Here is a 68,509-nt window from a genome sequence, read left to right as displayed (position 1 = left end):
GGGGTCGCTAAGAGTCAGACACGACTGAGCGACTTCACTTTCACTTTTCACTTTCATACATTGGAGAAGGAAATGGCAACCCACTCCAGTGTTCTTGCCTGGAGAATCCCAGGGACGGGGGAGCCTGGTGGGCTGCCGTCTATGGGGTCGCACAGAGTCGGACACGACTAAAGTGACTTAGCAGCAGACTTAGCAGTTAATGGAGGATATTGATATTGGGGGAGTCTACACACGGGTGAAGCAAGGAGAAATGGGAAATCTCTGTACCTCCCATTCAATTTTTAAAAATGAATGAATGAATGAATCTTTGGCTGCTCATGGGCTTTCTCTAGTCGCAGCGAGAGGGGCTACTCTTTAGTTGTGGTGCATGGGCTTCTCACTGTGGTGGCTCCTCTTGTTGCGGAGCATGCGCTCTAGGCCACCCAGGCCTCAGTAATTAGTTACAGCTCCCAGGCTTTACAGTAGACTCAATGGTTGCGGTAAACAAGCCTAGTTGTTCCACACTGTGTGGACTCTTCCTGGGCCAGGGATTGAACCTGGGTCCCCTTAACTGACATGCAGATTCTTAACCATTGGACCACCAGGGAAGTCTTCCATTCAATTTTGCTGGGAAACTAAAGAATAAATTATATTTAAAATCAAAAGGTAGTGATTTAAAAAAAAAAATGCTAGTCAGTGGTCAGGCCCAGGAAAAGCCTTATCAACATTTAAGGAGACCAGATCTCATCCTTAGAACATTAAAAAATGGCTGGTGGATGTTGTGTTAGTTTCCTATGACTTCTGTAACAAACGACCACAACCTAGGGACTTAAGAGAAATTTGTCCTCTCATAGTTCTAAAGGACGAAAGTCCAAAATCAAGGTAGGGGCAGTCCTATGCCTCCTTTGAAGACTCTAGGGGATTTTTTTTCCTCTTCCATCTTTGCCTGGTTCCAGTATTCCTCAGCTGTGTCTACCAACAAATCTCTCCATCTCTGTTTCTGTCTTCACCAGGCCTTCTTCACTGTGGATAAGGAAACTTGTCATTGGATTTATGGCCCACCCAGCTAATCCAGGATGAGCTCCTGGATTAAGTTAAGATCCTTAACTTAGTTGTATCTGCAAGACCTCTTTTGCAAATAAGGTCACATTCACAGATTCTGGGGATTACGACATGGACCTAGGTTTTCAGGGACCACCACTCAACCTATGGCAATGTTAAGCTATATAACACATATCCGTAGGGTTGCTGTGTTAGTTAAGGCTCCTTAAGTGCCATATGAAATCTACTCTGGCTGAACAAAGCCAAGAAAGGGAGTAAGGAAAAGAGGGTTATTGGAATACTACTGAGGTCACAAAGTTGACAAGAAGTAGACAAGCTGACTTTAGAGAGGTCCATCCAGAGCAGCTCTAAGGACCTCAGCAGTGAAAATTCATGAATTATGCTTTAGATCAGGGGTTGTCAAGTATTTTCTATCAATGACCATTGTATATCTTTTCAGCTTTGTGGGCTATGCAGTGTCTGTTGCAACTATTCAACTTTGCTGTTGTTTGTGAAAGCAGCCATAGACAAGATGTAAATTAATAAGTATGGCTGTTTTCCAATATTTATTGCATGTTTATTAATAAAACTTTCCAACTTTATTTTCTAAAACAGAAAAGGATTTGATTCAGTTCAGTTCAGTCACTCAGTTGTGTCTGACTCTGCAACCCCATAGACTGCAGCACACCAGGCTTCCCTGTCCATCACCAACTTCTGGAGTTTGCTCAAATTCATGTCCATCGAGTCGGTGATGCCATCCAACCATCTCATCCTCTATCATCCCCTTCTCCTCCTTCCCTCAATCTTTCCCAGCATCAGGGTCTTTTCCAATGAGTCAGTTCTTCGCATCAGGTGGCCAACGTATTGGTGCCTCAGCTTCAGCATCAGTCTTTCAAATGAATATTCAGGACTGATTTCCTTTAGGATGGACTGGTTGGACCTCCTTGCAGTCCAAGGGACTCTCAAAAGTCTTCTCCAACTCCACAGTTCAAAAGCATCAATTCTTTGGCATTCATGTTTCTTTAGGGTACAACTCTCACATCCATGCATGACTACTGGAAAAACCATAGCTTTGACTAGACAGACCTTTGTCATCTATTTGTCAGTTACTTTAGCTATCTCCTATAAGTGCAATTATTGTTTGTCTTTTTGTGACTGGCTTAGTTCATGTAAGTGCTTCGCTGGTAGCTCAGATGGTAAAGAATCTGCCATAATGTCCTCAAGTTTCATCTATGTTATAGCAGGTGATCAGACCTCCTTCCTTGTGAAGGCTGAGTAATATCCCATTGTTATATAGACCACGTTTTGCTTATTCAGTCATCCATCAGTGGACACTCGGGCTGCATCCACTTCTATTCTTCACTATTGTGAATCGTGTTGCTACAAACATGAGCGTACAAATATCTCTTTTAGTTCTTTGAGATATATACTCAGAAGTGGAATTTCTGGATCATATGCTAATTCTATTTTTAATTCTTTGATGTTGCTGCACTTTACAATGCTACCCTTGCTGACTTTTTTTTTTTTTGGTCCTCTTGTCCACCAATTGTCAAGAGTGAGATACTGAATTTTCCAATGATTGCTGTTGAATTTTCTATTTTTCCTTTCAATTCAGTCAGTCTTTCCTTCATTTACTTTGGGTTAACCGATAGAAGTTGACACATACATATATATTTATAATTGTTACACCTAACTCTTGTATTGACTCATTTATCATTATGATTTATCTATAAGACTTAAAGTCTCTTCATCTGATACTGATAGAAAAAACTCCAGCTCTCTTTGGTTACTGTTTGCCTGGTATACCTTTTTTCTATCCTTTTACCTTCAACCTACTTGTGTCTTTGAATCAGAGTGTTTCTGTTAAAAACAGCACATGGTACAGTCTTGCTTTTTCATTCAGTCTCACAGTCTCTGTCTTTAGAGGTTTTTAGTCTTTGCACATTTAATGACATTCCTGATATGATTGGATTTATGCCTATTATTTTGCTATTTGTTTTCTATTTATCTTTTGTCTCTTTTCTTCTCCTTTACTGCCTTATTTTACATTAAATGTGTTTTCATGAACTACTTTATCACTTCATTCTTTTCTACTTTTTAAAAGTTATTTTTTTAGTGATTGCTCTGAGGGATTATAACCTGCATCTTAATTTAGCACAATCTGCTTCAAAATAATATTAACTTCATTTCAGCAAAATCTGGAAACTTTGCTTCAATATGTCTCAACCTCTGTCTTTTGTGCTATTGCAAACCCAGCCATACAGTGTTACAAATAGTGCTTTGTCCAATCATATATTTTTTTAAAGGCAAGAGAAGAAATGGAATCTATTTACAGAACCCTTTATATTTGCCATTCCTGGTTTTCTTCCATTCTTCTTGTGAATTCAAGTTATGGTCTAGCATCAATTTCAGCTTGAAGAACTTCCTATAGTATTTCTCATAAGGCAGGTCTGCTAGCAACAAATTCTCTCAGTCTTTGTTTATCTGAGAATGTATTCATTTCACCTTCATGCTTTATATTTGCTAAACAGGGAATTCTTGTTTGATAATGTGTTTTGTTTCAGCATTTCGAGTATGTCATTCTGGTGCCTTTGGTCTCCATTGTTTCTGATGAGAAGTTAGTCATGAACCATATTCCCCTTGTTGCTTTTGGGCACAGAAGCCTTCTCAGGCAAAAAAAAAAAAAAAAAATCTGATTTTCATACTGTTCTTACCTGAACTTTGGTGTGTGTGTGTGTGTTAGTTGCTCAGTTGTGTCTGATTCTTTGTGACCCCATGGACAGGCTCCTCTGTTTATAGGATTCTCCAGGCAAGAAAGAATACTGGAGAGGGTTGCTATTTCCTCCTCCAGAGGATCTTCCTGACCCAAGGATTGAACCCAGGTCTCCTGCATTGCAGGTGGATTCTTTATTGTCTGAGTCATCAGGGAAGCCCTAAATCAACTATACTCCAATACAAAATGAAAAAAAATTGTAATAAAAAAAATGAGCATAGAAGAAAATAAATAAAATATTCCTGTTTTGAATTTCAAGAAAACTTTATCAGCACTTCTGTCACAAAAAATGTCAGTTTTATCTTCATATTTAAATAGTCTCTCTCCTTAGTAGATTTTCAGCTTCTTGATGGCATGTGTCATAGTCACCTTGGTCACCTTGCTTCCTCTGTGGTGTGTAACCTTGCATCTAGAAGTTCAGTAAGTATTTGTTCATTTTAATTGCATCATAGGGCACAAATTATAAGAAAAAATGAACATCTTGCAATCTTTGGATTCTTTTCTTTATGGTAAAGTGATTCAGCAAAGTTAAAAAGAAGAACATTGTGGATGTTTGGAGAATAGACTAAGTGAGGCTCCTGTAGTATCTCGGTGAGAGTGGAAACCTAGACAGTGGGTGGCAGAGGAGATGGACAGAAGCGAGAGATGTGAAGTGCATTTTTAAAGTGGGAATGAGGGACTTTCCCTGGTGGTGCAGTGGTTAAGAATCCTCCTGCCAATGCAGGGGAGACGGGTTTGATCCCTGGTCTGCCAAGATCCCATGTGCTGCGGAGCAACTAAGCCCTTTGTCCACAACCACTGAGCCTATGTGCTACGACTATTGAAGCCCACTTGTCTAGAGCCCATGCTCTGCAACAAGAGAACCCACCTCAAGGAGAAGCCCATATACCACAACAAAGAGTAGCCCCTGCTTGCTGAAACCAAAGAAAGCCCTTACAGCAACAGAGACCCAGCACAGCCAAACATAAATAAACAAGCAAATAAAAAGTAATAAAGTGGGACTGATAGAGGATTTACCTTTGGATTGGATGGAGGAGGGGAAAGAAGTTAAGGATGACTTGTAGGTGTTTAGGGTTGGTAACTGGAGCTGGTGGCTCCATTTCTTGAGAGGGGATGGAGGCAAAAGCACCAGGTTTGGGGTGCTCATGGAGATGCTGAGGTACCCATGGGGAAGCCTAATGGTGAAGTCAGGGGGCAGTTGGTTGGGTAGATACATGAGTTGAGATGAGAGAAGACACAAGGGCTGCAGGTACAAATTTGAGAGTTCCCAGCAGAGATGGCTTCAAAGATTGGGGGTGGAAAAGATCTCCTTGGGGAAAGTGGGGAAGGAAAGAGTCCAGGCCTGGGTCCTGAGGCTCCATGGTGCCTAGAGAACTAGTAGAGGGACCACAGGGGAGGAAGTCTGAGACAGAGTGGCTGAGGAGGAGGAGGAAAACCAGGAAAGCGAGGGGCCGCCAGAGCCGAGGAAAGACAGCATTTCAAGGTCAGAGCCGCCCGTGCCAATTATTGTCAACAGATCAAACCAATAAAGTCTCAGAAGTGTTCTTTGGGTGGGAAAGGAGGGTTGCCATTGGCAGGTGTAGTTCAGTGGCATGAAGAAGACGGGAAGACAGAGAGGGGACTTCCCTGGTGGTCCAGTGGTTAAGAACCTGCCTCGCAATGCAGGGGATGAGAGTTTGATCCCTAGTTGGAGAACTAAGATCCCACAGGCCTAGTTGTGTGGCACAACTAGGCCTGTGCAGCACAATTAGAGACTGTGCACCGCAACAAAAGATCCTGCGTGTCATAAGGAAGATCCAGCATACCACATCTAAGAACTGACATGGCCAAATTAATAATTAATATAAAAACTCACATTAAAAAAAGAGAAGACAGAGGAGAGGGCTGAAGCATGACCAGAATATGAAGAATTTAAATATTGGGGTGTTTAATATACTGGATAAGACCATTCACTCTCTACCTGTCCAGCTTCCTAAGCCTCTCCTAAGTGTACTCACTTCATCCCCATGGCCATCAAGCCTCACCTGGACATTTCATCCACAACATCCTAACTGATACCCAGCCTCTACTTTGCTCCCTTTAAGCCCTTTCTCTATGGGGCTAGAAGAACCTTCTGAAGACCCTACCTTTGATCATGCCACTCCTGTGTTTAGACACTTTTGATGGCTACCCATGACCCGGGGATAAAGTCCAAGCCACTTGTAAGTTTTTAGGTCATCTGGCTCCTGCCTAGATCTCAGTATTTCTCTGGCTCTCTCTTCCCATTTCATCTCTGCTCTTCGATCATTTTCTTTTACTGTCATCTTGTATTTTCTCTACTGTGCCCTACTCTCTTTGTCCTCCAGGTTCAAGTCTGAAGTCTCAGATTAGACATCATTGCCCTAGAAAGGCTTCCCTTGACCTCTATGAGGTCAAGCCCTCTCCTCTCCACACTTCTTCTATCATCAGAAATGACATTTCTTTTCTCTTTTCCACCATTAGCATTAGATGAACTGTTTCCACAATTATAGCTACATCACAGTCCATGACACTGAGTAGGCACTCAGTAAATATTTCTTTAATAGATTAAGTGAAACCACATTCTCATTCTCCACCAGAATTTTTCTGAAATAGGAAAATCTCTTAAAAGACTTTAGAGCCCTTATTTTCAGTAATGTAAACTAATTTGGACATTTTAGACGAGGCTTTTCAAAAACAACGGGTCAACAATATCTTAGGAGGTAAAACCTACAGACTCAATTTTTCTAAATCATCACTACTTATAGTCTGAATGCAATGCTTTCATTAGGGCTTGTTTGTTAATCTGCTTAATAGTAAGTAATCTTTTGGTTGAGAGAGAGGTAAGTTAAATAATCCCTGATTCCATAGAAGCAATTAGTTATACATACATTAATTTGCCTGCTTTCAACTCAGGTACTATTAAAAAAAAATACAACAGGAGAAGTAGTGGGAGTTTAACAGCCATCTATTCTTTGTGACATTTTCAGAAAGCAAATGAAAATAATCCCTGAAACAAGCCAACCGCAGGGACACTCGTTAACTTGATATGCTTTAATCTTGTGAATAGAAGCTGGAGCTGAGTCACTGAATCAAGAACTGCACACTCCCAGCTCTGGATGCCTGCAAGACATCCAGGCATGAGTGTTCCGACTGCACCTCCAATCAGCACGACCCAATCTGAACTCAGTATTGGGCTCGTGAGGGTCCCCTGCAAAACCTGTACAAACCCTGGACTCCCTACCTCTGTGGTCCTCCATGCCTGGCACAAGGCTGCAGGTCTCAGCAGCATCCTCCTGGGCAGGCTCCTTGGCCATTTCCAAAGCTGCCGCGTCCTCAGGACTTAACCCTGTGCTATATAGTAGGTCCTTGTCGTTTATCTATTTTTTATATATCGTTATTGTTCGGCAATTAAGTCATGTCCGACTCTTTGTGACCTCATGGACTGCAGCATGCCAGGCTTCCCTGTCCATCACCAACTCCTGGAGCTTGCTCAAACTCACGTCCATCAAGTCGGTGATGCCATCCAACATCTCATCTTCTGTCACCCCCTTCTCCTTTTGCCCTCAGTCTTTCCCAGCATCAGGGTCTTTTCTAATGAGTCAGTTCTTTGCATCAGGTAGCCAAAGTATTGGAGCTTCATATTGGAGCTATATATTTTATATATAGTAATGTGTAATGTGTAATTTGAATGCAGAGTTCCAAAGAATAGCAAGGAGAGATAAGACTTCCTCAGCGATCAGTGCAAAGAAATAGAGGAAAACAATAGAATGGAAAAGACTACAGATCTCTTCAAGAAAATTAGAGATATCAAGGGAACATTTCATGCAAAGATGGGCTCAATAAAGGACAGAAATGGTATGGACCTAACAGAAGCAGAAGATATTAAGAAGAAGTGGCAAGAATACACAGAAGAACTATACAAAAAAGGTCTTCACGACCCAGATAATCACAATGGTGTGATCACTCACCTAGAGCCAGACATCCTGGAACGTGAAGTCAAGTGGGCCTTAGGAAGCATCACTACGAACAAAGCTAGTGGAGGTGATGGAATTCCAGTTGAGCTATTTCAAATCCTAAAAGATGATGCTGTGAAAGTGCTGCACTCAATATGCCAGCAAATTTGGAAGACTCAGCAGTGGCCACAGGACTGGAAAACGTCTATTTTCATTCCAATCCCAAAGAAAGGCAATACCAAAGAATGTTCAAACTACCGCACAATTTCACTCATCTCACATGCTAGCAAAGTAATACTCAAAATTCTCCAAGCCCGGCTTCAACAATATGTGAACCGTGAACTTCCAGATGTTCAAGCTGGTTTTAGAAAAGGCAGAGGAAGCAGAGACCAAATTGCCAACATCTGCTGGATCATTGAAAAAGCAAGAGAATTCCAGAAAAACATCTATTTCTGCTTTATTGCCTATGCCAAAGACTTTGACTGTGTGGATCACAACAAATCGTGGAAAATTCTGAAAGAGATGGGAATACCAGACCACCTGACTTGCCTCTTGGGAAATCGGTATGCAGGTCAGGAAGCAACAGTTAGAACTGGACATGGAACAACAGACTGGTTCCAAACAGGGGAAGGCGTACGTCAAGGCTGTATATTGTCACCCTGCTTATTTAACTTATATGCAGAGTACATCATGAGAAATGGTGGGCTGGAGGAAGCACAAGCTGGAATCAAGATTACTGGAAGAAACATCAATAACCTCAGATATTCAGATGACACTACCCTTATGACAGAAAGTGAAGAACTAAAGAGCCTCTTGATGAAAGTGAAAGAGGAGAGTGAAAAAGTTGGCTTAAAGCTCAACATTCAGAAAACTAGGATCATGGCATCTGATTTCATCACTTCACGGCAAATAGATGGGGAAACAATGGAAACAGTGACAGACTTTATTTTGGGGGGCTCCAAAATCACTGCAGATGGTGACTTCAGCCATGAAATTAAAAGATGCTTTCTCCTTGAAAGAAAAGCTATGACCAACCTAGACAGTTTATTAAAAAGCAGAGATATTACTTTGCCAACAAAGGTCCATCTAGTCAAGGCTATGGGTTTTCCAGTAGTCATATATGGATGTGAGAGTTGGACTATAAAGAAAGCTGAGTGCCAAAGAAGTGATACTTTTGAACTGTGGTGTTGGAGAAGACTTTTGAGAGTCCCTTGGACATGAAGGAGATCCAACCAGTCCAACCTAAAGGAAATCAGTCCTGAATATTCATTGGAAAGACTGATGCTGAAGCTGAGGCTCCAATACGTTGGCCAACTGATGTGAAGAGCTGACTCATTGGAAAAGACCCTGATACCCACCACTCTGCTGTGGGTGTGTGACTTGCAGCAAACTAATCAGATCGTTTTCCAAAGGCTCTTCAGCTTCACTCATGGGAAAAGACCCTGATGCTGGGAAAGATTGAAGGCGGGAGGAGGAGGGGATGACGGAGGATGAGATGGTTGGATAGCATCACCGACTCGATGGACATGAGTTTGAGCAAACTCCAGGAGTTGGTGATGTACGGGGAAGCCTGGTGTGCTGCAGTCCATGGGGTTGCAGAGTCCGACATGACTGAGCGACTGAACTGAACTGAACTGAATGTGTATATGTTAATCCCAAACTCCTGATTTGTTCCCTCCCTTTCCCCATGTTTGGTTTTTATGTCTGCGAGTCTATATCTGCCTTGTAAGTCCATTTGTATCATTATTTTAGATTCCACATATAAGTGATATCATAAACCATTGTTGCCCTTCTCTTGAGCCCAGGAGTCACGTGAAGAAAGTGATGCTCAGAGGACCAAAAGTCCTGGTGAGAAAGACATGGGACCAGAAACCAGGCCCTGTGTGAGTCTAGTTTGAAACTTCTACCTATCTAGAGCCAACATCCCTGGGGCCCAGCCAGGTTGCTTTGGGGGATCAACTCCAGCGGTTCCCTCTGCAATGTATAGGTCGCCCTCTGCACCCCGCCCCTTCGCTCCGACCACGCCCCTCCACCTGGCCCCGCCTCTCCGCCGAGATCCTGAGCTTCCCGCCTGGGGACGAGGCGCGCGTCCGCAGGGGGCGGGGCCTCGGGGCCGCGCGTGCGCTCGCCGGTTCACCGTGCGCATGCTCAGTGTTCTCGCGCGCGCTCGCGAGAGGATGGCGGGGGCCGCGCCGGGCGCCATCATGGACGAGGACTACTTCGGGAACGCGGCCGAGTGGGGCGACGAGGCGGAAGGCGGCCAGGTGAGGGGGGGCACCGGGCACCCCCGACGAGGAATGTTGGTCCCCGACGCTGGCTGGCCGCCCCTGCCCCCGCCGCGTGATCCAAGCACAGCCCGCCCCGCCCCCTCCCGCCGCGCGCTTCGCCCCTGCCTCGAGCCCGCCCCTCTTGTTGCCGCCACGGGGACCCACCGCGCCGCCTCTGGGGGCGGGGGCGCGGGGCGATGACCTGGTCCCCGCAGGGACAGGCACGGGCGCCGCCCCCCAGTCGTCACCCGAGCTGACCCTCCGACCACCGTGGGGCGGCCTCGGAGGCGGGTCCTGGGAATTCTTAGCCCCCTGGGCGGGGCGAACACAAGCTCCAAAGAGAAGGATGGGGCTCAGACAGTTTAAAAAGTAGTCATACTTTAAAAAAAAAAAAAAAAATCCAACTCAGCATCAGGAGTGGGGAAAAGTGCAACTTTGGACTTTCTCACACGTGCTTTACTGTTTGTAAACCACACTCTTGGCGTTCTGGCTGATTCAGTCAGTCCTTGGCCTAAGTAATGACAAAAGGATTGTCCATCCTTGACCTTCAAAAGTTTGCTGTGGATGGTGAGGGGGCGGTCACAAGCTTCTCTTCTGAAGTCAGGGCTGCAGGTCCCAAACTGGGCGCTCTCGCTCGGCCAGGGGACCCCAACCTGATTCTGATCCGAAGACCCTGCCGAAGTGATGTTTGAATCCCAGCTTCTCAGGCTTCTCCCTTGGGGACTGGAAAGAAGTTGGTTTAGAGGGCAGGAGGCGAGGAACCTGCCTTTTGTTTATCTGTTTGTTTAACATTTATTGGAGTATAGTTGCCTCCATGGTGGGTCAGCGGTAAAGAATCTGCCTTCAGTGCAGGAGATGCAGATTGGATCCCTGGGTCTAGAAGATCCCCTGGAGGGGTATGGCTACCCAGTCCAGTATTCTTGCTTGGGTAATCCCATGGACAGAGGAGCCTGGGGACTACAGTCCATGGGGTCACAAAGAGTCAGACACAACTGAAGTGACTTTTAATGCAGGGGGTCTAGTTTTTTTAGTGTTGTGTTAGTTTCTAGGGTGGAACCTGCCTTTTGAACAGGAGTCAAGGTTAGGTGTGTGTGGGACAATCGAAGTTATGTTTTAAAGGAAAAAAGCCTGCAGCGGCATGTTCTCCCTTGAAAGAGGCAGGTGGGGCACAGGAAGACATCGAAGCCAGGGTGCAGGGGTGCAAAGGTGGGCACTGTTTTCCAGGACCTGAAAGGAGGCCTGTGTGCTTAGATGTCTGGTGGAAGCAGTGGGTTCTAAAGGGCCTTTGAGAGCTGCTGAAAAGCATGACTTGTTCAAGAGTTGGAGCAGGGAGTGACACTCCAAGATTCGAGTGTTGGCTCATTCCATGGTGTTGGAGGCTTAGAGTGGAAGGATAGAGTCAGATTTAGCTAACCTAAAATCTGGGCTGGTCAGATGATTTCATGCATTTTCTCATTCCACGGACAAAATACTGAGTTGGGTATTACTCTGCTCATTTTGTAAATGAAGAAAGTGAGACAGGAGGACCTGGTCCTGCCCATAGTCAGGAAGGTAATACATGAAGGAAGGGGATCTCACCTACATCTTTTGTCTCCATTACCACTCTAGCAGATGCTGGACCACCAAGGTGATCCAGAAGAGAGACACGTAGGGTATCAGTCAGTTCAGTGGTGGGTGGTTCAAGCATTTGTTCAAAATGCCCTAGTATTTGTCACATTAAGGCTTCCAATCATAGTGATACACCTGGGGCATGTCTGAGGGCTGTCTAGTCAGTGCCCTCATTTTATAAACTGAGGGCTTATGCTGTTTTGAATAGCAGAGCCAAGCCTAGACCCCACAGACAGGGGCTGACGGCGGGGTCTGGGGTGAGAAGGGACATGCACTGGTTTGGGTCTCAAACTTTTTACTCATATGCCCACTTTACCACTAACTAGGCTGGTAGCCCCAGCCAACTCCCCACCCCCAACCCGTGACACTTAATCTGTGAGACAGAGGAGACTGACCAGACATTTGTAAAGGCTTCTCTGAGAACACATTGGGCTCTGTAACACGTTCCTGCCAAACCCTAAAACACAGTTCTCCCTTGAAAGAGGCAGGTGGGGCATAAGAAGACATAGAAGCCAGGGTGCAGGGGTGCAAAGGTGGGCTCTGTTTTCCAGAACCTGAAAGGAGGCCTGTGTGCTTAGTTGTCTGGTGGAAGCCTCCCCAAAGTGAGGGGACGCTTACTTTGGGGAACTTGAAGCACGATCCTGATCTGGCCCCACTAGGCTCCCACGATGGAGGGTGGACTAGATGTTCATTTCACGTTCAGTCTAACCATGACTGTGGAGGAGGGAGAGAAAGCCAGCCAGTTTAATGATCCCTGGCCCATCTCTTACCGCAGTGTGTAAGGGTCAGTTGCACTGAGGTTGGTCTCTCCTACTAGTTTGTAAACTACAATAATTTTCCTAGTGACAAGTACAGTGCTCAGTACAGAGTGAATGTTCAAAGAGCATCTGCTTGTTGGTATAACAGTGTTAAAGCTGGACAGACCTTGGGGTCATTGAGTCCATCGCCTCCACATCCTCATCCTGCTTTGCCCTTAGATTCAGTGAATGGCCTAAAATAACTTCTGTGCAGAATGGGGACTAGAGTCCAAACAGCAGATGGATGTTGTGTCTTCCAGAACCGCTTCATCAGTCTTTGCTGGGAAGCTTTCCGTGGCACATAAGAGAGAGTAATAGTGGAGACAGTAATCGTAGCTGAAATACGCTGAATTCTTACTGAATGTCAGGTACTAGGCATGGCTTTTCCAGAAATCAGCTCGTGGGATCTCACAGCAGCCCAGTGGGCAAGGGCACTGCTCTTACCTTTGTTCAGGAAAAGAGAAACAGGTACTGGATAAGGTGTCCTCATGAGATGCAGTAACTTCTGTGACCCCCGTACACGTTACGCAAGCGTGGAGTCATGCTGCAGGCCCACTTGATTATGATTCTCAATTCCGTTCTCTTGGTCACTTGTTACTTGAAAGTTAAATGAAATGATAAATGTGGAATGCTTGACGTGGATAGCGTAACATGGGCTTAAGGTGAAATTTCAGGGTGTCTGTGGTAATGAAAAAATAAACTGGCTCTTTCTGCCAACCACAGGAGGATGACTATGGAGAGGGAGAAGATGACGCCGAGGTCCAGCAGGAGTGCTTACATAAGTTTTCTACCCGGGATTATATAATGGAGCCCTCCATCTTTAACACTCTGAAGAGGTACATGAGAAAGTCTGGCTGCGTTGGGAGGAGAAAGCTGCATAAGAGACCCAGAGATGACATGTAAAGTCAGAGGGACATGATGCATGAGTGGAGGGCTTCCAGGGGCCCCCACTTTAAAAGCATGAACAACCCATCTTCCTCCTCCCTCCCCGCTGTTGCTGTCTGTCCGCATGCCCTCTGCGTCCATTCGAGAGCCACAGCTTGTCTGTCACTTTTCTAGGTATTTTCAGGCAGGAGGATCTCCAGAAAACGTTATCCAGCTCTTGTCAGAGAACTACACGGCTGTGGCACAGACCGTCAACCTGCTGGCCGAGTGGCTCATCCAGACAGGTGCTTTGTGGGGGGCCTAGGGCCTGCCTGTTCCCCACCCCCATCTTTCCAATTGGATCAGTTTTTTTTTAACTTTATTTTATATTGGAGTATAGTTGATTAACAATGTTCTCTTGTTTTCAGGTGTACAGCAGATTTACTTATACCTATACATGTATCTTTTCTTTTTCAAATTTTTTCCCATTTAGGTTGTTACATAATATTGAGCAGAGTTCCCTGTGCTGTACAGTAGGTCCTTGTTGGTTATCCATTTTAAATATAACAGTGTGTACATGTTGATCCCAAACTCCCTAACTGTCCCTTCTCCCGCCCTTCCCATTCTCTCAAGTCTGTGAGTCTGCTTTGTAAATAAGTTCATTTGTATCATTTATTTTTTGATTCCTCATATAAGCTATATCATATGATACTTGTCTTTCTCTGACTTAGTTCACTCAGTAGACAAGTCTCTAGGCCCATCCATGTTGCTGCAAATATGGATCATTATAATGCTGATAAATGGGAAAGCTTTTGTTTGTTTTTCTGGTTTTAAGACTTCTGTAAGTAAGAGGGACTTCCCTGGTGGTCCAGTGGCTAAGATTCCATGCTCCCAGTGCAGAGGACCTGGGTTCAATCCTTGGTCCAGGAACTAGATCCCACATGCCTCAACAAAAGATGTCATGTGCTACAACTAAGATTCGGTGCAACAAATAAATAAATAAATAAAGACTTCTCTAAGTAAGAATTGAACTTCTTACCCATTTTCATTTGCTTGATTGAATAATTGAGGTTTACAGAGAGCTTGCGAATGTAATTCTCATTGAGCTGTTTCCTGCCATGTTGGAGAATTAGAGGGTGTATGTTCAGTGTACCATTTTTAAGAAGTCTGTTACAGCGAGCAGTGGATGATGGGTAATTGAGGACCAGGTATGATTATGGCTTTTAGCTAATACGATCAAAGTAGGGTCTTACTGGAAATCGGCTCCTTTGAGTAGGGATGATATTGTGGGGTAAGTGCTGCCCAGAAGCAAGTCGATTTGCTGCTGTCATGGTTCTGGCCTCTTGGCCGGCATCTGTTCTGTGGTGGGGGCTGTTCTTCTGTCATCCTCCCTATTTTGGCAATCTGTCCTTGTTCCCTGCAACCTCAGAAGACGTCACCGTGCTTTACACGTAAACGAGCACCTGTGTCTGTTTCGCCCTGGTCTCCTTTTGGGGTCTTACCAATATGTTAAATACATGTAATATTAATTTTAATAAGAAACTCCAAATCCTAAATGGTTAGAAGCAGTTTTGTAATATATGATTTGCACATGGACTTTTGATCTACTTTCTCTGAAGTAACATGAACTGAGAAGTAGCCATTCTTTATCTCATTGCTTTCATTCTCCTCCAGGTGTTGAGCCAGTGCAGGTTCAGGAGACTGTGGAAAATCACCTGAAGAGTTTACTGATCAAACATTTCGACCCCCGCAAAGCAGACTCTATCTTTACTGAAGAAGGAGAGGTGAGGAACGTCCCCCCTCTACCCCGGCTCCTGGCGCACGTTGCTGGCTCCACATGCCCACCGGCACCTGGCATTGCCAGTCATGAGAGAGCTGGGGGCTGCAGTCAGGCTGGGAGGCCCAGCTTCTGAATCGCCTGCTAAATGCCCCTGCTTGGGGTGCGAGAGGCTGGAGCGTCTAAAGTTGGGGTGGAGGTGGGAGGGCATCCCCTGGCTCTACCACTCAGCCCCATATGACCTCACCAGCCCTGGGCCTGCTTCCTCCTGCACAGGATACCACAGCTGAAGCCAGGAGCCCAGGGACTCCTCTGTGATTGTTGGCACAATGTAATCTTCACTTAAGCTAGAGCCAGGCCTCTTACCTTGCTGTTTGTTTGTTATCAGACCCCTGCTTGGCTTGAACAAATGATTGCACACACCACCTGGAGAGACCTTTTTTACAAGCTGGCTGAAGCCCACCCAGACTGTTTGATGCTTAACTTCACTGTTAAGGTAGGAAGGATCCTGGAGTCAGAGAAAAGATAAAGGTACTTATGAATGAGGGTTACTTTGAGTTGGTTGGTTGGTGGTCTGTTCCCTCTGAAAAGGTCCTATGTGCTTTTTTGGTAAAGATCTTCATCGTTTCACTTTAGTAAGTCTTGTTAAATGTTGAGAAAGAAAAGCACAGAATGTGTATATTTTGGGGTCGACATGGACTGTGTTTTAGGGTTTGGCAGGAATGTGTTACAGAGCCCAATGTGTTCTGAGAGGAGCCTTTACGAATGTCGGGTCAGTCTCCTCTGTCTCACAGATTAAGTGTCACGGGTTGGGGGTGGAGAGTTGGCTGGGGCTACCAGCCTAGTTAGTGGTGGAGTGGGCACCCGAGTAAAAGTTGGAAATGCAAAACCAGTGCACGTCCCTTCTCACCCCAGAGCCCGCCATCATCCACCTTCCTGTGGACCTGTGACCATGGCTCATGTGTTTGGCTTCTTATTTCCGTGTTGTAGCTTATTTCTGACGCAGGATACCAAGGGGAGATCACCAGTGTGTCCACAGCCTGCCAGCAGCTGGAGGTGTTTTCTAGAGTGCTCCGTACTTCTCTAGCTACCATTTTGGATGGAGGAGAAGAAAACCTTGAAAAAAATCTCCCCGAGTTTGCAGTAAGTTCTTTACTTTATGTGGTTCGGATTAGAAGTAGGCCATTTGGGGTCATGTGTTTTCAAAAGCAAAATGCTCTTTACTCTGGAGAATGTCTGGGTCAGAGGTCACCTCCCCAGAAGGTGCTGAACTGTTGGCATCTGACTCCCATCTGCCTTTGCTGTTGCTGTGGTCACAAAGCCCAAACACGCTCTTCTCTCCATTCTGCAGAAGATGGTGTGCCACGGGGAGCACACATACCTGTTCGCACAGGCCCTGATGTCTGTGCTGGCTCAGGAGGAGCAGGGGGGCTCGGCTGTGCGCAGGATTGCACAAGAGGTTCAGCGCTTCGCCCAGGAGAGGTGAGAGGTGGTGTCTCTGCTCTCTCACCCCACACCATTGCCCTGTTTCCACAACTGAAAACCCTAGGTCCTCCTGTTTTGATATAACTTCCTCTTACCCGTAGAGCTGGGAAAGAGCTTGCGTTCTAAAGTTTTGCCTTGATGAATATTTTGTAAAGGATTTACTTACAGTTTAATTCACTGTATTTATGAATTTATTTATTCCCAATATATTGGGACTCATCAGTAGCAGATGACAGTAGTCTTGAAACAGTTCTTCAGTGGTCCGCTTGTTAGGTTGTGGTCCATCTTTTACAGAACAGAATGATTAGCTTTATTAGCTAATAAAAGTTTATTTTTACTAATTAGCTTTATTTTCTACTCATGGAGTCTTAAGATACTGAAAAGTGCGTGGTTCCTTTTAGGAAGCCCGTAAGCTGCACTGGATCCTTCTTTCCCAGTTAGCTCCAAATGTTTTCATAGGTCAGTAGGTAAAAAAATACCAGTGGACGAGAGAAATATGAAAAAACAAAGAGATTCCAACAATTCAAAGCATACATGTGAAAGGCGGGAGGGAGAGAAGGTAGGAGAGGGCCGGGCAGGGAGCCACCTTATCGATGACGGGATATGTGATATTGTTTCATCAAGAGGCCACGACGCCAGTCAAATCACACTGGCACTGGGCACAGCTGCCTCCTACCCCCGGGCGTGCCAGGCCCTTGGGGCCATGCTGTCCAAGGGAGCCCTGAACCCGGCCGACATCACAGTACTGTTCAAGATGTTTACGAGCATGGACCCACCCCCTGTTGAACTCGTGAGTGGCCTTTCATTTTAACCATAAGGTGGGACACCCTCAATGCCAACTGGAAGTATATTCTTTTGGAACGTTGGTGCTCCTCTTAGTTCTTTCAAGTTAGGGAGTGCACGTGCCTGTTGAGATATTCCTGTCCTTTGCCTGGTGCTTATCACGTCCTCGGTCCTCAAGCCCCCTGGAGCACTCTCAGCGAAGGACCTGAGCTGGCACTCCTGCGTGGGCGTGTGTGGACTCACCCCCATCTCGTTCTTGCTTTCGTTTTCACTGAGTTGTGTTTCTTTTCAGATCCGGGTACCCGCCTTCCTGGACCTGTTCATGCAGTCACTCTTTAAACCCGGGGCCAGGATCAACCAGGACCACAAGCACAAGTATATCCACATTTTGGCATATGCAGCGAGCGTGGTGGAGACCTGGAAGAAGGTAGTGTCTATGCTGAGAGCGCACAGGCTTTAGGGAGACATGAACCACCTCTGTTTGGTGTTATGTGTGAATTTTGGCTGTAGAGTCACAGGCCCAACTACTGTCTGAAATGTCTTTTCTGGTGTTTCTGCATAAAATAGCCAACGTGCTCAGTGTCTTAAGGAAATGTGCATCGCATCTATGATCCTAATTCAAACTGTAATCTGAAGTGTGACTAAAGAAATGAAACTGATTCCCTAGGACACTGACAGACACAGGTCCCCCTGGTCTGCAGTGTGTGTTCGCTGTGTGACAGGGACACTTGACTTCAGAAACGGGTTTGCAGAGGGAAGGGTGGAGGCTGGGTTACCCCGACTTCAAGGACACGGATGCCATCAGGATTCACCAGCTTGCTGTGTTTTCAGAACAAGCGTGTCAGCATCAATAAAGACGAGCTGAAGTCCACATCAAAAGCTGTTGAGACTGTTCACAACCTGTGTTGCAACGAGAACAAGGGGGCGTCGGAGCTCGTGGCTGAGCTGAGCACCCTTTATCAGTGCATCCGGTGAGCAGATGAAGGTTCTAGATGTAATTATCTGGGGAGGAGCTGGTTTGAATTTTCATATTAACAGCTCAAAATATATCACAAAAGATTCAGAGGTACTTATTCATTTAATTTGTTTTCTCTTCTGTAAATATATAGAGAGAATTTTGTTTTAGCAGTATGAGTAATTTTCAGATATTTACCTGCCAGAAATCTGTTCACAAATTAGACTAAGAAGAAGGAAGACCAACCAGAATTAAAAAATTGCTTTGAAGAAGAGGGTCTATTCAAAGTAAAAGTTAGACCAACAGAATTTTGCCTGGATAGATGTGTGTTATGCCAGTTCTGTGAGCACTCACTAGGAAAGCTTACGCACAGCTGTCCTCTTAGGCATGTGAATTTTTGTCTGTTAATTTGTACTAGAGACTAAGAGCTTGCTTCAGCCCAGTCCACCAAGCTCTCAGAGTGCTGCATTAATGGCTTTCTTCTTCTAAACCAGCGACGTTGGTCTAAAGTCAGTAGAGCGTGGGTTTCGGGTTCTGGTGCCCCACTCTCATCAGCCTGTTTGCACTTATGGCGTCTCCCTCGCAGAGCATGTCGAAGAGTGAAGTGATAGGCTAGACTGAGGTGTTTGGTTTCGGTGTTTGCATCCTGCCTTGTTTCCCCGTAGGTTTCCAGTGGTGGCCATGGGGGTGCTGAAGTGGGTGGACTGGACTGTGTCGGAGCCGAGGTACTTCCAGCTGCAGACTGACCACACGCCAGTGCACCTGGCGCTGCTGGATGAGGTAGGGGCTGCGAGGCGCTCGCAGAGCTCTGCGTCCTCCCCTCCCACGTGTCTTCCCTGCCTTCAGAGGACAGTCTTTTCAAAGCTAGTTATTTCTACTCCAAATGAGGAGTTTCCGTTTAAGGAATTAGTTTCGTTGACTCTGTAGACTGCTCAGTTTCTATCAAGTGTTCCTGAGAGGATGAGGAACGGGACAGAAGTTGACTGGCCCCAGGAACCACTGTTTTCCGCCACGAGTTGTGTTTGGTGGCGCTTCCCTGAGGTATGGGGAGCCCAGAGCCGCAGCTGTGTGGCTCAGGGTGGCTCCCTCTGGCCTCTCTAGATCAGCACTTGCCATCAGCTCCTGCACCCCCAGGTCTTGCAGCTGCTGGTGAAGCTCTTCGAGACAGAGCACTCGCAGCTGGACGTGATGGAGCAGGTGAGTGGTGGCCTAGGGTGAGCTGGGCAGTGGGGAGACGGCCCTTCTCAAACTTGTCACCCCACACCCGCAGCTTGAGTTGAAGAAGACCCTCCTGGACAGGATGGTGCACCTGCTGAGCCGGGGCTACGTGCTTCCCGTGGTCAGTTACATCCGCAAGTGTCTGGAGAAGCTGGACACTGACATTTCCCTCATTCGCCACTTTGTGACCGAGGTCAGTGCCCTGGCAGTGCCCTCTGGGCTTGATGTTGTCACCTTGCACCCAGCAATAGTCACGGTGATGACAGTGATGTGGATACTGGTCTGTCAGGCACCTCCTATCTGCAGGAGCTGTTAGACCTTTATGAGCCCTGCCCGTCTTCATGTTGGAGTTGGGATGGCCTCCAGGAAGAAGGGGTGGGTGTGGGACGGGTGGGGTCCCTCCACGCTGCTGCCCTCTGACCAGCTCACAGGCTGTGCTCCCACAGGTGCTGGATGTCATCGCGCCCCCCTACACCTCTGACTTCGTGCAGCTTTTCCTCCCCATCCTGGAAAACGATAGCATTGCTGGCACCATTAAAACCGAAGGTGAACATGACCCTGTGACGGAGTTCATAGGTAAGGCTGGCGTGAGCATCTCTGGGCTGCAGTTTTCATGTCGTCATTTCCCTCTTGTTTCTAACCCAGGTCCCTTCTGTTCTTACAGCTCACTGCAAGTCTAACTTCATCCTGGTGAACTGACTCAGAGCATCCCCAGAGTGGAGCCGGCCCCTCCGGGAGACCCCTGTGGAATAACCCTTTGCAGAAGCCGTTGTTGAAGAGGCCCCGTCAGCGTATGGGAAATGGGCTCTGATGGGAGGAGGTGAAGGATTTCTGTGTAAAGGAAAATGTTAGCAGTGTAAGGGGAAAACTTGGGAGTGGGCCCTCTCCTTGTAAGTCCAGGACTGCCCCCTGGATCCCGTCTACAGTAGTCACTTCCCCTGGTAGTGGACTGGGCTCCCAAGACCCCTTAGGATGTAGCCAGCCGTCAGCCCTGGTAGAATTCAGAGACTGAGACACTCAGATGAACTGTTTTCAAAGTTGACTTTTGTTTTTGCACATGATTTGATTGGTTAGTTCATATTATTGTGATTACTTTTATTTTCCAAGAACATATAAAAGCTTTTCTGTGGTGGGAAGGCGTGGATCCCGATATCATGTTGTTCTTATGTGTAAATAAAGCATTCAGATTCAGTTCTGGTGTGAAGTGTGCATTTTATTCATCACTTGGGCAACTCGAAATTACCATCTCCCCCCTGTGCGCCCCATTGGTTTCAAGGTGACAAAGGAACTGGTGGTGAGTGCGAGCTGTTTTTCCTCCCAGACCACAGCTGCCAAGTCATCTGCTACGGAGTTCACATCGTTCACTGCCCCTCGGATCCCGCTTCTCCCGGCTGCTCTCGCGGCAGGAAGCCATCCAGTGCAGGTGCGGAGCCGGCGGCTCCCCGGCTCGCCCCCATGTCAGCCTGTGTGGCATTTCCACCGTGCCTGTCCTCGGTGCTCAGGGCCATCACTGGCTGTCACGTGAACGTCAACCCCCAGTTCCTTCAAACCACGGCAGCGCCACCCTGGTGCCTGTGACAATGGGATCCCCTCTGGTTCCGGCTCTCGCGATCCTTTCTGTAAGAGCTGCTCTGCCTTAAACAATGGGGTCCCCAAACGTGCAGCTCTCCTCGATGGCCAGGTTGTAACGGGCGCCCTCCCCACCTTTGTAGGTGCTGGTCACGATCCGCATCCAGCCGTGCTCGCCCTGTGAGGAGTGGGACTGTGCGTGAGGACTGGGGACCCCCGCACACCTTGCATCTCCTACCTCCCCTATCTGCTCTCAGAGCACACAGACCCTCTCCTCCCTGTTCAATTCACCTCGTGCTCAGGGCACCTGCAGTGTCCAAGCCACCCGCTCAGCTGCCTCTCCCCTTTCCTAGGACCCCGTTCAGATAGCGCTTTCGTGAAATATTTAAACTTGGTTAATCCTTAACACAGTGGGTACATGGGTCTGTATACCAAGAGCTAATTAATGTAGCTAAAATATTGACTCTTGTGAACCAGATGTCTGGACTACCTATTAACACCCCCATTTATAGTCATTGAATAAAAAATACTGACGTTTCATCACTTTGACATAAATCATCTTCCCTGGATTTCATCATAATGAATTAGTGTCTGAAGCTGTAATCGTTAATACGAGGTTTCAGAAATGAAAATTCTGGCAGTTGCTGTAACTCCCCTGGGTTTTTAACCCAAATCAAATAGTGTTTTGAACTTCCCTGGTGGTAGAGCGGATCCCCTGCCAATGAAGAGGATGCAGGTTCGATCCCTGGTCTGGGAAGATTGCACACGCTGAAAAGCAACTAGGCCTGTGTGCCACGACTACTGAGTCAGCTCTAGAGCCTGGGAGCTACAACTACGGAGCCCACGCGCCACTACTCTGAAGCCCAAGTGCCTAGAACCCGGTTCCAAAAGAAAAGTCACTGCAGTGAAGAGCACCCCCTGCTCACTGCAACTAGAGAAACCCCGTGCAGCAACAGAGACCCAGCACAGCCAAAATTAATTTTTTTTTTAAAGTATTTTTGAGGAAACCCCGGTTGTTACTTAGGAGACCAGAAAATATGACAAGAGAAAGAATGAGATGGTTGTAAAGGAATAAAGCAAGCTAAATGGAAACTTTTAAAGTAGGGCTCCTCAGCCAGGGTCTTCCCCACCGCCATGAGATGTCTGAGGATGTTGTGGTTGTCACAGCTGGGAAATAGGGAGAAGGAGCATCTGGCATCAAATGGGTAGGGGCAAAGAGGCTGCTGAACACATTGAGATGCCCAAGACAAGCCTCCTGCCCCCACCACGCAGGACAGAATCCCCCCAGCCCCACATCTGGAGCCTGAAGCCCCACTGCTCAGGGCTGCAGTTCTCAGCTACAAACCCCCCCAGACCATCCCTGTGAGAGCTGTCCCAGTAGATGTGTCTTACCCATGGTTCTCCCCACGAGTTCCGGACAATCCAGTACTCCATGCCATCGCTGACACCCCACCCGGCCACGGAGACGATGTGGTTTATGAAGGCCTGGTCGTTGTATTCGGAGTAGATGCCACCAGTGTAGTTAGACATCTTTTCGGTTGCCATTATGCCACAGCTGAGAGCAAGCAGGGAGAGAACGCACACTTTCAGCGGCCACTGTTCACCACGGTTAGGAACAAATCACATAACTCACACCTGATGGTTCTGTCCAAACTTCTGCTGTTACTCACCTGGCATCCCTGCTATGGTTGCTGTACTGGCAGCCCCGCAGCATGGGCTGCGCCCTGGGACCTTCCCACATACGTGTGCCTCCTTCCCAATAATCCTACCAGGGGCACATAGACTGTTGAGCTTTACTTTTGATTAGCTGCTAAGTTGTGTCAGGCTCTTTTGTGACCCCGTGGACTGTAGGCTGCCAGGCTCCTCTGTCCATGGGATTTTCCAGGCAAGAACACTGGAATGGGTTGCCATTTCCTTCTCCAGGGGATCCTCCCAGCCCAAGGATCAAACCCGTGTCTCCTACATTGGCAGGCAGGCTCATTACCATTGAGCCACTGGGAAAGCCCTGAGCTTAATTTTGAGAAAACTCATGTGGCAGCTGTTTCTAGCCTTGCGGGTCAAGTTGGCCAGAAGAAAAGGGGTGATAATGACCTGGGTCCCCTCGACCTGAAGCCTGCGTGCCCACCTAGGGCAGGGGTCTCAGCTTCATACCTGATGGGGCCGTTGGTGTAGATTTCTGCCATCATCTTCTCCCTCCCCGAAAGGGAGCCGTAGTCACCGACCTTCCAGAGGGTGTAGTTCTTGATGACATGGCACTCTTTGAATTCAGTGCACGTCCCACACTGGTTAAACTTGTCACACTCTGGGGACCGCACAGAGAGGCAGCGTGAGACCTTCTCCTCGTTAAGACGCGAACAAAGCAGCGCACCCAGACCCCAGTCTTCACTTTTCTAGCTGAGTGCGCCATCCACTAGCTAATAACAGAAATCACCTTGCGCTCAGGTGTTTAATTACCCTCTTCCTTCAGCTACAGGAGTCACGGTAACCATTCCTTCCCCAGCTCTCAGCAAAAAGACAACACTAATTAGCACAAAGTAGGCGCTCAAAAGCTCGACTTTTCCTGAAAGCCAGAAGAAAGGCCTTTGCATAATACTCTATAGCTGAGAATAGAGAGTAATTAAATTCTTAATTTTTAATAATTTTTAGTAATTTCCTTTGATTTCCAAGGGGAGCAGCCTTTTAATAAGATTATATTGTTGGCTAGTGAATAGGTCAACACATCTGGGGGGAAAGTAAGCATTTTGAATTAGGGTTCAAAACAAAGTGCAGCTGTTAGATCTGGAAGACTCCATACTGTCTCGTGTGTTCTCACCTCGTCCATCCTGCCTTGAGCCCGCACCCCCACTCTTTACTGCTTTCATGTTACCTATTTCTGCCATAATTTTCATATCTGTCCAGATTCCTCCCCCCAGGACAGTAAACTCTTTGAGGATTAAGCTGTTGGTTTAATTCACCCCTTGGACACCAAATGCCCAGGACACTCTGAAACATGGTGGATCTGTGGCCACATTTGCTAACACAAAGACCAGACCACTTACTGCAAACAACCAGGGGCCGGTGAATTCCATCTGGCCCTATTGTTCTAGGTGGGCTCGAGGGCCTGGCTGAGGACGGACATGACCAGTTCTGGACAGAGCGGGGCCCCAAGACCACCTGGGTCCCCAATTCTGAGCCCTCAGGGGCCCCCCTTCTCCTTTTCACCCTGGGCACCTCTCTCTGATCCTCTGACCCCTGTGGCATCTACCACTTCAACAAGACTCACTCAACCAGTCTGGGGGGATGCTTTCTGGCTGGGAGTATGGCCAGGAGGCAAGGCGGAGGCACCCGTGGGCGTGGGATGGCGCCTTCAGAAGGCTCAGGAGCAGGAGCACACGTTTTATAGATGGGGTTGGGGGCAGCAGAAAAGTCATCCTCCCCTTTCCTGTCTCAGAGGGCCTTTTGAGTTGGCCCCAGCTCTGTGTTCTGGTTACGAGGGAGCCCAGACAGGAGACTTAAAACTACCCACTGTGGGTCTGGGGTTTGGACTATTTCTCTCCTTTGGTTTTGAAGGGGAGCAGGTTGAAAGGAACGTGCTAGCTCCAGGGGCTGGAGGCACAAGCAGGCCAGCTTGTGCCCACTGGTCCATACAGTGCCCTCAGCCCAGGGTCGTGACTCTCAGGCCAGGCCCTCCTGCTGCCTGCTGGCTCTCCCCACCCGGCTCCTGGAAAACACTCTTCCCTGGACCCAAGTTCCCCTTACAAAGGCCATGACACCACTAAAATGCCAGATGCAAACACCAGGGCCCGGCCTGGCCATAGTGCCAGGCTGGAGAACCCTGCCCCAAGTCCTTTCTCAACAAGGACGCCAGGCCCCCATTTCCTGATCCCCAGCCCCACCCAGGGGGCTCCGTCCCATCCTCCCCCGGGGCCGGCCACAGGACCTGAGAACTGTGTGGGCCTGGGCTTCGGACCACACCTGCCCTGGGAAGAGGGAGGCATGCGTGTGCCCGTATGCGTGTGTCTGGGGGCAGGGGGGCGAGCGGTGCCTACCTTGGTCCTTGGCCTGGTAGTTGTTGCAGGTCTCGTCGGGGATGCCGTGCCGGTGGGCATACTCCCACACCGGCAGGTCGTTGCCCCCCTCACAAGAGCCCGCGTCGCCGCAGTCGATCACGTGCTGCACCGACAGCAGTGTGGACGGCCACGCCCCCTTCCTCTTGATGTTGATCCGGTCTGCAGGGGCAGCAGCCACATGGGTCGGCACCCGCCCCCTTTCATGCTGTTCTGGGGGGGGGGGGCCCTGCATCCCGCTCCGCAGGGTGCTCCCCTCCTCCCGTGGGGCCTCTGCTCTCTCCTCATGCCCCTCTCAGCCCTGATGCTGGCCCCTACTGCCAACTACCAGGACAGCTCCAGGGGAGTCCTGCCTGAAGGCTGCTAGTGACCAGCTGCCTCTAGGGCACTGGAGAGTCCAGACCAGGGGCCAGTGGGGTGACCCTTCTCATTCCCCACGCGCCTAGGCCCACACACCCCACAGGCAGCTGAGGGTGGCCACGCCCCTTTCCCTGCACATGCAGGGTCCTGGGGACCCTACAGCCAGTCCTACCCTGGCCGGCCACCTCACTTGCCACCTCCTGAGGTGATGATCCCACAACCATCCATGCTGGCCCACATCTTGAGATCCCACCTCCAAGTAGGAACTCACCAAGCCTGTTCTTTCCCTGATTACAGTGAGCAAGCAGCCAGGTCCTCCGCCCCCCAGCAGCCCCCTCCAGGTGCTTCCTTCCTTCCCTCCCACAGTCCCATGCCCCCCTACATCCCTGGGGTCACCTCCCAGGCTCTGGGCCCACAGGGCTCTACATCCGCCCCTGTGACCTGCCCTCGGCCTTCTGGAATCCACAGCCAGTCACCAGCAGTGCCCCAGCTCTTTCCCCAGTGCCGGGACCACGCTCCCCCAGGGCCCTACTGCAGACACACCTCTACAGAGCCTCGAGTGGCCAACCCCTCCCCCCGACAGGTCTCCCCAAGCCCCTTCTCAGCAGCCTCCCATAGCCGTCTGCTCTCAACCCTCACAATCCCTCCCCAGCCTTGCTGACCCTCCAGCTGACATCATTTCGCCCATTAGCCCTACCCCTTAGCCCCGTTGTTACTGGACCATCTCCTTCCCGCAGTGCTGGCATAGCGTAGCTCCTAAGCTGCCTGGCACATCGTTGGTGCTCAGTAAATAAATGCATTTAGTCGTGTCCGACTCTGCGACCCCGTGGACTGTAGCCTGCCAGGCTCCTCTGTCTACAGGATTCTCCAGGCAAGAATACTGGAGTGGGTTGCCATTTCCTACTCCAGGGGATCTTCCTGACCCAGGGATCGAACCTACGTCCCTTGTGCCTGCTGCACTGGCAGGGGGGTTCTTTACCACTGCATCACCTGGGAAGCCTGCTCAGTAAATACCAGCTGCCTAAATGAACTCACCGAGGTTTTACTGATTGCAGCCTCACCCTGGAAGCCCCCTTGCCATGAACGTGGACGTTCTCCATCCTGGCCGCACGCTGGGCAAGGCCTGGAGGTGGGATGAGGGCCTCCTTCACCCCCACTGCTGTTTCCCAACCAGTTTGCACCTGACCCACCCCCGGAGGGTTGCACCTGGCACTTCCCCTTTCCGCCCCTCATCTGCCCCGCTCATCCACGGCCAGCTCGTCACCTAATGTGCGCCAGGCCCTGTTTAGTGAGCAAAACAAAGCTCCCACCCTGTGAGCTCCATGTGGTCGGGGAGATGGGCCACGGCAGCAGTAGATGCAGTGCTGCCAGGAAAAGAGGGGAGAGGAGGGGGGGTACCTACGGACAGTGGGGGGCACCCATGGGAGGGGGCAAGGGCCGGGCCTGAGGGCACCCTCCCGTTCTTCAGCTCTTGACATCCAAGCTGGGTCCCAACACCAAATAAGGAGTCAGCTAACATAGGGTCTGCAGGCAAGTCAGGGTTTTGGCTAATCTGCCTGAAGTCTTAAAACAGTTTCAAGCAGGACAGAAAGGGGCCCAGGACAGCCTGGGTCAGAGCTATTTGAGGCCTGAGGTGGGGCGGCAGGGGAGCAGCAGGTGGACCGGTCAGGCAGCTCCAACAGCAAGGCCAGGGCCCAGTTCCAGCAGAATCCTCGATATACCTTGAAGGGAGAGCCCAGCCCTATGGCCTGATTGTCTGAAGGTGAAAAACAGGTGGCCGACGTGCTTCTGGGCTTCAGCCAGAGTGAGGGAAGGAAGGCGTTCTCCTGGAGCAATCAGGAGGTTGGGGAAGAACTGGTTTGGGGGTGAGGGTGGTGGTGGAAAGGAGGAGCAAGTGAGGTTTGAGGTGTCAGGCGTCCAAGCGAGACGGAGAGCATCAGGTGGAAGTGAAGGCCAAGTCCAGCTGTAGGGTCCTGGGAACCCAACGTTCAGAAGTTAAGTTGGGAGGATGAGGAGCCCATGAGAGGGTCTGAAGGGGCCAGAGAGGCAGAGATCAGGGGCCCACCGTGACTGAAAGCCAGGAAAGCACTGGGGTGGGGGGGTCACAGATCAAGCACAATCATGCAGGGCGAGGCCGGGCGGTGACCACCTGGCCTGACCATGGCAGCCCCATGCTGGAGACCTTGGCAAGGAGCTGGAGGTGCGGCTGGAGGTGTTTGAGGAGGTAAGAGAGGAAGTGGGGGCTGCAGGCACCTCTGAGAGCCCAGAAATGGGGTGGCAGCTGGAGGCGGAGTGGGGTTCAGCGATGGGCAGGGGTGGGCATTGGCAGGGGTGGCCTTGGCCAGGGGCTCAGATGCTAGACACCCAGGGATGGGAGGGCAGGAGAACTATGACCAGCTATGGTAGGCAGCAGCTGGGCCGGCACCCTGGAAGTCCCCTTTCGGGGGCTTCTGTTTTCTCAGCGAAAGAGGAAGAGGATGTCTGCTGCTAGGGAGGACATTCGAAGGGTCGGGAGGGGGAAGCCATTGTTTGTCTGCCCAGGAGGATCCACTCCAGTCAGTGGAGGGTTGACTTCCGAACAGGGAAAGGTCAATGGACCAGACAGACCTTCCAGGCACTGTGTTCCTTTACAGATGCAAACCTTGGCTTGTGACTCCCTCCTGAGATCCCTCAGGCTTCTGCCAGGCCCCTCCCCTGGCTGCAGGGCCCCTGGTGACCTTTTCAGCTTCCCCTACCACACCCTAAGGCCCCCCCAAAGGCCCTCTCAGTTCCTCTAGGCCAGTGAGCGCCATTCTTGCCAGGCCTTTGCCATGAGCTTTGAGCTCAAGGCCGCCCACACCCTGCCTGCTTGCCCAGCCCAGACGTCTCCCAGTGGCTCCTTGGTTAAGCCTCTGGCTCCACATTCTCCAGGGGCCCTGTCCATCTCCATTCCAGTCAGCAGGGGCCTCCCCAGCTAAAAATGGGGCTCAGCCTACCAGCCCCTTCCCTCCTCCTTCCTGAAGGGTCAGAAGTACCACCCAGCCCCCAGGAGAGATGGGGCAGGGCCACCGCGGAGACCTACCAGGTGCTCCTGCTACAGTGGTGGACCCTGGGGTCCAGATCCCACCCCCTCCACCCCACTCCTCACCCTCAAGGCAGCCCAGCTTCTGGGCTCAGGTCCCGGCTGTCACTCACACTCACACAAAGGCCTAGTCTCCTGACCACTCAGCCAGGAGCCTTGGTTTCCTCATCTACAAAGTGGGAGCAATCACAGGGCAGTCAGGAACTTCAATGATAACGCGGAATGTTGGTCAGCGGCAGCACCCACACTGTGGTCAGTCTGCTTAGCACAGTGCCTCAGGGGAGGAGTTTCATAGATTTCAGTGTGGAACCCCTGGGTTGCCAGAAGACCCAGGCTGGTGTGAAGTCTGCAACCCACCCTCCCAGGCAGGCCCAGCAGCCTGCTCAAGTGATGTGAACCTCTGATGTCCCCTTCCTCCAGGCCTCAAGCCTTCCGGCCCTCACTGTGGCCAGGTGGCTAAGGTCCAGACGAGAAGAAAGCTGGCCTTTCTCAATAGCCCCAGCCCAGAACAAGCATTCATTTCAAATATTAACTACCCTGAAAAGCAGCTTCACGTTCACAGGCCCAACTCCAGCAGGGGGTTGGGCGAGTCTGTGGTTTGGGCCCCAGTGGCTCAGGTCACAAGCTTTGAGACAAATAAGGGTCCTGGAGCCGTTTGTCACTGGGCTTCAGTTCTGTGACCGCTGGGCACGCACAAGGCCCCAGATCGGCTCCCCAAGGCCTGACACAGACACCCCCCTCCCCATCCCAGGTTGAATCCCCGCGACCCTGGGCTGCAGCCACTCATGCTGACAGGAAGGCAGCTGGACGGGCCTCGCTGGCCCTTGACCTACCCGCCATGGCACTGGTGCTGCCATGCGCCCAGCAGGAGCCACAGTACTGGGGGATGTGCTGGTTTCTGGTGACACTGGCGTAGTTGACCCCATTCACATTGCGCCAGTCCCAGCTCTTGGGGAGATCCGACGGGGACAGGTACTCATGAGGCCGGGGGTACGTCCTAGGAACAGACACCATCAACAGAATCAGCACTGGGCACCTCTCCCCTTTCCCAGGGTTGGGGTGGGGGGGCCCAAACATCTTCCCCAGTGGGAGGGTGAGAGGGAATGGGGGCGACCCATCTCTCCCCGGGAGATCCCCGCCCTCTCAGACTCAGCTGGCAGGGCACCCCCCCACCCCCACCCCCAATGCAGGAACCAGACTGCTCCGGCCAGCAACGCCCCAAATGCAAGTCGGCGAGGTTGGCTTGCTTCCAGCACGGGTGAGGCCCGTCCAACCCCACACAAGTGAAAGAGGGCGCTTCCAAAGCCTAGGGGCTGGCCCTGACCCGCAGAGGTCAAGGGAAGCAGGGCGCCCTGGTTGCTGGCACCCCAAGGAGGCGGCAGGGTTCCCCAGGCAGCAGAGCGCGCACAGCCCCGGGAGATGGGCAGACCCCCCCAACCCCAGCCGCCCCGACCTGCGCCCCAGTTGGGTGAGCCGGTCTCCCCGAAGAGGCCGGTAGCAGCCGCGGCCCGGGCGGAAGTGGAGGCCGGCCCGCGCCGCGCCCGCCAGCAGCACGAGCAGCAGCAGCAGCGGAGGCACCAGCGGCCCGGACGACGCCATGGCTCCCTCGCCGGTGCGATCAGACCCCGACTTGAACTCTAACTCAGATCTCGCGCCGGTCACCCCTCCGCAGGCTTCCTCCCCGGCCCGCAGGCCCTTAAGGTGTCTGCGCCCGGCGGGACACTCCCCCGGGGCGGGGCGCGCTGCTGCCCCCGGTGACCCGGCCCCGCCCCGCCCGGCTGCCCGGCCCGTCCGGACTCGGGTCACGCGCCAGGCCTCGGCGGACCCCGCCCCGACCCCGCCACTTGCCTCTTGCCTCTGATCTATCAGACCTCATTCATTCTTAGGGCCCCCCGCCCCCAGCCTTGGCGTCTTGGGACCCTTTGGTCCGGAGAGATGCCCGGGATCCCCGCATCCCGCCTGGGTCCAGCCTCCAGGGATGATGGGCAGGGGTCTCTCTGCAGAACTGCACCCTATTCTAGCTTCCTGATGGAGGAGGGCATGGCAACCCACTCCAGTATTCTTCCCTGGAGAATCCCATTGACAAAGGAGCTTGGCAGGCTACAGTCCCAGGGGTTGCAAAAGAGTCAGATATGACGGAGCACCTGAGCACCCTAGCTTTCCCTGAGGCCGAGACTCTTTCTGGAGAGACGTTGCCCCAACATAGAGAAGGAAGACTGAATCCTTCTAGAAAAGGCCCCTCAAGGAAAATCTCACTTGGAGCCTGAATCTTCTTTCTCCCTGCCAACTTCCAAAGCTGCCTGGGGAGGTTTCTGCTAACAAAGCATTTCATTTTCAAACAACCGAAAGCAGAAGTGCGACCCCAGGGGCCTGGGTTTCATAACTCAAGAGTTCCCTCCTCCTCCGGCTCCTCGTGACTGGTGGTCACCTGAGCTGGCCGCAGAATGGCCTCCCTGGTCTTGGGAGAAAAGGGTTCAGGCTTTTTGTCCTAGGGTCCAGTGTTAGTATAGGGTGCTCTGATGTGGGGACCCTGCTCTTACCACATGGACACCTCCCCCTGGTCCCTGTCTTTTGCTCTGCTGGCACCAAGCCTGCACACAGAAATCACAGTAGCTGCCTTGCGGACCTCCAGCCATTTCTGTGGCTGCCCTTGGCAGCCCTGAGGTGCCCATGGAATCCCAGTAGGGCTTGGTCCCAGTTCCCAAGAGGCTGTCTCTGAGGTGACATGTAGACACGGCCTCTATCGATACACTGAGGTGTCCTTTATCTTCTTGGAAAGCTGGCTCCTTGGTGCTTGCCCCAGCATGTGTCCTGGGCCTGGTCCCAAAGCCTTTCCCTTTCCCCAGGTGCAGCAGGTGTGGGAAGGGAGTTTCCAGCCGGGGTTTCCCCATCTCTCACCTCTCTCCTCCAGAGCCAAGGTGAACCAGCCAATGGGTCCTCCATCCATAGGAGGAAACAAGCCAGCAGGGTTGTCCCTGGGTGACCCCGGTGACGTCCACCATCCAGGTAGGGTCTTCCTAAGAGGTGGGTTTTGGGTCTCCTTTAAAGAAAAATATGAGCTTCTCAGGTAGTGCAGTGTTAAAGAATCTGCCTGACAATGCGGAAGACCTGGGTTTGATCCCTGACCTAGGAAGATCCTGCATGCCATGGGGCAACTAAGCCCATGAGCGGCAACTACTGAGCCTGTGCTCCAGAGCCCGTGCTCCTCAACAAGAGAAGAAGTGAGAAGAAGCTCACGTGCTGGAGAGTAGGCCCCGCTCGCCACAACTGGAGAAAAGCCTGAGCTGACACGAAGACCCAGCACAGTCAAAAATAAATAAATAAACATTAAAAAAAATCATAAAAGCTCATAGTTGCTGAAGAATGACCACAGTGGTCCCCCTATTGTAGGGTGATGAATATTGTGGGGACCACCCGAGTGCCCAGATGGTCAGGGCCCAAGAGCTGCAACGTGGGGCGCAGATGGCCCCTCGGCCCCCCCTCAGGGGGGTGCTATGAGGTCTGGGGCTGCATCCCTGATGCTGGGTGGAGATGTGCCAGGTTATAAGCTCTTCCGTTCCTGCAGTGTTGGGGGACCTGGATGCTCGGAAGGTGTCCTGGGCTTCTCGTAGGAGGTGCACGTGCGTTGGTATTATGATGGTCAGGGCCAGTGTCGTGGGCGTGTGACGCCCGACTTCAACAGGGCCCTGAGCACTTGGTGAGATGCTGGTCTGTCAAGGCCCCCCATTTTCATTTTGAGCTGCACATTCTGGAGCTGGGCCTGCCTGATGACACAACCTCCATAGGCCAGGGTCTGCGGAAGGGGCAGAGTGGGGCAGTGGCCATGCATTGGGCCCTGGAGAAGGCAGGTTAAAGGGAGGGACAGTGACATTCTCAGGCTGACTGGTGGTGGTGTACCAGGGTTTCCCTGCCCTGGAAGCTATGCAGACTCAGAGGATGATGGGAAAATCTAGCAGGTGGAGTGGGGAGGGAGGCCAGACATTTGAAACCACAACTTTCAAGGCAAGAAGAAGCAAGTGAGTTCTCTTGTGACCCGCTCTGCCTCTTCAGCACCTGTGGTGCGTACGCCACGTGGAGTCAAGCCTCTGGGCCGTTTCTTCCACCTGAAGTTGGCTCTGGTCCACAGATATACGTCTGCCTGGCTCCCAGCTCTGCGGACAGCTGGCTGCATCACTTTGGGAGTCCCTCAGGGCTGCGGTCTGTTGAGGGAGGGGCCCTAGCTCTGGCCACTGCTGTGAGCGGAGGGCGTTTGACTCCAGGAGCTCTCTGAAGGTGCACGGATGAAATGCAAAACCTCCTGGGACTGCGGAGAGGAAGGAGCTGCTGGACTGGCTGCCCCGCCCACCTGCTCCTCTCTCCGCAGAGCAGGTACACCTGAGTTGCAGGTTTGGGGACCCTGCGGATATGAAAGCTCTGTCTCTTCCTGACGCTGCCACTGCTCTGCATGTCTGGGAGGGTGTTTTGTGGATAATGACTCGTCTTATCTGCCTGGGACAGAGGCTCAGGGAGCCGGCCTGTAACTGAGTAACTGATTCCTCCCTGCCGCTCAGCCGTGCCCGAAGGCAGATACAAAGTCAGCCTAGACAACTCCTGTCTGGGCAAGTCTTCTCTCCTTTGATCCTTGGCACAAGCCTGTGAGGTGGGAATCCAATGCTGTCACCCATTTTACAGGTGGGGAGACTGAGGCTCCAGTGAGGACGAGAGACTTATACTCAGACTGAGGTTCATGGGTGGCAGGTTTGAATCTGGGATGTTCTCCTTTTTTATTGCCCCATAAAGTTTCCTGGCAAACACGTGATGCAAGGCCATGACACAAAAGCCTATTCATTTCTAAAAATAAGACTGACTTGTCCCCTCGTCCTGATAAAGAAATCTCTCACACTTTACAGCCAGGCTGGGGCTGACCCAGCCTCCCCACTTGCACAAGGAGAACACAGGTGAGTTTTCATTTACTGTGGACTTGCCTCCGAGCCCTCTCCTCCTTCTTGGCTCATGCCACGCTGCCTGCCCTCCACCGGCAGACGGAAGACACTTCCTATTCTCTCACCTCCCTGGGCTGAGCCAGGTCTTGGATACTGCCTTTATTGTGATGGGTGCTGGTGTGCTGGGAGGCATGTCTGGCTCGTGGGCAACATGGGTCCCTCGGCAGCTGCTCCTCTGTCCACACAGTCACTCGGTTAGATGTTCACGCTGACCCTGTGCTGTGAATGTGGTCCCCAAAAGCCATTGCCACCACACCCTCTGCTGGTCACACAGGCTGGCTTGGGAGGGGACTCGCCTCCTGGGGGTCACATTTGTGAGACTGGCCTGTCAGTCTCACCTTCAGAGCATGCCTCCCACCGTCCACTCAGCAGGTCCCATCAGGCCCACCCAGGAGCCTGCCCAGGAGCCCTTGGAGCGTGGCCTGCCTCGTTCACTGGATCCAGTCTTCTGGGACCCAGAAGGGAAGTTGGCAAGCATTCCGAGAACCTAGGATGTGCCACGTCATTGTCCCAGCCCTGGGGACACAGGAGTGTCAGTCCCCACCTGCCAGGAGTGAACATTCTGGTAAGGGGCCATGTGGAAACAGGAAGAGTGTCCAAGTAGAAAGAGCTGGATCCAGAGACGGGGCCTCTGGGAGTTTGCTCCGGGGTGGTTCTCTTAGCCATCCTGCGAGTTGGGGTTGACTGATGAGGACGCAGCTGATGGAAAGTGCTGGACTTTTCAAGCATGTGCAAGGACCTTGAAAGGCGGACACTCTGGGTAGGTGTGACCAAGTGGCCTCAGAGATGGCTGGAGAAGAAGGAGCTGGGCAAGGTCCCTGGGTGTAAACGCACCTCTCAGCTGCCCTGCTCTGGGATCTAAGGCCAGCTTCCTGCTTCCCAAAGGCCACTGTCCTCAAGTGCAAGGCTCCTCCTCCGCCACCAGGTCCCACCCAGCCCTCCCTTGTCCCTCCCTCCCTGGGTCAGGCCTGTGTCTCCGCCTCCTTTGGCTCCCTCCCTGCTCCCCACCCACCCCAGGGGTTTCCCCATCAATCGGAACAATGTATCAGCTGCGGTGAGAGGGGTGGTTTTACCCTGGTGGCTGCTGGTTTCCTGGGGAGCAGTGGTGAGGTCTTTATGCTCTATGAGTTCCCTCTGGGAGGAAGGATGGTAGGATGGAAGGCTGGGGGGTGGTGGTCAGTTAGAGGCTATTGCGGTTGTGGGCAGGAGAGCTGCTGCTGCTGCTGGTGGGTCACTGATTCTGCTGGAGAGATGCTGAGATGGGTGGCAGCGCTGGCAGGACCCAGTTATGGACCAGAGGTGAGGAGGAGGCCTGGCTAAAGGCTGTCTGGCCGACCTGCCTCTCCACACCCGGAATCATCTTTTTAGAACCATCTCTGGTTCTGCCGTGTCATCCTGGGACATGTGTCAACCAGTCAGGTCCCTCTCTGAGCTTCAGTCTCTTCCGCCAAATGAAAGAATCATCCCCTGACTTGTTCAGTCACTAAGTTGTGTCCGACTCTTTGTGACTCCATGGACTGCAGCACACCAGGCTCCTCTGTCCTTCACTATCTCCAGGAACTTGCTCAGATTCACGTCCATTGAGTCGGTGATGCCTTCTGACCATCTCATCCTCTGTCCACACCCCACTTCCCCTCCTGCCCTCAATCTTTTCCAGCATCCGGGGTTTTTCCAATGAGTTGGCCCTTCGCATCAGGTAGCCAAAGTATTGGAGCTTCAGCATCAGTCCTTCCAACGAATATTCAGGGTTCATTTCCTTTAGGGCTGACTGGTTTGATCTCCTTTCTGTCCAAGGGACTCTGAAGAGTCTTCTCCAGCACCACAACTCTAAAGCATCAACTCTTTGGCACTCAGCCTTCTTTATGGTTCAACTGTGATATCGGTACATGACTACTGGAAAACCACAGCTTTGACTCTACGGACCTTTGACTGGAGGTGGGTGCAGCAAGAGAGATGGTGGCAGAGCACTTGGTAAAGGGCACGGAAGGGAGGTTTGGCACATGAGTCTCTCCTCCCTGGAGGGCAGGAACCACATTTCCCACATTTCTGAGGTCCTTCAAGCTCTTCTGAGTTCCTCAAAGAGTATTCAGCCAACATTTGTTGGCTAAACAAATAGATTTCTGAGGCTTGTACAGCGGAGGTTGCTTGACAAACACTGGGCTTGAGGAAATATATATTTTTGTTTGATTTCATCTGTGTTGTGCTTATCTCTCTTTCTGCCACTGAACATGGCTTATCAGGAGCTGCACACCTTGGGAGATGGGAGAGATATGAACGAGAAGGTTAATGTTTCCATACACCTCAGAATCATGATGGCTCACGGGAAGCGTGTGTGTGTTTCCTCCTGCAAATAAGAGGTGCCACAGCCCAGGACGCTGATTCTCAATGTACCTAAGAGATGGCATGTCATCCCCACTTTGGACTTGAGGCTGGAGAGGGATGGGGAGCCATTGGCGTGGGGCACCCAAGGGAGAGAAGGTCTCAAACTCTTCCGTGGAGCTGGGCAGCCTGGCTTAAAGAAAAACAGTAACTAGTTTCTTGGTTATTTATTCTCTTCTTGCAGTTACTTATTCATTCTCCCAGAACTTTCTTTTACAGTAGGAGAATGCACGAGGAAGAGAGTACAAGCAAGTGGAACTCAGTTCATCTGATGATCTGCCCACATCCGCTGAGTCACTCCTAATGGCCCCTCAGATGTCATTTTCTTACTAAGACATTTGGAAATTTTTCTGCCTGTGAATCAGAAGCAAACATTGTAATTCACCAGTCTTCTCTAAGTTATGCAAGGAACTTTGATGTGCTCAGAAGTGGAAGCTCAGGGCGGATGAAATCAATGAATTCTCTGAGAACTTTGTTTTTCTCCTACTTGAAGTTCGTTTGCCAAGTGGAGGATGCGAAGAGCTCAGTCTGACCACTGGAGTCACCTCTGCAGGAAGTCTGGGAGCAGCTGATGTGGGGTTTCTTGATGACACTGGTTTTCCTTATCATCTTGGTCCTGTTCCCATAATAGACCCGAGTGTCATCCAGGAAGGGGCTTTCTGCCACAGCATCTTGTCGAGGGCTGTTCCTCACAACGAAGGGCTGGCCTGAGGGTGCTTAATCATCTCCAGGGTCCTCGGGTGTGTGGGGTCGCCCCCGGCGTGCAGGGGACGCCTGCCCTCTGCCCCCCGGAGCTCAGTTCAGGGCCTATCACTGTCACCTGCCTTTGTCACAGCCCTTCTTGGGGGAGAAGATGGCTTTGTCACTCATCACGGATGGTCGCTTTAAATCCCTTGCTGTGCTTCAGGGCAAGGGGTCACCTTCTGCCTGGCAGAAGTGCAGACCTTTGGTCACCCAGGGGGGCCTGTTCACCTGTGAGTCAGGAAGGGGGCACTCCCAGGGGCCTGAGAAAGCCACTGTGTCTCCACCGCCTCACTGGCTCTCGATGACCCGGCAGCCAGAGGGCTGCGTGTTCCCCAGGGGAGCAGGTACCTTCATAAATAAGGACAAAGGGGCAGAGACGGGCTGGTGTTAGCCCCACTGCGTGTCCTGCCTCTTGGTGCTCCCCAACATGCTAACTCCTGTGCCCTCAGCAGCTCAGGCCAGACACACAGTAGGCGCTCAGGACGCAGGCCCGGGAGACAGTGGCGTCTACACAGTCAGTTGCATCGCTGCCTTCCATCATGTGAAGCTGACTCGAAAAACACTGCCTGTGCAATGGTTGAGGGCTGCTCAGTTCTTACCGCAGACTTAGGCCTTGGGACCACTATTGGGCTTTCCAGGTTTGAGGGAGGTAGGCCCCCAATCCCAGCCTCCCTGCCTGGCATCCGCCCCCCCCAACTACCCCCCACCCCTGACAGCTCATGCCGCCCAGGCTGAGTAAACACCGCTGGCCCCACCGGAATCAGAGCAAACAGGGTTCCTCTTCTTCCCCCTTTTTGCCACCATTAACAGAAAAACCTTTTAAGCACTCATCTGGAATTCTGACAAACTCAGGTGACCCAAGGAGGGTGCTCCAGGGTGGAGGCTGGGGGCGCCCAGCTTGCTGGACTGCATTCCTCTGACATAGAGTGAATACGCAGGTGGAGGACACCCCCAGACCCTCCCAGCAGCTCTGCCCCCCTCCGCCTCCTGTAACTTTCCAAAGTAGGTCTGTGCTGACTCCACGTACCGTCCCTGTTCCCCAGAACCGTTCACACGGTCAGCCTGGATCACCTCCTAGGGAAGGAGGAGAGAGTCCCACCCCACCCGTTAGAACACACTGCTGAATAAACACATTATTGGCTGTGGGGAAGCTTGCCCTTCTGAGTGGGGCTGCTCACCCTCGCCCAGCTGTTGGTCTGCACTCAGCAAACATTGACTGAGGCACTTTGGGGACTCGAAGGTGAAGCGATGCAGCAACTCTCAGGCTGTTGGGGAGATAAGGCAGGAATATAAGTGATGAGCAAACAAGGCTGAGCGTTGGAAACTGCCACCAAAGCTCTGGGGCCACCGGAATGGGGGGTGTCCCTGACCCCCCAGGGTCTGTCTCCTGCTCCAGCCTCAGAGACGCAGGGGCCTGCCAGGCCGGGGGAGGATGGGGAGGGCAGGTGGGAGCACCGAGGGAAGAGGAAGGAGTAAAGGGGAGTGGGGTGACCTCCATGGGAGCTGAAAGGCTCATTCTGTGTGTGTGTGTGTATATATATTTCTTAATATATATTTAACTATATTTTGTTAGTTTCAGGTGTTTAGCACAGTGATTCTTTATTTTTTTAATAAATATCTATTCTTTTTCAGATTATTTTCCCATAAAGGTTATTACAAACTATTGGGTAGAGTCCCCTGTGCTGTGCAGTAGGTCCTTTTGGTTATTTACTTTATATACAGTAGTGTTTATCTGTTAATCCCAACCCCCTGGGACTTTCCTGGTGGTCCAGTGGCTAAGACTCCACTCTCCCAGTGCAGGGGGACCTGAGTTCACTCTCTGCTCAGGGAAATAAATCTCATATGCGGCAACTAAGACACAGCACAGCCAAAAAAAAAGGAAGACTCAACTTCTGAATTTATCCCTCCCTGCTGTATATTTTTTACTTTGTGAAAAATACTGCTAAGCACATGCATATTTCTTCTCTTGGATTTACACTGTCTCCTCTCTACCTTGGGGGCAGCCAAGTCTGGAGCCGACGCAGGTGTGAATGAAGTGGTCATTCAACTTGGAGCAGGAAGAACTTTCCAAACTAAGAGACATGTCTCAAGAGTCCTCATTTCTAAGTTTGGAAAGATTCACTAACTCTTAACACGTCCCAGTTTGCTTAACCTCTCTCTCCAAGTGTTACTCAGTCATTGTTGCCCTGCTGTTTCAGAGAAAGTTGCGTGGTGACCTTGAATACCTCAAAGTGTCTACTGAAAATAAGGGCTTGCATGTGCGTAGTCCCCAGGCCAAGATCAAGTTCAGGAAATAGAAGGTGGCTGCAATGTTATTATCCTATCTACACAGTCTGTGCTCAAACATCCACAGGTGTCTCCTTCGTGTCCCTTACAGCAACTCTTCCCTGGTCCAGGACCTGACCGAGGGTCATGGAGCTTTTAGTCTGCACGTGATGTGTGAGATCACCGGACAACAGACAGGAGTGGGCCTGCGGCAGGCACCATGGGACAAAGTCCTTCTTCCCTACCTGTGGGTTTCCCTCCCAGCGTTTGCCTCAGCTCTTCGCTCTGTGGTTGAACTCCTCCTGGGAGGACAGGAGACTATTTTTCCCAGAAAGTCCACTGGGGATAACTTCCCTGCTCATGTCACTGACCTCACATTGGGGTTTCCCAATGTGTAGGAAGGCATGTGGTTTAGGAGCTGATGGTCAGGCTGGGGCTTGCAGGGTGAGAGGTGATAGGCAGGGGGCTGATGGTGAGCCTCGTTTGCTGGGAACATGGGGCTGAGCATCTCCTGTGTGGCTGGCCCTCACTGGGTGTCAGGGAAACGTGGCTGGGACTCTGGGTCTGAGGGACTTCATCGTTTGGTAAAGGAACCAAAGTCAGTGAGACCCCCATGACGAGAGCAAAGGGGCAACAGAGCAGAGTTGGGGGGGCGGTGCAAAGGGACAGCCAGGCTGTGTCCTGGGCAGAAAGGTGGGTGGGGCAGTCACAGGCTTTTATGTTAAAGGGGGCCTTTTCATGTCAGGGAGGGGCGAGTGACCGCCAGTATGAACAATGTGCTGGGAGACAGCAGTCGTGGGTTGAAAACCCCAAGGCCCAGTGTGGAGGAGGGAATATTCCAGAACCCTGACCATGCAAGACCAAAGTCTCGAGGGGATGCTGAGATGGAAGCCTGGAGCCAGGTTAGCAAAGGCCTTGATGGCAAGCTGGAGAGTTTAGATCTTATGTCTCCATTCTGGTTTCCCAAACTCCCAAGAACATGTCACCCATACAAATTTGGCCAAGCTGAAAAAGCAAACTTTCTCTTATTATCATTCTACTATTGGGCTTCCCAGGTGGCGCTAGTGGTAAAGAACCTTTGGAGACATAAGAGACTAGGTTCGATCCCTGGGTCGGGAAAATCCCCTGGAGAAGGGCATGGCAACCCACTCCAGTATTCTTGCCTGGAGAATCGTCATGGACAGAGGATCCTGGTGGCCTACAGTCCATAGCGTTGCAAAGAATTGGACACGACTGAATGACTTAGCAAGTTTTTTTTTTCTATTAACATTAGAATATGCAACATAAAAATAAGAACTGTCCATCTATGTTCCACCTCAGCGCCATCAGTGGCTTTTAGAAAAAGCACAGCTGAAGACGAGGGAGCCATGGCAAGTCTAGAGGGAGGATGGGGCGATGTCTAATTGGTTGTATGTATGGCTGTAGTGAAGCCACTTCATACTCTGGAATTTGTGGACTCATCTGTCATGCAATGCATTTAGACAAATGGATTTCTAATAATACAACTGGCTTGGGTGGGAAAGGTCTCTGGAGGTGGTCCTGGTCGCCCCAGTGAGCCAGGAGTCTGACCAACTGGGGACCCAGAGCTAGTGCTGGTGCCCAGAGTCTACCATGCAATGCCGAGGCCTGGTGCCAGTCTTGTAGGCAGCGCACACAACAGCAGCCTTTGGTCTTGAACTCTAGGAAATGATCGGGCAATATTCCGTGTTGGGAGAGGAAGAACTCCCCCTTCACAAGGATGACAGAGCAGAGAGGGGCAGGGGCTGGGCCTCCAGGCTGGACACACCCTTGGGTCACTGCGGGAGGCAGCCTGGTCAGTGGGTCCTGTCACTGCGATGACCAGAGTTGTGTAAGGCTTGTGGCGGTGACCAGCAGCTCTCCCAGACTGGGGACTCGCTCCAGGCAGGTCTGATCCTTGGGTGCAGAGCAAGGATGCGTGAGATTGTACACATCCAGATTGGCCAGTGTGGCAACCAGATTGGAGCCAAGGTAAGGAATGTCCAGTTACTAGTGTTGGCCTGTCCATGATCCATAGCATAGCCAGCTCAGAAAAGCCCCTAAGGTAGCAGGGAGGACCTGAGCCCAGCAGATCCATGCACTTGTCCAGTGTCTGACTTACTGATGTCAAACGACGCCTTTAGTGGTTAAAGAGACTGAGGGCATAGGAAAAGGCTTAAAGGGTAAATCTAACTCCTGTTAATTCTGTGGACAGTTCTGTGTGTATAAAACACCTGTCAATCGTTTTTACTTTGATCACCTCTGCGTTCATATCTAAAACCAGTAATTTTGTCTCAAAATAGTTTTCCAAAATTTCTTGGGAAAATTTTTCCACTGTATCACTAAGATAGCTTTCCCTCCCCTCCTGTATTTATGTTCCAGTTTAAAAAGATCAACTACTATTTTATTTTGAATGCAACCAAAAATCAAAGTGGTAAACCTAAAATTTTTTGGGTTCAGCAGCAGAAATAATTAAAATATATCCTTTGTGATATAAGTTTTTCTCCTCCTCCATCACATTTTTCTAAAAAGTACTTGGTTCTATTGACCAATGCTAAAAAACAGATACCAGAGCCCAATACCTCCAAGTCTAAGTTTTAAAAATTTATTTTTTTAAAGATTTATTTATTTATTTTTGGCTGTGGTGGGTCTTTGCTGCTGCACATGGGTTTTCTCTAGTTGTATGCAGCAGTGGCCACTCTTCATTGCAGTAGGGCTGGATGGGGGAAGCTTCTCATTGCAGTGGCTTCTCTCGTTTCAGAGGATGGGCTCTTGGGAGCCTGGGCTTCAGTAGTTGTGGCTCACAGGCTTAGTTGCTCCATGGGATGTGGGATCCTCTCAGACTAGGGATCGAGTCGGTGTTCCTTGCATTTCAAGGTGGATTCTTAACCACTGGACCGCCAGGGCAGCCCTCTTCAACTCTAATTTTAGAGTGATTGGTTCTACTATGAAACAGCTGTCTGATTATTCTCTTTACTATTTTGAAATTACTTCTACTAGTATGAATTACATTAAAAACTTTATTGCATTACAACTTGAAAGTTTATATGTGATAAGATGATGTAAAATTTACCATCTGTAACCATGTTTAAGTATCTACTTCAGTAGTGTTAAGTACATTCACACTGTCATGTCTCCAATCTCCAAAATGCTTTTCTTGATAAACTGAATTTAAAATCCTTTTTTCTTGAAAAACTGAAACTTGGTGCACACCATTAAACACTGCCTCCCCATTCCTCTCCCCTGCTCCTGGCACCTGCTATTCTACTTTCTGTCTCTATGAATTTCATGAACATATAACAGTATTTGGCCTTTTGTGAGTGGCCTGTTTCACATAGCATAGTGTCCTCAGGGTCCATCCCTGTTGTAGCACATGTCAGAATTTCCTTCCTTTTTAAGGCTGAATAACAATCCAGCTGTATAGATAGATCACGTTTGTTTATTCAGTCATCTGTCCATGGGCAGCTGGATTGTTTCCAAATTTTGGCTACTGTAACTAACGCAGCTATGGAAAAAATGAAAGTCTTTTAATACAGGTGTTTAAAACCCGGGGCAAAGAAAATGACCGCTTACAAGGAAGATGTCATCCTTCCTTGATGGAGTGATAAGACGTTCAAAATTAAAACACACAGAGAAGGGAGGCATGGGCCCTTACTGCTCTGAATTTGGAAGATAAGGTGAAGATAGGATCCAGGCAGGGAGTGCAGGGTCTAGGCAGGGTCTCAGCTCTGGGTCCAGAAATGTGCTGCCTAATGGTTAAAGACCCAGCAAAAACTTATTATTTGGGGCCATAAGAACTTTTAAGCCATATTTTTTTTTAGTCTCACTCCTGATTTTATTTTTTGGTATTTAAAAAAACTTTTAATTGGAGGATAATTGCTTTACAGTGTTGTGTTGGTTTCTGCCATACAGCAATGTTAATCATCCATAAGTATAAACAAGACATTTAATTTGTGGTTTCAGAGGACTTTCTTTTTTTTCTGCTGATAATTTACTATAAAACAGAGTCTTATATTAATAAGATCAAGGCTAAGCAGAGCTATCATTCATAAATGTGGTTAGAAAAACAGCCTTGGGGATTGAACATAAACAAATACATTTTCATGTATATTTGTGCTTCTCCAGGGTAATGAAAAGGGGCCATTTCAGTAACTGTATCCATAAAAGCCTGGCACATATCTATATAAATAATATGTGTATGTGACTGAAGGTATAATATGTTTCAAATAGTTACCAGAAAATGGCTATGCATAATTTTGAATTGAGGTCATATCTGATCATCCAAAATGCACGCTGTTTAAAAGCATGCATAGGTGTCCTCGTGATGGGCTTTTGGGAAAAACTGCATGAAAATAAATCCGCAAAGTGGAATGAGATGTTATCGTGCAGTCAGATAAGAATTCAGTTTATTTTCATTTAATGGGATCTATACTCTGCTATCTGGATGCATTGTAAGGATGCAAGTGTAGAGATACACTGTCTGATGTGAAATTCTAAAAGAACAGCATTAATGTATACAAGGGCCTGAATTTCACAAAAACGAAATCCAATTTGACATTTTATGTGTTGTATTGAAGCATTTCAGGTGGATATAAAATGCAGTCTTCATCTTCATGGCTAGCAGCAGGGACAAAGCATAAATTTAGGAAAGGGCGGGCAGGTGGGAAAAGGGCCCCAAAGATAAATCTCAGGGAGGAAAGCGGACCCAGAGCCCTTGCTTCCTGTCTTTCTGCTCAATCTGCCGGCTCCAACGTGGCCTTCAGCAGGATCCCTCTGCACACTGAACTTCTCTCCTTCTGCTTTCAGTTCTGGGAGGTGATTGGAGAGGAGCATGGGATAGACTGGGCCGGGAGCTACTGCGGGGACAGCGCTCTGCAGCTGGAGAGGATCAGCGTGTACTACAATGAGGCCCATGGTAGGACGCCGCACTGTTGGCCTCGGTCACCAGCCCCGGGGACACAGCAGAGACAGGAGGGCCTGCGAGACCAGAGGGACAGGCGGGTGATGTTCTGAGAGCTACAAAGGGTAGCCCTGGCAAGGCTGTCTCTGGTCACTGGAGGGCCACACTGCCAACACAGACTGTTTAGACCCTGACCTTCCTTTCTGGTTTTTATTATTTTATTTTTTCCCTTATCTTCCTTTTCTGGTTTTTATTTTTTAATTATTATTATTATTATTATTTTTTGCCATGCTATGTGGCTTGTGGGATCTCAGTTTCCGGTCCAGGGATTGAACCTGGGCCCTGGGCAGTGAGACTGCAGAGTCCTAACCACTGCACAGCCAGAGAACTTTCCCTTTCTGGTTTTTAAATACAAAGTAGAGTCAGTTCCAATAGGAACAAAATCCTCATCACTGGCAAGAGAACAAACAAAATGGACAATGGTGGAAGAAGTGATTTCTGAAGCTTTTTACAGATTTCTGTGATTGTTGTCGGGGTCCAAGCTATCACTGCCAGTCTATCTACCCAAGACACTTTCTAGAAGGACTTCTCCCCCTCACCCAGGTTCTACTTTGATGAAACATGAACCTTCAGAAAAATAAGTTAGAAGTTTGCTAACTTCATATCTTTCTATGCAGGTAAGAAGTATGTGCCCCGAGCAGTCTTGGTGGATCTGGAACCCGGGACCATGGACAGCATCCGATCCAGCCGAGTGGGGGCCCTCTTCCAACCGGACAGCTTTGTCCACGGTAGGTTTTTCTGGAAGGTTCCACCGGGGAGAGAGCAAGAGTGCCTCCTGGAGGTGTGCATCCTCCCCAGCCCCCATGCCCGGTCCTGGGGGGGGTGGGGGTGGAGAGGGGTGTGACCGAGTCCCCTGTGCCCACAGGTAACTCTGGGGCCGGTAACAACTGGGCGAAGGGCTACTACACAGAGGGCGCCGAGCTGGTGGACAGAGTGCTGGACGCAGTGCGCACCGAGGCCGAGGGCTGCGACTGCCTGCAGGGCTTCCAGCTAGTGCATTCGCTGGGTGGGGGCACGGGGTCAGGGATGGGCACACTGCTGCTGGGCAAGATCCGCGAGGAGTACCCCGACCGCATCCTGAACTCGTTCAGCGTGATGCCCTCACCAAAGGTGTCGGACACTGTGGTGGAGCCCTACAATGCCGTGCTGGCGCTGCACCAGCTTGTGCTCAACTCTGACGCCTGCTTCTGCATCGACAACGAGGCGCTCTACGACATCTGCTTCCGCACGCTGCGGCTCAGCACGCCCACCTACGGGGACCTCAACCACCTGGTGTCCCTCACCATGAGCGGCATCACTACCTCTCTGCGCTTCCCGGGCCAGCTCAATGCTGACCTGCGTAAGCTGGCCGTGAACATGGTGCCCTTCCCGCGCCTGCACTTCTTCATGCCCGGCTTCGCGCCGCTCACGGCCCAGGGCAGCCAGCAGTACCGCGCGCTAACCGTGGCCGAGCTCACCCAGCAGATGTTTGACGCCCGCAACACCATGGCTGCCTGCGACCCCCGCCGCGGCCGCTACCTCACCGTGGCCTGCATCTTCCGGGGCCGGATGTCCACGAAGGAGGTGGACGAGCAGCTGCTCAACGTGCAGACCAGGAACAGCAGCTGTTTCGTGGAGTGGATCCCCAACAACGTCAAGGTGGCCGTGTGCGACATCCCGCCCCGGGGGCTGAGCATGGCGGCCACCTTCATCGGCAACAACACAGCCATCCAGGAGCTGTTCGGCAGGATTTCCGAGCATTTCTCGGCCATGTTCAAGAGGAAGGCCTTCGTGCACTGGTACACCGGTGAGGGGATGGACATCAACGAGTTTACTGAAGCTGAGAGTAACATCCAGGATTTGGTGTCCGAATACCAACAGTTTCAAGATGCCAGAGCAGATGTGGAAGAGGAGGAGATCGGGGGGGAAGCAGAAGTGGAACCGGCAGATAAGGAACATTAACTGCGAGAGGCCCTGCCTGAGGCTGGCTCTTCCGGAGCGCTTTCTATTAGGATGAGCAAGTCACCCCTGGGAAGGCAGGCCGATTCTGTACTGCGACACAGAGACCCACCTGCAGCCACTCAGCCTTAGCTTTGATGGGGGATTTCGGAGGGGGGGTGGGGGGGAAGTACTGACAGGCACTAGGGTCTTGAAGAGTGTGGTATTCTATGCACAAGCTTGATTTTATTCTTTTTAGTAGGCAGGTGAATTAACTGTAAAGTGCTCCCTTTGTTTAAAGATTTGATTTGGCTGTTTGCTATGTGTGGAGATGGACTGTGTGGATGGGGTGGGGGAACCCCTGCAGGCGAGGTTAAGTTGTATAGGCATCAGCTACCCTGGTAAGTGCCTGGGGATCTGTACTTGTTGGGATCTTGGGACTGTTAAGGCTCTCACTGTAGGTTCTCTCTCAATGCATGGCCTGCTGCCCACTTGTTCACATCTGCTGACCTCCAGGAAAGTCAGGTGACTGCTTGATGTTTGGGAGCCACACAGGAAAACAGGAGTCAGTGACCACTAGTAAATTGTGGAGATTGTGTGTACACTTCAGCGTACCAACTGCAAAAAGGAAAAGGGAGGAAAGGAAAGTGGGAGTCCTTCCCGAAAAAATACCCAGGCAAAAAGCCCCACAAAATGACAACTCCAGTCTTCTGATCTTTATGTCTGAATAGCCACCTTTTAAAAATATTTTTAAATTGGCTGTGCTGTGCAGCATGTGCGCTCTTTAGTTCCCAGTCCAGGAACTGAACCTGCATGCCTTGCACTGAGAGCTCAGAGTCTTAACCACTGGTCCACCAGGAAGTGCCCTGTATAACTAGCTCTTAACATATATGTAGATACTTTAAAGTTTCTTATTAATGTTTAATTCTGGGAATTCATTCATCATCTTTGGTTCTTCTTGTAAAGGCTATTTTGAAATGCCCTTTTCACTTGAATGCAGAAACCCTCCTGAAGGGGCTTTGCAGCCACCCTGCTCTTTAGAGGGCACATGCAGGCCCAGCGACCACTGAAATGGAGGAATTAAGCAGCGGTGGCTGTAGTGTCCTTCGAGGTTATGGAGGACACTGTCTCATTAGGGAACTTTTACAGTTCAAATTAATTTGCAGAAGTTGCCATAAATGTTTGCATGATGACACAGCTTTAGCCATTACACGATTTTAATCTGTTCACATTACAACGGACCAAATACACAAGAGCGTAATCAAATCATCCATAACTTCTTAATTACAGTTTACCTATTTCTGACATATTGCACTGCCATCCCATCCATGAAAGGTTTTAATGGCTTTCTAGAATTACCACAGAGTTATCCAATTGGATCCATGGGCAGCCAGTGATGGGAGGAACTATCTACTTGCAGGCAACTGGGTTTTCATCTCCTACTTGCTTTGTAACCTGCAGTAATAGGGCAGCCAGTGGGTGGGTGATAGTAGCTCATTTTGAGAAACTTCACTCTCTTCACGTGCGTATCACGAGGAAATAACCAAAATATGCACCAAGAGAAAAATTCTCTCGATGTTTGTATTGTGACATGCCTTTTATCTACAGAATTAAAAAAAATAAAGTTTTAAACACTTTCTACTTGTGGTTCAAAAAGCACTAAAACCGAAAGCAGATTTAATAAGAAACTGCACCTGAATTACTTAGAGTTCATAACTTCTTTAGATGCTAAAAAGAAACATAACCTGTGATTACATAAGAATTTATACGCATGCTTCCTCTGGCACTTTTTTCACTTTCTCAAATCTAAAAAGGCAATTAAATAGATGCAGAAAAGGATACAGATCTAAAGTTTAAAAAACACCAACAAAAACCCTGCTGATTTATATTACTGTAAAGATTTTTGTTTGCTCAATAGTAATCATTAAAGTACAAAGAAATTCAATTTTAAATGGCTAAATTGCTTTATTTCAGACTAAGTAAATTCCTTTTCTGGGAGCCTAACTGCCCAGACTTATTAATGTTGAGTAGTTAAAAATATTTCAAAATGCATCTCACTATCCTACTCTTGTCTGGTGAAGTGAAAGTTGCTCACTTTCACTTCTGACTCTTTGCGACCCCATGTCTATGGAATTTTCCAGGCCAGAATACTGGAGTGGGTAGCTGTTCCCTTCTCCAGGGGATCTTCCCAACCCAGGGATCAAGCCCAGGTCTCTCCTATTGCAGGCAGATTCTTTACCAGCTGAGCCACCAGGGAAGTCTAAGAATACTGCAGTGCAGTAGCCTATCTATTCTCCAGGGGATCTTCTCATCCCAGGAATTGAACTGGGGTCTCCTGCACTGCAGGCAGTTTCTTTATCAGCTGAGCTAAGTAGATATAGATTAAAAAAAAAAAAAAAGCAACACACACTAAAACCAAAAGAAATCTGTCCCAATTTTGAAAGGCCTCTTCCTTTAGCTGTACAGTGGTTACAGCAACATTGGTCTCTCCAAGACCGAGATGGTAGACTCAGGATTTTAGAGCATGTTTGATTCCTTCACTTCACACACAAGAACCTTGTTTGAATGAGGAGACTGAATCCCTCACAAGTCACGCAGGTGGTTAGTGAAATACCCACAACTTGATCTGACCAGGCCCCCTGGTATTCTGGACACAGTGGTCCTGCCAGCTACCCAGTGGGGCGTGACGCAAGGCCTCATGGTAACAGTTCAGGATTTTTTTAATCATGGAGAAAGAACCGCACAGAATCTCTACTGAGCAGTGAATCTGTCCTTTACTCAGTTAACTTTAATCCTTTCCTTATCACAAGGCCTGTCCCTAAGTCTCGACTCTAATTATTCCATCTGCCTCCTGAATAAAATGACTTATCTCTAATTAACTTGGCTGGAAATGATTCAGCCCTTTGCCTATCAGTTACTTTATTCGTCTGGTATCAGAGGCCCCATGGCCTTGTGAGTCATTTGTTTCTGTCCCAGTAATGAAAGATGCCTCCTGGTACCTTAATTGTGGGGACTGAAGCATGACAACTGAGGGGCCCTGACTTCAAAAGCTCAGGACAAAAGCCTCAGGCACAGGGCTCAAGGGGCTCCTAAGCTGCTTCTGTTCAGCACCCCCGCTCCTCTTTGCATGCCCTGTGCCGAGAATGAGATAAAACTTACATACAGGTCAAGAGTCTGGGGCAGGAAGTCCTCTCCAGAAGCCAAGAACAAAAACGTTCTCTTGGGCTCGTCCTCAGCGTGGCTGAGTGGCCCTGATAAATTATATAGTGAGCTTAAGTATCAAGGTGAGAGCCGTTCCTGGGGCAGAAGCTGAAGTGTTTCAAAATTTCCTGTCCAGCTGTATTTCTCCATTCTCCAGAAGTGGTTAACAATCAAGCAGTTCTAACTCTGCAGTGGGATTTTATTTAGCCAAGTGCTTTCAAGTTTCAAAGAAAGAGCAACACTGCACTTGCAAAAATTCTTATCTCTAAGTATTTAAAGGGTAAATGAATTACCCCAAAAAGTACACTGGACGGCTGTCATAAGCACGCCTGAGACCTGCAGTCCAGAGCCTTAGATTTTCATGTCAGCTCAGCCATCAACTCTGTAAGCAAGTTAATGAGTGGTTTTGTCTAGTTTCCTATGAGAAACACTCCCAGGATATAAAAGTTCATTTATAAGACAAAGTAAAAGATATTTTGTGCTTGATAATTTCAACATTAAAAGTACTCCTCTGTAGGTTTTAAGTGCATGATAAGAAATGAATACCACAATTTAGTATTTTGTTTCCTAATCTGTTTTAATAATCATTCTCACTTAGTCTACTGGCTAAGTGGCACCACGTGGATACGACAGGTGCCTGCAAAGGAGGATGAGGCCAGCAGACAACCCACTTCCCCTCCCCCACCCCTGGCCACTAGCTCTGACATGATGTCTGCAATTTGAAGATAAGGAGTAAGACAGCTTTGATGACAGAGCCCAATTCTGTCAATTTATGTCATGAAAAAGAGCACTATTTTGAGACATTTTCAAAATGTCTCCTGGATCCCTTTGGTCACTAGATATGACATCTCTTCTTCCTTTAACTTTTTGGGTTTTTTTTTTTTTTGGCGGCTGTGGGATCTTTGTTCCCCAACCAGGGATTGAACCCATGCCCCCTGCAGCTTGGAGTGCTAACCACTGGATGGACAGAAGTCTCTGTTCTCCTTTTATCATATTCCTGCAGCCGTGCAGATGGCTCCCATAAAGAAGAAGTCTGACAGAAATCAAAAACCAACAGCTAGAGTGAACTGTACTTTAATTCACTGGCATTGTCAATCTATGAACAAGACAGGTATTATTTTGTTTTTTTTCCATGAAGGGAGATGGTTTCCAATCTGCTATAATATGTGCCCACAGCTTCACCTTGAACATGCAGCATTCAGGCTGTACTCAGGGTCTAGAAGGAAAAGAGAAAATCCAAGTTGCTAGTCCTTTTGTTTTCTTAAAAATCCAACACAAATAGGGGAAATAACTTCCTTACAACAAGCTGTATAATACGATTGCGGCTTCAGTTCACTTGGCTGGTGATAAACCTTGGCTCTCAGATGTAAAAAGTGTGGGTTCACCTGAGAGGCCCTAGCCAAAGAGGCACTTCCTTGCTAAATAAAGCCAAACACTCTCCCCACAGTTAAGAAACACTCTGTCTTTAGAAGACGTTGAGGCAGTGGGGACTCATTCCCTGTACAAGGTATAGACAGTGGTCACTGTGCTGTTTACTGGAGCCAAACCCTACTTCCTGGCCCCAAGGACATCGCAAGGTTGAGGGCAATCGAAGCAGGGTTTGGATCAGCCATGCTGCAGGCAGAAGTGGGGTGATTTTTCTCAGTTAGCTCACTGTTAAAACAAAAACAACCCAACCTAAAGGTCTCATTCCTCAGAATGATGAGATTAGACAGAGAGCCCCAACAGAAACAGGGCTCAATTCAAAACACTGCATCTCCAGACTTGTAATAAAATATTTACTAATTTAAAATGAAAATGAAGAATGCTTAGGGGAGACAGTTCCAATAAGTAAAACTGCTCATAACCACAAGCTGCCAAAGGATTAATATTTATCACATTTCCTGGCTACTGCTGAAAATTTTTTTTTAAAGCAAAACAAGAAAATTAAATCTGAAAAACATCCCTCTGGTAATTTGCCTCACTTTATCTTTGAAATAATAATGTCAAAAAAAGTGGTTTAGAGATCAAATCACTTTAGTAGTTTGAACTTATCAACTGTACGAAACTGTCTTACTTTGCAATGCCAACATCAGAGGTGAAATGAACCAAACTCTGAAAGCATAATAAATTTAGCAAAACAGTATTCACTGCAGGGTCTTGATGATTTTAATGCTTGATAAGAAATCAGGACCCTTGCCTGTACTGGCAGCCCTTATGCTTGAGAACACTAGCAGATGTGGGGAAAATAAACTCTTAAAGAAGAGTAATTTTTCAAGCTTCTGAAGTAGTTACATAACTCCAATAACAATTATAAAGTTGGGAGTTTATCCTCCAAATATTTGATTTTGTGTAGACAAATGAAACAGGTTTAATTAAAATAAGATGGCCAATGGCTCTTTACCTAAGCTTCGCTAAATGAACTAAAAATCAATGTGGCAATTACTTCTGCTTGTCAGGGCCTCCCAGTGACATTCTTTGATTAAACCATGGGACTTCTACAACCTGTGTGCCTCAAATTATCATCCCACTAACTCTAAACGTACCAACTGACCAAACATGGACAGCTATTTTTGAGAGCTGAAATTCGATTTTTTAAAGCTTTCTAAAAACTTACGGTGCAACTCTTTTTCTAAATGTATCAGTAACTTACAGATTATTCCTTTTTCACTTTCACAATTTTTATGGTGCTGCCAGAAGTCTTCATGGCGTTTGCTTTGAATTCAGTCTTCAGTGCATCTCTGACTGCTTTTGCACAGATCTGGGAGTATCGGATGTAGCTGGGAGGAAATGAGAGAGCAAGAAAGCTAATAATCAATGATCCAGCCAGGCTGGTTGTGTGACTGTGCTTTTGTTTTCCTGCCTATACTTTTGGTTTCATTGTACATTATTGTAGAACTGAACTTTAAATGAATGACGCAAAAGGAATATATACAAAGAGAAATAAGACCAGAAAGAAATGTATCAAAGCCTTCATTGGTATTAGAATGGGAGATTTTTTATTTTTCTTTGCACTGTTTTCTCTTCAATACATATGAATTTGAACTAAAAGATGCATAGATTTATTAGAGGGAAAAACCCACAGCACAGTCCTAAATGTTAACAAAGGGTATAACATGACTGTACTTTTTCCCATTTGATTTCAACATTTTGTCTTTTATTATTCTTACAAGATAAAGCATACATAATTAAAAGACGAAAAAAACACACCTATTTTGAATGAAAAGAGCTCTACTTCTGATTATTTAAAGGTTTTCCTCAGAATACTGGATTCTGATTCACAGGTGTGCCATTGAAAATAACTTCCCAATCAAAGTTTCTAAGTTAAACTGAGAAGCCCTTAGAGAACATCATCAATTCGAGAGAAATATCTGACAGCCTGCTTCCTGTTTGCTACGTGGGACTCCCATCAACACCTTATTTTCCAGGAGATGTAAGCTCACTTTTAACACTCTTTGAAAACAGGAAGGGGAGTTTGCTGCTGACTATTTTCTCATATTTTCAGGTTTGTTTTTTGGGGGACCAGAGATAGGAGTTCAGATTCTTGCTTCCACTCCTAGGAATTGGTGACCTTTGCATCTTTTTGTCTAATTTGCTCACCTGTAAAAACAACAGCACAAAGCAGAAGGATAACAATATTTGTCCCACTGGTGGCTGGGAGGATGAAAGACCAAGTGAGGTGAGCAGGTCTGCCCCACCTATCACGTGGTAGGTGCTGCCTCTGAGGGGGACCATCATGCCTCCAATCCTACAGAACTCTACCTCGACCTTGAAAATCAGCAAACTCTTGGGTTGCCCAGTCATATACCCACAGGTCACCATTAGGAGGTGCTACTTAATCTAGTCAAGTAACAAGGTGTGTTAACCTGAGCCAGGTGAGCAGCTCAATCGGGTGTACGGGCAAAGAAACCAGGTGTGACACCTAGATCCACGGTTTCTCCATCTCACCAGAAGCCGTGGCCTCCAGTGTGTTCCATATTCTGGCTTCCCAGGAGCCACCACTCACCTGTGGCAGAGCTCTTTACACCTTATCAAGGGCTTTCACCCGTTTTACCAATAAACCTGACAACAGGAGTTAATTTTTAATGATGCTAGAAAGAAACAGCTACGGTGACCGTGGTTACACCCAGAGAACCCCTCCGCTCTCTCGAGCTCTGTTACTTCCAGAACCTCAACTGAGTCCAATTCAAAGGCCAAAGGCCGCGCGGGTGAGAAGCGCCGTCCTTGAGAAGACATGGCACTTGTCGAGGGCGCTCTTGGGAGCACGCAGGTGCTCGGTGACACTCGGCAGGTGCCGGCAGGTGCTCGGGCCCCGGCGGCCGTGACCCTGGCCCAGCGTCTGCAGGCCGCCATCTTGGGACCTCACTCGCCGTGCCGACCCCCATCCGCGAAGCGCCCGGCGTGACCTCCGACCCCGGGCCGCCCCGTACCTCCCCGTGCCCCAGAGGTCCGCCTTTCCCGAGGCCTGGCCCTACCTGAGTCCAGCCTGTCGCCAGTACGCCACCATGATGTCGCGAGAGGGGGCGCGTCGGGCCGAATCGCGAAGACCTGTCAATGTCGGCTCGGCGCGCGGCCCGGCTGCCGGAAGGTCAGGTCTGAGAAGCGGAAGGGGCGGGGCTCCGAGGCTGCCAGTCCCGCCCCGCCTTCCCGGACGGCCTCACCGCCTCGTCGCAGAATGCTCCCCGCGCCGTGAGCCAATAGGGGCGCGCGACCCGTGCCGCGGTTGCCAATGCAGGTGTGCCTCGCGGGTTTCCGTAGTAGCCTTGCCGGGGCTAGAGGGGAGGCGTGACCGCCTGGCTCCGGTAGCGCGGGACTTTGAACCGCGTCGAGGCCCGTGTTCTGGGCGCGCCACCCTTTTCCCGCCCCGGGACCCGACGGCCGGGTCCGGACCTTGACGACGCGCCAGCACTACCGTCCCGAGTTAACAGTTAACCATGGCAAGCCGACCCTCGACAGTTCTGGGGTTTCAGGCCAGCCCAGGGTGGGTAACCAGACCAGGCAGCAGAGCCCGGCCAGGGGAGCAGACCGGACATCGGAGGAAGGGAGGGCCGAGGCGCTGCGCATCCAACCTAGAATCTAGATCTTGGGCGCTGAGCCGGCTCCAGCACGTGGCATTAGGCGAATTCTTACAAGGATAAAACACTTTTACTCCTTGCAGTTATTAGAAAGAAATTATAATCAGGAAAAACATCATAGTTAAAAGGAAGTTTTTATTAACAGGAAGTTTTTAAATTAAGATCCACCTTTAATATTAAAAAATATGCTACATAGTATGAGAGCCTTAATTCTAACCCATGAAAACCAGTATTTCAGTCCTCTCAAATGCTTAACAGGTAAAAGCCATTAACTACCAGCTACTTTACTAAAAGTAACTACACTGGAAAATGAAAATTTATAGATTATTAGAATAAAAAAGTCAGGATAACATTGTTTAGAAATCTTTTTATCATTAGGCTATTCTGACACTTTCCAGAACAAGTATAATTTCCAGAAATTATACAGGGTAATTTATTAAATATCAATATTTAGCAATGTTTTGTTTAGTTGAAATGCTATTCTAATTGTAAAAAATGTTATAAAAATAATAAAAAACCTTATTGGCTTTAATGTGCTTTTACAAATGTCCTAAGAAGCCTCAAGCTAAACAGTATTTTAAGTAGAAAAACACTGATTTTTAAATTGGTATATGATTTTTGTGGTTTATATACCTATATTAACTGGTTTCCTTTGTAGGAAAACTGACTAGAAGTTTATACATTAAGTACTGTGAAATAAAGGCAAGAGCTCATCACCTTTTAATAACAGTACTCTGTATGCAACAATTCCAAGGATCATAGATATTCTTACTTAGTGGTTGATAATTAATTGCCTGTTACAAAATACACATATTGGACTGTTCATCCAAAGCAAGGATTTCCTATAAATAAAAGCTGCAAAACAGCTCACAGGGTGCTTTAGGCCAATGCCTTTTTTTCCCACCCTATTATTTTTTTCTTCTCCACCACCCCCATCCCCCGCAGTGACACAGTGTTATTAAAAACATTAAGTCCCTGGGATTTATGCTTCAGATCAAGACATCATTTGAGTAATTTCAAATGATGTACAGCTCTTCATGTAACAAAGATGTTTTGTGGTCATAATTACTTCACAAAGTAATTATATTCAAATAACCTGACATATCATGCTTTAGCAATTACAGAACCGTGATTTTGACACATGGCAATTTAAGTTAAGCAAATGTGAAATGCTAAAAGATGTGAACAGCTGTTCTTCTGTTTAAGTTTAAGAGTGCTGCAAAATTCTGGTAATGACTTTATTTCTTTAGTTAACATAACCAGCCCACGATACAGCATACTAAATCATAAAGTACAAATCCAAGGAAGGTAATACCTTTACTAAGTTACAAAACTTTGGCAAATCAGTACAGTACCCTTTATAACACAATAAAATGTACTTTTGTTGGAGTCATTTATTACTTTCGTGATAATTTTTACTCCAAAAAATGTTGAGTATGAAATTAAAGCATTGTGATTTTTAATGGTGGTTTATAGCAAATTATTTCATACAATTAATGTCTTTTTAAAACGATAGTTCCTCCTTTAACAGTGAGTTCCCTCATGGAAGCTCTCCAAGTTTACTGCAGCAGGGCAGTCTTGCGTACGCAGAAGGGGCTCTGCTTGGTTCTGGGGTTGGTCCAAAGCCAGGTAAGAGTTCCAATGCATGAAAAGCTTTAAAATTCTACCTTAAGGAGGTTTCCTCAGCCAATACCAATTTCCAAGCATACTTTTCAAAAAGCTTAAAATTTTGCATAAATACTGGAATCCTCAAAATCAGTCATTTCAGACAATACTAATTTCAGCTGATCCCTTTTATTTAGAAACCCTGCACCTCTGTTTGATCAAGTCACATAGCTTTTCTTCAGCTTATTTAAAAAAAAAATTCTACCTAAAATAGAGTTGTATTTTTTAAATAACAAATAAATATACTGCCAGCTTGTAGAGACCTGGGGAACTGGGTGCCATCTATCAACTTCCATTATCATTTCTCCACAAATGCTGCTGCTGCCATTGGTGTCCGTATGCTTCCTCTTGCTGAAGCTGTCAGTTCCTCAATTTCAGCATTTAATTTATGTATTACCCACTCCATTGCTTCTCGGCCCTTAAAAAAAAAATCCAGTATGTTTACTAATAACCAAGTGAGGGCAAAGGCATGCATGAATAGCACATCAGGAAGTCACAATGGGTGGAACAAGCGTAACTAAACCTCACTAGGACAGTTTTTCTCTTTGTATTTTCTTCTTTAACGTTATTTACCAAATATCAAATGCTTTGAGAAACTGGCTTGATCTAAAACTGGTTTTTGTTTGCAAAAGATGTTCTAAAAAGAATCTACAATTAAATGATAGTCATGTTTTACTTTATGATTAGAATGGTCCCCCTTCTGATGGTGAGGTCAAACTCCATTTCTCTTTTTATGTCCATATTTTACACCAAAATGCTGTCCGAGGCTCTGGTCTAACTTGCTCTCCAACCCCTCTCTCGTGGGACTCTGTGTACTTCCCTGAGGGACAGAAAGAGGAGCACTGACTGCTTCTGGCCTTGGGGCCTTTGCATGTGCAGCTGATCCACCTGGACCACTCCCTAGCAGACCCCTCACGGCCTACCCACCCCTCGCTCAGAACTCAGCAGCAACACCACTTACTCAGCACTCATGAAGCACTCTCGTACCTTTCTGTACTTTTCCTTTCCTAATGCCGTGTTGTATGATTAATGTCGCCTTCCTCTTAGTTCCACGAGGGCAGGCACCACGTTTGTTTTGCTCCCCGCTGTCTCCCCAGTCTAGCCTAGCACTCTGCCTGACATAGAGAAGGCATCTATGAATATCTTTTGACTGCTGAATGATATTACATGTTATAAAACAGTGCATTAGGCATCTCTTTCTCTAAACTTACTTTATTTTAAATCATACATTTTCAATGGGGCAAAAATTAGTTGGGGGGTAGCAGGGAAAAATCTCATTCTTTTAATATATAAAGCACAGACGCAGACCCATATATCTCTGAATCTGTAGACATAATGTTTGGCATTAAATAATTTCTCAGGGTGGGGATAGTTAGGAGAAAATATCTACAGTGGATCTGGGGGTGAAGGGAGATGATAATGAGAAACAGGCTGAGAATCTATGCTTTCAACAGTGACACACATCTTCGCCTTCCCCTGCCCCCAAATGCTGGGCCCCCAGCCACAGATTTCCCATGATACCTCATTTACTCTTCATACCCAACCCTGTAAGGTGGGTAATTAATCTTCACTTCACAGATAGGAAACTGAGGTAGAGAAAGGCTCACTTAGTTAACTGCCCAAGATGAAAGGCTGGTCAGAGTTACAGGTGGAAATTACAGGTGGAATGTGAACTCAGACACACTAGACCCAGTAACAGCCCACATGGCGTCATGTTGCAGTGGCTCAGACAGCTCACAAGGACAGCTCTTCTAAGAAATGACCCAGGAAGAAGAGCAAGCGGGAGGGACTTCCCAGGTGACCCAGCGGTTAAGACTCTGTGCTTCCACTGCAGGGGACCTGGGGAACTAAGATCCCACAAGCCTGCACCCCACCCCCCCACGTTAAGTGAGAGCAGCCTTACTTACTTTATTAGCATTTGATGATATCGTACTTGCCATCAGCCCTTCAAGGTAACTGCCAAGACTGACTCCTTTCACAGTAATTATGGCTTCTTGAGTCAAAATAGTTCTAGAACAAAACACATTCGCACAGCTTCAGGATGACCTAATTTTCATTTTTCATACTTAAGAAAAATAAAAATATATTGTAAAATAAGCTTGTTAAAATACTTTTCACTTACTTTTCTGGGTCTTGAGGATGTGGTTTGTATATGAGTCTCTCATCTACTGAAACCATATTTGTAAATGAAATCTACAGAATTAAAAAAAGTCAAATAATGTCGGGAATCAAGATTAAAAACATTTCCTAAATTAACTCACAAACCAAAATCTTGCTGGGTAAATATGCAAAATAGCATATAAACCACTTTGATATTACTATGTAAATAGAACTTTTCAATATTCATTGCTTACTTTTTATTAAAAAAGTAATAAATTTGACAAAAGCACCATAATAGTAATAATATACAGTGATTCCAAATTCATTTTATTGAATGCTATCTCCTAGAAGTAACAGGCAGGCTCATTAGAGCACTGAGGCTGCAAACAGGCAGAGACGGTCCAGCATCTGAGTAGGAATTTCTTAGACCAGGCTGAAGAGTGTACGTCCACTTGTGTATCAACTACAAGAGGGAACGGAGGAGAGAGTGGCAACCCACTCCAGTATTCTTGCCTGGAGAATCCCATGGACAGAGGAGCCGGCAGGCTACGGTCCATGGGGTCGCAAGAGTTGGACACGACTTAGTGACTAAACCACCACCACCACCACAAAAGAAGAAAAAACTAAGCCAGGTAGTTACTTACATTTGTAGATTTAAGTTCCATTGTTTTCTCTACAGGATCCACTACAGAATGTTCTTGCACATATGTTTTGGTTCTTGCCGCACCAATAATCTAAGTAAAACATTTGGAATTAGTGATCAGAGGAGGATTTCTTAACTAGTGTTATCAATGTTTTATTTGTAGGTAAAGATGTGTTAGTATTTTGAACCAAAAATGTGTTTCCATAAAAAACACAAGGAATGAGACAAAGATCAGAAAGGAGGACCACTTAAGGGAGAAGATGAGACTCCTAGACACAAAAACCTTCCGCAGAGACAATTTAGCCACCAGCCAGCTGAAAACGTATGCAGGACAAGGCAGGATGCGGAAACTGCCAAGGTTGCCGTGGAGTGGTGAGCCTGACATTCGGGAAACATAGATGGAGAGAAAGGAGAGCTTTAGAGTGTCTGTCAGGGCTTCCCTGGTGCAGTCCAAGGGGGAGGATGCGGTGGCTCTGCTCTCCAGGCAGAAGACCAGCCACTTCACAATGAAGGTAACACAGCACATGCAGGGGCACTCCCACGCTGACCCCAAGCCCATCCCAACCCTGCTCACTTCTTTGTCCTCATCATCTAGTGCAGCAGTTAGAACAAAGGAAGCAGTTAGCACATTCCTGGTGAAAAACATGTACTTCCGTTTTCTGCATGGGCCCACCTTCTATGAAGAGGGTTTCTACAGATAACTTGGTCCACTTATACTAGGATTCTCTCCCATCATGATAGACTGGATCCCTAAAACCTGCTCCCTTGAAAGAGCACAGAATTACATTTTCCAATGTACAGGCAGAAGCACCAGATCTTGGAACAAACATGGCCACGGCAAACTGAGATTATGCCTCACTTAACGTCGCAGCACCAATGACCCCAGCAGCTGCCCACTAACCACCAGCACCAAATCCCAGCTGCCATAGCTCAAGCTGTTGGCAAGGTAGGAAAAGCAGAATAAAACTTTCAGATCACAGAGCATTAGCTGGCTTCCTTCAGAAGGTTTTATCAGGTGACTTCATGAAGACTGTAATAATATTTCTAATTCATTATACACTCATAACTCAAGTTTATTATAATACAATTTGAACTGATGCAAAAATGACATTCCAAATTGGCTCCCACCACCTATTTGAAATTATAATGTGATCTAGAAAACTTCTCTCCAGCAGTCACACTGCTTCAGGAACAAAGGCACACTTACAGACTTCACAATGGAAGGCAGTCCCCACTCTGTGCTGAGAAGTCTATGGCTGTGCAACTTTCCAGAGGGATCTATGTGTCTGTCCAGTACATCAACTCCAACCACACTCGGATTCATAGGATTTGGGTATTTCTGCATTGCAGCTGTTGTAACGGTTTCCCATGGATGGCTGCAGACACGAATCAAAAATCAAACCTTTAACAACATGCATATAAATTAAACCATTTATATAACTCATCAAATTATTCTTTACACTTAAAGTTTACTTAATTTACCTAGGGAAGATTATTTTCTGAAATGCTGACTGGAAGATGATTTCAGGGGACTCAGTCTACATTATGGACGTGTACAGATTTCAGTCTTTTTTTCAGTACACAGGCTATGTGTCACAGCTTATGCCTGCAAGGTTAAAATAACCTATAGAACACTCCAGTAGTTTCCTGAGTCATATTTTCCACTCACCAGTATCCTCTCACACATAAATTTTGTTTCTAAGAATCACTGATTCATATTAAACATGTACTTGCCTCTAATAATGTAATAAATAATTGTGACCCCTCCAGCCAATCTTTTTATTCTTTACTTTCCTCCAAGGAGTGGTTCTGACATCTGTTTTGAAAAGGTCACTCAATATACTGTTTTTTTTTTTTAAGATACTCCTAATGTGCCATTTTGGAGAAGGCAATGGCACCCCACTCCAGTACTCTTGCCTGGAAATCCCATGGATGGAGGAGCCTGTTGGGCTACAGTCCATGGGGTCGTTAAGAGTCGGACACGACTGAGCGACTTCACTTTCACTTTTCACTTTCATGCATTGGAGAAAGAACTGGCAACCCACTCCAGTGTTCTTGCCTGGAGAATCCCAGGGACGGGGGAGCCTGGTGGGCTGCTGTCTATGGGGTTGCACAGAGTCGGACACGACTGAAGCAACTTAGCAGCAGCAATGTGCCATTTTCTAATAGTCTCTCTTCATCAGCCTTTGCTTATGAAGGATTAAGATGGCAACAGCATCATGGAACTTGCAGCATCTTTATATTACTGGAAAAACACGTGTACTTGGGTGATTTACAACATAATGTGCATTTGTTCTCTTCACAGTTTACCTGAACAATATACTTATACAAAAGATACCCCTTTCAAGTGAGCCTCTGACTAATTACAATGAGCATTAAAAGTGACTGATTCTACATCTTCACTGAAAGAAAGACAAGATCTGGAGATGGTGTTTCAAACTTCACTTACTGATAAACGACACAGCACGGCTTTTTATTTTTCTAAAAGCAAAACAAGTAGGTACTAATCTATTTTAACTTTTCAGAGAACTAAGCCTAATAACTTTTTGTGGACAGAAGAAAAATCTCAACCCCACTCGCTTCGCAAAACCCTGGACAACCAAAACCTTTTTTTTTTTTTTAATTTACTTTTAATTGAAGGATAATTGCTTTACAATATTGTGCTGGTTTCTGCCATACATCAGCCATAGGTATACCTGCAGATATATGAGAGAGGAGAGACCTGCTCCTCTCTCTTGAACCTCCCTCCCATTCCACCATTACTCTTAAAGCTTTCATTTTTGCTATACTATTCAGAAATGAATCCCATTGTATTTTTAATCTCAAGCCTTATTCAGCATTAAGTGCAGGTATACAAGCGAATCTATTTCACAAATCTAAACAATCCCCACAAAAAGAAGTGATAGGGCACAAGCACTCTGACTGTTACCAAGGCAACTAACTAAAATGAGAATCAGATGAGTGAGCCCATCCCTGTCTCCATCTAGTCAGAGACTCTGGATAGCTGGCTTCCTGGAACTTATTCTCTTCCTCACCTCCTCTAAAAAAAATTAGCAATTGCAAGGTTTCAGGATGGTTGTATGTTATTTGTAATTCAGTACTTCTCTCCTCTCTGGGCCAACCTGAAAACACTGATGTTGACTTAGCTTTATAAAACACGTCTAGCTCAAAAATCACAAAGGATATATATGACAATAAACAATCTTCCAGAAATTCATTTTAACTGAATTAATGTAATCATGTGAAAAGACTTCACACTGCAAGACATTCAAAGATTGTGCCAAAGGGCAGTCAATAAGTGGAACTGGTGCTGGCCTGGTGAACTGTCCAATTGTTTCACCTATAAAATGTGGGAACACTGTTCACTGAGGCAGCAATGATGTCTTGATTATTTACTAAAGTGGAATCGATCCAAAGAACAGCGCCTGGTGCCTAGTGGGCTTTCATATTTGGTGTAAGAATCAATGAATGACTTCAACTAGATACCAACTACATGCTAGGCCTCAGAAGGAAGTCTGGCAACTCAAAGATGGGAAAGACACAGAAAGTCATCTAAGATGACTTAGATGTTGGTTAGTAACATCCTTAAGATGGGAAACATAGGAAAAGTGTAAAATTTGAGAGCGGAGATAAACAACTTCATTTTCAGGATGCTGAGTTTGAAAAGCCCGCAGAACACTGGAGCAGAGACATGCTGCTGAAACCTGAAAATAAGGATTTGAAGGTCAAGAGAGGCTGGAGCCCTAGGTACAGATTTGGCTGCTGGAAATGTGTATGTATCAGCTGGGACCTTGATCAAGAAGTCAGATTATCTGGGGAGAATCAGGGCTTCTCCCAGAACATACGGAGCATTTATGTGAGTATGTCTATGTTCTGGGAGCAGAGTCTCAGAGCCTTCATCAAATTTCAGAGAAGTCTGCAACAAGAGAAAAATTAAGAATCTCTGATGAAATGCAAGAAGGCCAATAGCAGAATTTCACTGAGCATTTACACTGAAGGGGAAAAAGAGAGGGAAACATTAAAGAAAAGGGCAGAATGAGTGAAGAGGAGGGGTGGGGAACAACCTAGGGAGAAGAGTGTTAAGGAAGAAAGTTATAAGACACAGTGGAAAGAACTTAAGCATTTAAACCCAGAAGAAAACTGCAAAGAAGAAACCACCCATGATCCTAATGGTTCAAACAGAGTAGAAGAATGTGACCTGGTTAAAGAATATTAAAAAGACTACAAATTTAGGGTCTCCCCCCTAAAAAATAGTAAACATTAGGGAGAAAAGAAACTTTCCCTCTGATTCTAACATTCTCTGCTTTCTAGGATCCAGCGAACTCCTGCATGTGTCTGATTTGATAAGAATGTAAACAGTCTACAACATGTTTTAACACTGCCTTCAGAAAAGTCGTTTTGTTTTTAAACCAAATGGTTACACTAAAACATACTACCAAAGCTATAAAAATTAAAACAGTGTGGCAACAATAGCAAGATCAGTCAAATAGGGCAGACAGCTCAGAAATGGATTAAAATATAAATTACAGCAGTGTTTTAGGATGAAGGCAGCATTTCAAACCGGTGAGAGGAAAAATTATTAGTCAATAAACAGTGATGAGATAATCGATCAACAATTTGTTCAGGCAAAAACGATACAGGGGATTCAAGGCATGGTTCTTCTGCACAATGAATCATGGAAGCAGCAAATAATTTAATTCTCAACATCCAACTGGTTTAAGACCTTTTTCCTTAGTAAACATTTCCCCCTAACCAGGAGATGTTAATAAACATGGCCTCAGAGACATCTCAGTGCTGTCAGGCCCTGACAACACCGTCATCTTCCATGTCTCAGACGACGGAAATGGGTAACCCAAGGTCACACAGCTTGTCAGAGTCAGGGCTGTACCTTGGACTCCAATTCCAAGGCCATAAATTGCAATTCCTCAAGGCACGAAGCTGCTGGAAAAAGTTCCACTTCCTGGTCGCCTGAGCTCACCCTAAATTCACATTCCGAGGTTAAGAAACTCTACCTGAAGGTGGCGGGGCGACCAGAATCTCGACAGTCCACGCCTTTCTCCAGGATCCTCGGGCCTACGGGGCTGTCAAGGACCTCGTGTTCGGCGCCGCCCCTGCCACCCGAGGGGGCGTCCCCCAGAGGAAGGCCGCAAGGGCCCCATCCCCAGTCCCCTCCCGTCCGGCCGTGTCCCCTGGGAGCCCATTTCTGGGGTGTCCCCAGGGTCGTGACCTTGGACCCCACGCCCCGGGCTCCGAGGCGCACGGGCCCAGCTCCCCACACTAGGCCCGACGCCCAGAAGCTTCCTGAAGTGCGCCGGAGCCTCGCCGCGACTCCGGGCCCAACCTACCCTCCTACCCCCAGTTGCCCCGTGACCCCCGCCGACCTGCTCCTACCCCCAAACTTACTCAAAGACGTGCTCCGAAGTCCAGATCTTCATGGTGTCGGCGGCCAGCACGGTGTCCGGGCGGCGTTAGGGCACAAATGAGGCAAAGAGGCCACTCTTGCCCCCGCCCCGCCCCTCAGCCGCCCAGCCGGCCATCCAGTGCGCACGCGCCGTCGGGCCCGACGCGAGGGACGTCCCGACGCGCTGCCCCACGCCCTATCCCGGCCCGGGTTTTGCCCCAGCCTTGCGCGCGGCGCAACGGGGCCCCGCCCCTTAGCGCCTGTCGCACCGCGCCGGCGCAGTTCGAGGGCCGCGCTCGGGGCCGCAGGCGCGGGCGTTGTACTGCGCAGGCGCGGCACAGGGCTTACGGCCCGCCCCCTCGAGGGCGTAGGCAGGAGCGCTGTCGTCAGGGCAGAGTTGGGCCCGGCCCAGCCGGTTCTTCGGCTCACAGGCAGGTCGCCTCACCTCTTCCCATCCCAGCCCGTGCTTGCCTGGGGTTCTGAGGCCTGTTGACTGGTTCAGTCCGGCCGCTTACGCCGACTGCGCCTGTGTGTTTGAGCAAATGTTCATGGTCACATATTAAGAGCTTCCTCCTATCTCCTATCCCATTTCACCTGCCTTCCGGAGATTTTGCCCCTGGGCGGGGAGCAGATACGCAAGGTAGACCCGGAGACGCTAACATCAGGCAGCACATTTAGTGTCCAGTGGAAGGAGGGTGTTAGGTTAGGAGATTAGGAGGCTCGAGTGCTCATGGAAGAGATGGAAAGCCTCCTGGCCCTGGCTTAAAGGATGGATCTCAGCTCAAGTGTCATCCCATTCCCCCGCCCAGAGAGCCCTTATACTTCATCGCCCTCCATCAGCTTGGCAGTTCCTCTAGCCTTAGATCCTCTGTTACATAGCCTGTTGTATTTTTCTTAGCACTTCTCACTCTTTGAGATCATCGTTTGTTTAACTTCCACGCAAACATAAGCCCTTGAGGGCAAGGATCTTGCCTGTCTTGCTCAATAATGATTCTTGGTAAAGACTCAATGGTTATCTATTAAAAAATGAAAATTCTTCGTGGAATGAATGAATTACTGGAATCGTCTAGTTTACCTGTTTGGCTTCCACTAGACTGTGAGCTCCTAATGGGGAGGGCCTTGCCAGACTTGTCCAGCAATCCCACTGCACTTACATAATCATTGTTGTATAAATGATTGAGTAAGATGTGAGCTGGTGGGAAGGAATGCCATGCGGTTTCATCCATAGAGGAGCCTCCTTCAGTGGCTTGTCCTTTCTTCCTGGTCCCCACCACACTCCACAACCTGTACCCCTTAATAGAACAATTTGCCGTTTTAAATGATGGCTCTGTAGGAAATTTTTTACATCTAGTTTCTTAGAAGCTAGAAACACTGCCTCATTCTTGTTCTTAGCTCATTCGATTGCTGAAAACAAAAGTCAGGTTAATTTAGGAGTGAGGATAATTTTTTAAAATAGCCGAGGTCCTTTATATAAAGAAACAGAAAAATTACATTAGACAGGAAGGAAATAATATGGTTGGGTAGTTGCTAAGTGTAATTTGTGGTACCCAGGACTTTAAAAACAAAACCTACAGTACTTAGAGGGAAGTCTTGGTGAGGTAACACTTTATTGGCTGCTCAGAGTGCCTCAGCCTCCATTAAGATGCAAAGTTAATGTCGCTGGGTGTTTAAAATACTGGTTTGGGACCCATCAGCACAGAACAGTCTGTCTCTGCTATTCCTGGAGATCCCTGAAGCTGTTCACCATCCAGGATCCCTATTCTGTTTATTTTAGAGAAGGTTATTCTACCCCTTGAGTCGTGAAAATTAAATGATGCCTACCCTCCTATCCCTCTATCAGTCTATCGATTTTACTCACTAAAGCTGGACTGATGGGGGTGGGAGTGCGAAAGGAAGACTAGAAGTCTAGGTCCAAGTGTCTCTTCTGTGTGGAAGTAACACTGCCTTGGACTTGGACTTGGAGAGCTGGACCTTTACATAGGTTATCTGCTGGAGACTCGCTCAGAAACACACAGAGGAAACCGACTCAATGGACATGATGAATTTGACCCAACTCTGGGAGACAGTGGACAGAGGAGCCTGGTGTGCTGCAGTCCATGGGGTCGCAAAGAGTTGGACACGTCACGATGACTGAACAACAAGAAAGCCTTGTGTCACTTACCGTGCCTCTCACAGAAACAGGGAAGTCATTAGTAGGTCATTAATTTGACTGGAGGTTCAGTAGGTGACTTGCTCTTATGGCACTTAATTACTGGAGTGACAATGCCCAGAGCCTCGTGCCCTTCCCTGTGCCCAGGGTGGGGTGGTGGATTCCTTCCAACCAGAAGCTTCACACCTGGCTGAGCCAAAACACAAGTCAGAAAATAGCTAGAAGATCAACAACAAGGTGCTTTCGTATAGCACAGGAACTATAGTCAACCTCTTATAATAAACTATAATGGAAAAAAAATCTGAAAAAGAATATAGGTACAGCTGAATCCCTGCTGTATGCCAGAAACTAACACAACATTGTAAATCAGTTATATTTCAATAATTTTTTTAAAAAGTAGAGGGCATTTAAAGCGGGGGTGCAGGGCTTAGGTGTTCAGAACAGTGGCCCGTGGTTGTGAAGATAGCTCTTCTTGTGAGATGGTGGGTGGAGCCTTGTCATCCTGGGCTCAGATCAGGGGCTGGGAAGTGAGGCAGCCGGCAGCCAGCCCCGGTGGCAGCAGAGCCCTCTTCGTTCTTTTGTAGGTAGGGCTCAGAGACAGACCTCGCAGGAAAAGTGGGTGGAGTCACGTGCCTCAACTTCAGCTGGGCACCAGCGCCTTTTATTCCCAGACTTCAGTCATTCTCATGCCATCTTCACAACGTGCCCTGTCTTCGTACCATCTGTTCCATTATTAAGTTTCTTATATCAGCATTCTTACAAATACACTTTAAATGAAACTTTATGTAACTACCATCACTAGAAAATTGTTTTCTTTTTTCTCCTGGTTTTCACGTAACACATAACTATTAAAGCCAAACAGTAAGTCTGTGGGCTCCCCACCATCTTTCACAGAGTCCAGGAGTGGGTGTGTCTCACATTGGGGTCAGTTTCCAAGCTGCTTTTTTATAAAAGATTTTTTTTTTGATGTGGACCTTGTTACAACATTGTTTCTGTTTTACATATTAGTTGTTTGGCCCAGAGGCACATGGGATCTTAGCTCCCCAACCAGTGATCAAACCTACACCCCCTGTGCTGGATGGCGAAGTCCCCACTACTGGAAGGCAGGGAAGTCCCCCTAACTTCTTAACTGCTCTTCAACTCTCACCCGTTCTCTTCAAACTCCAAACCCACCTTGACCTCTGACCCTCTCAGCCGTGATGTCTGTCTCTGAATTTACTGAGAGCTTCTTCAACTTGTGTCCCCTCCTCTTGAAAATGTCTTGTCATCTCATTGCATACGTGCTGTGCTAAGTCCCTTCAGTCGTGTCTGACTCTTTGTGACCCATGGACTGTAGCCTGCCAGGCTCCTCTGGTTATGGGATTTTCCAGGCAAGAGTACTGGATTGGATTGCCATGCCTTCCTCCAGGGGATCTTCCTGACCCAGAGACTGAACCTGTGTCTCTATGTATCTCCTGCATTGGCAGGCAGGTTCTTTAGCACTAGCGCCATGATAATCTCATTAATACTCTTAATTTCTCTGCATTCAGACATTTTCTTCCCAACCTTTTGCCTGTGCTCCTTTCATTTTTTTATTCAATGAATAACCACAGGTCACCTATTCTAGGTCCTCCCCACACTCATGGAGCTGATGCTACAGCAGCGGTTCATGGTCAGCGGTGATTTTCTCCAGGAGACACGTAACAATGTCTGGAGACCTTTTTGGTTGTTACAGTGAGGGAGAGGGGTGCTCCTGGCATCTGGGATGCTGCTAACACCCTGCAGGACACAGGACAGAGACAGCACCACCCTCCCCAAGTCTAAAAAGTGCCAGTGTAAGTGTCAGGAGTGTCCTGCTGAGCTGCGTCTAACAGACTCTTAGTCTACTTCCTTGGACTCCATCCATCTGTGTCCTTCCAGCCGCCAGGTCGCTTGAGCCCCATAGCGATTACTAGCTGTCCCTCAATAGGCCACACAGGCCACACCCTTGAACTCTGTACTCGGTGTTCTCTGCCCAGAAAGCACTTTCCCCTTATTTGCTTTAAAGAGTCTTGCTCCCGTCTTGATGCTGCAAATGCGCCCCGTCCACACCCCGTCTGCCTCTCCTCTGCACTGCCCAATGCTTTGTTTCTTCTTCTGTGCTGTTGGCATTTAATATAGACCTTAAGATCACGGTGTGTGTGTGTGTGTGTGTGTGTATGTGTCCACAACTGCAATGTAAAGTACAAGGTGGTGTATATTAGTTCAGGCTGATATAACAAAATACCATAGGCTGCTTGGCTTATAAACCACAGAAATGTATTTCTTGCAGCTCTGGAGGCACCATGGAAGTCTAAGATCAGGATACCTGCAAGGTTGGGTTGCTGAGTTCTTGTTGCAGCCTCTTGGCGTATACGGGGGCAAGGGTGCTCTCTCGTGCCTCTTTTGTATCAATCTCATTCATTTGGGGACCTCCTAAAGGCTCCACCTTCTAATGTCAGCACATTGGGGTTTCAACATGAATTTTTTTTGGGGGGGTGGAGGAATGGGACACAAAC

General features: G+C 48.3%; 5 protein-coding genes across 9 annotated transcripts; 2 read left to right on the top strand and 3 right to left on the bottom strand.

The window, feature by feature from the left end:
- Positions 1–9,891: 9,891 nt before the first annotated feature.
- On the top strand, positions 9,892–20,691 carry NELFCD (negative elongation factor complex member C/D). The gene is made up of 15 exons (XM_061437020.1): positions 9,892–10,010; positions 13,142–13,254; positions 13,478–13,587; positions 14,957–15,066; positions 15,448–15,555; positions 16,050–16,202; positions 16,411–16,541; positions 17,169–17,334; positions 17,620–17,754; positions 18,159–18,298; positions 18,948–19,062; positions 19,384–19,479; positions 19,553–19,693; positions 19,947–20,076; positions 20,165–20,691. The coding sequence occupies exons 1-15, from the start codon at positions 9,924–9,926 to the stop codon at positions 20,197–20,199; spliced, it is 1,770 nt and encodes a 589-aa protein (XP_061293004.1). The 5' UTR covers positions 9,892–9,923; the 3' UTR covers positions 20,200–20,691.
- A 1-nt stretch (position 20,692) lies between these two features.
- On the bottom strand, positions 20,693–30,322 carry CTSZ (cathepsin Z). Its single transcript, XM_061437025.1, has 6 exons — positions 29,990–30,322; positions 29,370–29,533; positions 25,098–25,277; positions 23,221–23,371; positions 22,462–22,624; positions 20,693–21,247 (listed from the first exon to the last, which is right to left on the bottom strand). The coding sequence occupies exons 1-6, from the start codon at positions 30,133–30,135 to the stop codon at positions 21,137–21,139; spliced, it is 915 nt and encodes a 304-aa protein (XP_061293009.1). The 5' UTR covers positions 30,136–30,322; the 3' UTR covers positions 20,693–21,136.
- Positions 30,323–33,371: 3,049 nt separating this feature from the next.
- On the top strand, positions 33,372–45,939 carry TUBB1 (tubulin beta 1 class VI). 3 transcript variants are annotated; one of them, XM_061437023.1, is made up of 7 exons: positions 33,372–33,473; positions 33,891–34,083; positions 35,313–35,453; positions 35,759–40,895; positions 43,710–43,818; positions 44,481–44,591; positions 44,729–45,939. In XM_061437023.1, exons 4-7 carry the CDS (start codon positions 40,839–40,841, stop codon positions 45,802–45,804), a joined length of 1,353 nt encoding a protein of 450 aa, XP_061293007.1. In that variant the 5' UTR covers positions 33,372–33,473; positions 33,891–34,083; positions 35,313–35,453; positions 35,759–40,838; the 3' UTR covers positions 45,805–45,939. The 3 variants fall into 3 exon arrangements, with proteins under 3 accessions (XP_061293007.1, XP_061293008.1, XP_061293005.1); XM_061437024.1 differs by lacking the exons at positions 33,372–33,473; positions 33,891–34,083 and adding an exon at positions 34,223–34,623; XM_061437021.1 differs by lacking the exons at positions 33,372–33,473; positions 33,891–34,083; positions 35,313–35,453; positions 35,759–40,895 and having other exon boundaries at positions 40,911–43,818.
- A 4,100-nt stretch (positions 45,940–50,039) lies between these two features.
- ATP5F1E (ATP synthase F1 subunit epsilon) lies at positions 50,040–53,567 on the bottom strand. Its single transcript, XM_061437028.1, has 3 exons — positions 53,436–53,567; positions 51,614–51,740; positions 50,040–50,197 (listed from the first exon to the last, which is right to left on the bottom strand). Exons 1-2 carry the CDS (start codon positions 53,465–53,467, stop codon positions 51,617–51,619), a joined length of 156 nt encoding a protein of 51 aa, XP_061293012.1. The 5' UTR covers positions 53,468–53,567; the 3' UTR covers positions 50,040–50,197; positions 51,614–51,616.
- A 583-nt stretch (positions 53,568–54,150) lies between these two features.
- PRELID3B (PRELI domain containing 3B) lies at positions 54,151–64,094 on the bottom strand. 3 transcript variants are annotated; one of them, XR_009740404.1, is made up of 8 exons: positions 63,847–64,012; positions 63,456–63,524; positions 59,651–59,819; positions 58,445–58,534; positions 57,823–57,893; positions 57,608–57,710; positions 56,688–56,815; positions 56,002–56,118 (listed from the first exon to the last, which is right to left on the bottom strand). XR_009740404.1 is itself a non-coding variant. In XM_061437026.1 (7 exons), exons 1-7 carry the CDS (start codon positions 63,876–63,878, stop codon positions 55,999–56,001), a joined length of 654 nt encoding a protein of 217 aa, XP_061293010.1. In that variant the 5' UTR covers positions 63,879–64,007; the 3' UTR covers positions 54,151–55,998. The 3 variants fall into 3 exon arrangements, 2 of the variants coding, with proteins under 2 accessions (XP_061293010.1, XP_061293011.1); XM_061437026.1 differs by lacking the exon at positions 56,688–56,815 and having other exon boundaries at positions 54,151–56,118; positions 63,847–64,007; XM_061437027.1 differs by lacking the exons at positions 56,688–56,815; positions 63,456–63,524 and having other exon boundaries at positions 54,151–56,118; positions 63,847–64,094.
- Positions 64,095–68,509: the final 4,415 nt, after the last annotated feature.

The sequence above is a fragment of the Bos javanicus genome, chromosome 13 (genome assembly GCF_032452875.1).
Source record: "Bos javanicus breed banteng chromosome 13, ARS-OSU_banteng_1.0, whole genome shotgun sequence".
NCBI classification, from domain to species: domain Eukaryota; kingdom Metazoa; phylum Chordata; class Mammalia; order Artiodactyla; family Bovidae; genus Bos; species Bos javanicus.
The sequence above is the reverse complement of the archived record's forward strand: the minus strand, read 5'-3'. Positions and strand labels throughout refer to the sequence as shown.

Coding starts and splice junctions, on each gene's coding strand:
- TUBB1 (XM_061437021.1), top strand. CDS start 43,500: ATGCAGTCTTCATCTTCATGGCTAGCAGCAGGGACAAAGCATAAATTT. Junction 43,819..44,480: donor GTACTACAATGAGGCCCATG/GTAGGACGCCGC, acceptor CTTTCTATGCAG/GTAAGAAGTATGTGCCCCGA. Junction 44,592..44,728: donor ACCGGACAGCTTTGTCCACG/GTAGGTTTTTCT, acceptor CTGTGCCCACAG/GTAACTCTGGGGCCGGTAAC.
- CTSZ (XM_061437025.1), bottom strand. CDS start 30,135: ATGGCGTCGTCCGGGCCGCTGGTGCCTCCGCTGCTGCTGCTGCTCGTG. Junction 29,534..29,989: donor CTCACCCAACTGGGGCGCAG/GTCGGGGCGGCT, acceptor GTCTGTTCCTAG/GACGTACCCCCGGCCTCATG. Junction 25,278..29,369: donor CAGCACCAGTGCCATGGCGG/GTAGGTCAAGGG, acceptor CTGCCCCTGCAG/ACCGGATCAACATCAAGAGG.
- ATP5F1E (XM_061437028.1), bottom strand. CDS start 53,467: ATGGTGGCGTACTGGCGACAGGCTGGACTCAG. Junction 51,741..53,435: donor TGGCGACAGGCTGGACTCAG/GTAGGGCCAGGC, acceptor ATTTCCTCCCAG/CTACATCCGATACTCCCAGA.
- NELFCD (XM_061437020.1), top strand. CDS start 9,924: ATGGCGGGGGCCGCGCCGGGCGCCATCATGGACGAGGACTACTTCGGG. Junction 15,556..16,049: donor TGCTTAACTTCACTGTTAAG/GTAGGAAGGATC, acceptor TCCGTGTTGTAG/CTTATTTCTGACGCAGGATA. Junction 17,755..18,158: donor TGGTGGAGACCTGGAAGAAG/GTAGTGTCTATG, acceptor CTGTGTTTTCAG/AACAAGCGTGTCAGCATCAA.
- PRELID3B (XM_061437026.1), bottom strand. CDS start 63,878: ATGAAGATCTGGACTTCGGAGCACGTCTTTGA. Junction 59,820..63,455: donor GGTCGCCCCGCCACCTTCAG/GTAGAGTTTCTT, acceptor TCGTGTCTGCAG/CCATCCATGGGAAACCGTTA. Junction 58,535..59,650: donor TGCCTTCCATTGTGAAGTCT/GTAAGTGTGCCT, acceptor TGTTTTACTTAG/ATTATTGGTGCGGCAAGAAC.